We start from the raw sequence: 72,089 nt of genomic DNA, 5'->3' as shown, positions 1-72,089 counted from the left end.
CAAAGCAAACTACAAAATATAAAGGAAGGAATTTAAAGTTAATGCCATATATGATTTTATTTTAGCTTAAGAGGAAAACTATCAAGCAGTTAAATTCTTCCCAGTTCATTCCCTCATGGGTGTATCCATTTCATTTCTAAACATATTCTCTTGCCCTTGGGTCTGCTTCTCTCTACTTCTCTCTACTTCTTCTGAGCAGCTCAGACCTCCACCCACCTTTCTCCCAACTGAAGTTTGTATCTACCTTTATTCATCCTTGGTCATCCCAGGGATGACCACCCCTTCAACTGTACATGTCCCAAGGAATACAGCTAGATAGACCTTGTAATGCTTTGTGAAGTTAAAGATGAATATATAAGATCTAATTATCCTCTGGTTAAGGGTATCTGAAGGCCAAGGTGCTAGAGAAAGTAGCGAACGTAAAGGCATTCATCAACCACACACACACACGCATTATTACAGTGCAGAATTTAACTGGAGTAAAAATCAAGCAAGAGCTGGGTATTTGAAAGATAGGCATATGACCAGAAACAAGTTTGAAAAATGGATCTGGAGGAGAGATATTTGTAACTCTTAGTCTATCAATAAATACATAACCATATTTTGAGCACTTGTTATGTTCAGGGGAATATGTTTGATGCCAAAGGAAGTAAAAAGAAACACGTGCACACGCACACACACACATGTCCAGCTCAGCTGGGGAGACCAAACATCAAGATACAATGGTGTCAAAAAAGGTGCTGGACCAAGACACTTTTCATCTGGATTCTGGTTCCAGCTCTGATCGTGCAATCTTGAACAAGTTACCTAATATTTCTAGAAATAAGTTTCCTACTATGTAAAATTAAGGATTCCACCAGTGTTTTTAAGGTCTAGCTATCACTCACATTATAAAGAACAAAAAGACAGTAAACAATATATAGCAGGCAGTATTTACTAAATCATTGAAGAACTTTTTTGTGAAATAAGAGTATCATTATAATGGAAAAGAATGTATGCAAGAAAATCAGAAACATTAACCTAGAGAATTTAGTTGAGTCATACCTATCAATTTATCAACATCATTAGCTATTAGATAAATGCAAATTAAAGCCATGATGAGATATCACTATATACTTATTAGTACATCTAAAATAAAAATAGTAATAATACCAAATGCTGGCAAGGATGCAGAGAAAATAGATCTCTCACACATTGCTGGTGGAAATGTAAAATGTTGCAGTCACTTTGGAAAACTGTTTGGCTGTTTCCTCTAAAACTAAACATATACTCACCATGAGACCCAGCAATCACAATCTTGAGAGTTATTCCCAGAGAAATAAAAACATATATTCATACAAAAAAAACCTATGTACAAATGTTCACGGCAGCTTTATTAATAATAGCAAAAAAATTGGGAAAACCCAAAAGTCCTTCTCTGGGTGAATGGTTAAAGAAACTGGTACGTCCATACCTATGGAATGCTAAGCAATAAAAAGGAGTTATATTAATAATTATATTAATACATGCAACAACTCAGATGGTTCTCGGGGGAATTACGGTGAGTGAAGAGATAATTCCAAAAAGGTCACGTGTGGTATGGCTCCATTTTATAACATTCTAGAAATGATAAAATTACAGAGATGGAGAATAGTTTAGTGGTTGTCAGGTGGTAAGGATGAGGGAGTAGGCCGGGTGTGAATTACACACACACACACACACGCAAGTACACAAATGTATATTTTAAAATGTTGAAAATGGACTAAGGTCTAGTTAATATTGTACCAATGTCAATTTCCTGGTTTTGATACTTTACTACAGTTATATAAGATGTTACCATTGAGGGAAGCTGGGTGATGTACCTGAAACTCTATCTACTAATTTCACAATCCTCTGTGACTCTATACATATTTCAAAATAAAAGCTAAGAAAGCTGATGACAACATTTATCTTATTATTTACCTCAAATGGTGCTCCCATCTGCATCTGTTACTTCACTCTTTAGAGTGAAGGCTTTAGGAATTGATCCCAGCTTCAGGATGGGTGTTAAGTTGCCTAAGCCAAGGGGTAAACTTCCTTTCTCTTTGTCATGGGGCATAGCATTACTTTGGCCACAGGGACTGATTCAGGAGTTGGCATGCGGCCCTTGACAGGTAGACAAATTTTGTGGAGTTACATTGAAAATAGTACATCATTATATTCTAGTTGGAACATGCTTCATCCCCACAATAAGTTGTATATATATATATTTTTAACATCTTTATTGAGGTATAATTGCTTTACATTGTTGTGTTAGTTGCTGCTGTATAACAAAGTGAATCAGCTATACATAAACATATATCTCCATTTCTCCTCCCTCTTGTGTCTCCCTCCCACCCTCCATATCCCACCCCTCTAGGTGGTCAGAAAACACCGAGCTGATCTCCCTGTGCTATGAGCCTGCTTCCCACTAGCTATCTCAGCCATAAAAAGAAACGAAATTGAGTTATTTGTAGTGAGGTGGATGGACCTAGAGTCTGTCATACAGAGTAAAGTAAGTCAGAAAGATAAAAACAAATACCATATGCTAACACATATATATGGAATCTAAAAAAAAAAATGGTTCTGATGAACATAGGGGCAGGACAGGAATAAAGACGCAGACGTAGAGAATGGACTTGAGGACAAGGGGAGGAGGAAGTGTAAGCTGAGACGAAGTGAGAAAGTGGCATTGACGTATATACAATAAGCTGTATATTTTATCCCTTCTCTGTTGTAGTGCTACAACATAAGGAAAGACTATGCTCAAGGTGAGCATAAAAGAATTATGGAATCATTGAGTTGTGACATCACTGGTCCCATTCTGTCCTGAGGAATTTTAACCTCCGTGACAACAGTGTCATCCCCATTTCCCTCAAGACTTAAGTTCCTACATGTTTTCCTCAATTCACCAAGTTTTTTTCAACAGACTCTACTTCAGACACCTTGAATATAGTACTCGCTGTTTTTGGAAATGGAATCTATACTCTAGTGGATATTGTCAAGTTTCACTGAGATCCTCCGTCAGAACCGAGGCCCTTATTACCCCTCATGCCAGGAGTTTGGTTGCTCACAGATACTTAGATTAAGAAAGCTGCCTCACCTTATCTTCCCTTCCTAGAGGAAGCGTTCATTCAATGACTGGTCAAGGCTGCAGCGTACAAAGATCCAACCTGTTTACTTTGTGTAAAAAGGGGGGCATCTTTAGAGATCCCCGTGTAATTGGTAGCGTTCACTTTTGCACCTGTGTGGCCGTTCAAATTTTTCTCCCCACCCAATCCACTCTCCTTTGATCCCTCACAGGTGTTCTCAAAAGTACAACATGATAAATCTCTAGCATGCTAATCATAGAGTTTTTGAGTCTGTTTCCCTGGGAACATGAACCACAGCAGTTGCTATCAGGAGTGGTCCAGGGAAGCGGACTTAAAAACGGGATTATGATGCTGACTCAGCTGCTCGCCAGCTGGTGATAAAGAGCCCATCGGAGGCAGGTAGAATGCATATAGTCCCCGTCACTCAGCAGCAATACCATTGTTCAAACTTTCACTGGGCGTGAGCTCGGCTGGCACACCAATGCACAGGATGACTCTGACAAGTGTGATATCCCTGACATTTGAGAGACATGAAAGAATTATAATTATAAAGACTATGGAATTGGACGGCTGCTACTGGGTGCGATTGGTTCACTGGATAAAGACGTTAAATGACTGAAGGTGATTAATTATCAATTAAAGATCAGGTGTGACCGTCAAAGGGCAGCCTCTATAAAGAGCCTCATCTCCTGCAGCTAGAAAATAGAAAAAGACGATATTCAGACCTAAGACTTAATTATGAGAGTAGCAGAAATCCCTTAGCATTTGAATTCTCAACTTCAGTAAGTCTGCTACACCAAAATCAGAGCCTGAATTGGGAAAGCTTGGATCTCTGAGACATGGGATGAAAACATCTGGGACTATACACTCAGAAAGACTGAATCCCCAGAGGACCTTAAACTCTCTGGACAAGTCAAAGTGACTCACTCTCTTGTGTTAAGTGCTAGGGCTACCCCTGACCTGAAGAGAGATGTAGTATCTCCCATAAGATGTTACTTTGCCTCCCTTCTTGGCCATCGGACCAATAAAAACAAGTTTAAGTCACTATATAACCAGCTGGGGTTTTGTTGGACCTGCTCAGAGAGAACAGGGACCACACCCTGAAGGAGCTATAGGTCTGGCCACCATGCACCAGGAGGAGCCAGGGAAGTCCATAGGGGGCGGAATCCTGACTGTGCTGGATCAAGCAGGGCTGGAATAAAGTCAGAAAACCGAGAGCTTATTGACATAGATATGGACACGCTTTCTCGTGATACAAGACAAAACACCCTGGCGAGCGTTTGGGGAGGCATTTCTGACATATTCCTGGGATGGCCCTTTGAAACATGGAGAAAGTGAAAGTCCACACTAAGTGGGTTAGAAACACCAGAACTGTTGGGGCAGACAATGGATCAAAAGACACAGAGAAAGAACTTGCTAGTGTGGGTATACCATATAAGGCCATAAAAACCAACAGCCAAATATCTTCTGAACAAGGCCCTGGGGGACACTCCAATTATCAAAGCAATAACCAATAAGCTGGTGGAAGGGGCACTAGCATCTATAAAAAAACTCAGTGGTGGCTTCTTCTCCAGGCCAGAGGTGAGGGTAGGAGATGTATTATAGGACTAGGCTCCCTGACAGGAATGAACATCGGAGGATGCCAAAATGATAGAGGTCAGGTGGTGTTTAACCATCAGAAACAAAGCAGATACATTATAAGAAGCATCGTGGTTGGAGGTGCAGCAGCTATGGAGATGGCTTTTTGCTCCATCTATATAAATACAAAAAATAAGGATTTGCTCCATCTATATAATTATAAGAAATAAAAGATAGACAATCAGGAGACAAAGGGTAGCTTCCCTGGGTGAGTTTTAAGACTTGGAATCCATTGGTTAAAAATGTCCACATCCCCAGGTATGAAGACTGCAAAGCCCTGACAGGTCCATAATGGTAATGATTCTCCAAATGTCCTACACGCACCTTCTCAGGTACCTGTGCACTAAAACTATAATTTTTCAGAAGTTTTAGATAGAGGATTTGAGTTGACATTGATAATCAGGGTAAGTATCATAATGACCTCTTTTTAAAAGTAGAGATGTAGGGGACTTCCCTGGCAGTCTCATGGTTAAGACTTCACCTTCCAGTGCCCAGGGTGCGGGTTCCATCCCTGGTCGGGGAGTTAAGACACCACATGCCTTGTGGACAAAACATAAAACAGAAGCAATATTGTAACAAATTCAATAAAGACTTTAAAAATGGCCCACATCAAAAAAAAAAATCTTTAAAATGTAAAAAATAAAAGTGGGGATGTATAAAGTCTTAATTTAAAAGAAGTCCTGACACAGGTGTGGCTTATGTTCCATCTACTGGATCTGGCTTACTGTGGTTCCCCTTAGTCATTTCCTTGGTTTCTGAATATAATTAAAAGAGACATAATTGGTAGTTGGCAGAATCCCCAATTAGTTCCTTGGCCTGTGAGATAAGAGCTACTGTAACAGAGAAAGTCAAGTGGAAACTTCTTCAACACTCCCCCACTAGACCCAGACTGTGAACAAAAACAGTATTGCACACTGAGGAAGAATGGCAGAGAATGTGGCTACCTATAAAACCTTAAAGGTAAACTATTATATATAGGAAGGATAAACAACAAGGTCCTACTGTATAGCACAGGGAACTATATTCAGTATCTTGTAATAAACCATAAGGGAAAAGAATATGAAAAAACAAACAAAAAAAAACCTTGATGGATATGGGATTGATTGGTCTCCTCATGTACTCATTTAATTCACAAAATCCTAGAGAATGACAATGGTCTTGCCCAAACTAAACCGAATAGTAGCCCCAATTTTAGCTGTTTTGTCAGATATAGTTACTTTGCTAAAACAAGTTAACAGGGCTTCAAGTTCATTGCGTATGGACATTGATCTAGTGAATATATTCTTTTCCATTACTCTTCTGGGAAAGAGTCCCAGAAGCAGTTTACCTCCAAAGAAGACATACAGATGGCCAAAAGTCACATGGTACCACCTCACAACAGTCAGAATGACCATCATTAAAATGTCTACAAACAATAAATTCTAGAGAGGCTTTGGAGAAAAGGGAACCCTCCTACACTGTTGGTGGGAATGTAATTTGGTGCAGCCACTGTGGAGAATAGTATGGAGGTTCCTCAAAAAGCTAAAAATAGAGTTACCATATGATCCAGCAATCCCACTCCTGGGTATATATCCAGACAAAACTATAATTTGAAAAGATACATGCACCCCAGTGTTCATTGCAGCACTACTTACAGTAGCCAAGATATGGAAACAACCTAAGTGTCCATTGAGAGATGAATGGATAAAGAAGATGTGGTACATATATACAACGGAATATTACTCAGCCATAAAAAATAATGAAATAATGTCATTTGCAGCAACATGAATGGACCTAGAGATTATCATACTAAGTGAAGTAAGTCAGACAAAGACAAATACCATATATTACTTACATGTGGAATTTGAAAAAATGTTACAAATGAACTTATATACAAAACAGAAATAGATCCATAGACATAGAAAACAAACTTATAGTTACCAACAGGGAAAGGGGGGGAGGGATAAATTAGGAGTTTGGGATTAACATATAAACACTACTATGTATAAAACAGATAACTAACAAGGTCCTACTGTATAGCACAGGGAACTATACACAATATCTTGTAATAACCTGTAATGTATAAATGTATAATGGTAAAGAATCTGAAAAATATATATCTGTATCTATATCTCCGAATCACTGTGCTCTTCACCTGAAACTAACACAACATTGTAAATCAACTATACTAACTATACTTCAATTACAAAAATTTAAAAAAACGCAATGGACAAGAGTATCCATGTACACCTCATAATAGGGTTATGTTGACTCCAGTAATCTCTCTGTAATAGATTTCAAAGATGCCCGGACTGTGCAGCCATCCCATAGAACATCACATTTGTCCACGACATTGGTAACATCATGTTAATCAAACTTGAATGAGCAAGAAGTCACAAATACATTGGAACCCATTGTAAAACACATGTACTTCAGAGTGTAGAAGATAAACTATACTAAGGTTCTGAGGCTTGACACATCAGTGAAGTTTTTAGGGTCTAGTGGTTTAGAGAAAGCTAGAACATTCCAATCCAGGTAAAGGGAAATTTACAGCATCTTTCATCTCCCACAACTGATGGGTCTCTTTAGGTCCTGGAGACAACTTGTTCCACACTTGGGAATAATGCTCCAAGTCAAACACTAGATGACACAAAACATTTTGAGAGGGGCTTAGAGCAGAAGTCTGAGGATTAAGTCTAGGTTATGGCTCAATATTCCTTCCACTTGCACCAGGTAACCCAGCAGAATCTAGTATTAGAGTATCTAATGAAAAGTACTGTAGCTTCAGGAAAAGAATGCCATGTCTCACCCTCCAACAGGAGAATCATAATATGGATCTCTGGTGCTTGACTAAGGCCATCCTATCTGAAGCAGCAAGTTATACACTATTTGAAAATAAACAAACAAAAGAACAACTCTTGGCATGACACAGGGCCCTGGAAGAAACGGAGCACACTGACCACAGGATACCCAGTGACAATGCAGCCAAAACTGCCCATGATGAGCTGTGTTATACTGGCCCCGTTGTGTCATAAGGTCAGAGGGTCCAAAAGTAATACTTCTAAGACATAAACTATCTGTTATTAGACATAAGTAGGACCCAAGGGCACACATATGCTGCATGAGCTGATGGCCCCAAATCCCACATCATACACCAGGTCATAACCATGTGGCGTGAGAAGTCCCTTATGTCCAGTTGACCAAGGGAAAAAAAAAAGGCTGACATAGCTCAAATGTTGGTCTTCCTTGCATCGCTGTAGGTCTCAAGGGTGACCATGAAAGATAGCATTAAGGGAAAACCTCTTCATAGTCAGAGATTGGGGCAGTAGGTTTGTTATCTACTCTGTATGGAAAAAGATTGGCTCAAGGTAAGAATATATAGAGTATCACGGACAGATGAATGACTTAGTGTTTTGCTTAGGGGCCTGCAAGGAGAAATATTGGAATACTGGGGACAAGGAGATCTGGATAAGAGGCCTGTAGACTGAACTGTGGAGGTGGGCACAAAGTCCGAAGGTGTTTGTGTCTCATGTTCACGCCCACAAAAGAGCGACCATAGATAAAAGTACTAAAAAGATGAGCAGACAGAATGATTGAGGCAGTTGATGTCTGTCATCCCTTGTCACCGATGCTCCCAAGGCTGGTATAATAGGCTCATGAACAGAGTAATCGTGAGGTTGAGATGACAGATATGCATGGACCCAAATGTATTTTTTCCCACTCCACAGGTCTGATCTGGCCTCCTGTTGTCAAATATCCAATCTGCCAGAAGCAGAGGCAAGTGTTGAGCCTCCAAAATACCACCATCTTTTGAGAATACCAACCAGCCACTTGGATGAAAGTGCATTGAAAGAGCATTGAACTCTTTGCATCCTGGAACGGGCAGCTATTCATCTAGATGGAATCAACACATATTCTGGTTATGGGTTTGCCTTTCCTGCTCACCAAAGTCCAGCAAGTACACCAACAAAGAGCTTATAGAGTTTCTGAACCACTGACACAGGATCCCACATACACCCAAATAGACTAAGAGATCCACTTTATAGCAAAGGGAATGGGCACATGGTCTTGGGATCTACTGGTCCTATTACATACTGTACCACCCCTGAACTACTGCCCTCATAGAATAAAAGAAGAGTCATATTTATGTGCTTCTAAGGCTCCAATGTGGAAATAATACTGTAAAGAATAGAATGCAATATTCCAAAATGCAATATGCACCCTAAAATCAATGACCATAATATCATGCAGTATCTCTGGTAATCAGAATGAGTCTAGGCATCAAGAGGTTGAAGTGACTCCCCCGCCATCATTTCTAGTGGCTCCTATGGAGAATTTGTGCCTCCTGTCCCCCCATGTCTAGGCTCTGCAGGTCTAGAGGTTCACAGAGAAGGAAGATTTCCTCTCAGGGACACGGAAATATTCCCATTAAACTTTAAGCTATGGGTACCTCTTGGTCAATTCCAACTCTTTGTGCCAAGAAACCAGCAAAAAACGGAATCTATGCTGGCAGGCATCACTGACTCTGGTCATAAGCAGGAAGCTACACAATGGCGGTCAGGGAACATAGTGACATTTTTGACACTAAGATGATGTGCTGGAATGTCTCCTGGGACTCTCCTGTCCTTTTTAATGGAAAATTGAAAAGATCTTTAGCCAAAGCCTGAGAAAGGTATGGTGATCAAGAGACCAGAACTTTTAGGGGTAATGGTCTAAGTCATCCTACCAGATTAGCTACTAGACAAACAAAGGTGCTCACCCAAGGATGCTGTGAACTGAGTGGTGGAAGAAGGAGAAGATGAGTATCATTTATAGCCTCTAGACCACTAACCTTACTCTTGTAACCTTAGTCTTGTAGACTAACCAGGATGTTAGTTACCAAGTGGAATAAACACACTATCAAAGCAAGTGGATTCAAGCAGCAAAAGACGTGGACTGGAGTGGATTCTGGGGTGTCCTCCTAGATCTCACATTTGGACTGAGGCATGCATTTCCCATCTGCTGGGAGTATTGGCTGTTGATGGCTCACAGAGGCATCTCTCTCTTGGAATTGCCACTGACCTAAGGAATCTGCCTCACGCAAGGTCACACCATCTCCTTGGGGGACCTCACATCCAATAACTGTCCAATGTAGGCATTCAAGGGTCTGATTCTCTTGCTTCCATTGGTGACACTTCTGAAGGGACTTCTTAGTTTTGGAGCTCCTAGTGGACCTCGGCTGAAAACTCTGTTCCAGCTCCCTCCATCACTGTTCAACTTTGCATGCCGTCCAGTCCTCCTTCCTATGTTCTGTCCCAGTGTTAATCCCAAGAACACTTCATAACAAACTCTTCCTGCACAAAAATATCAGATCCACAGTCTGCTTCCTGGGGGACCTGACCTGGAACCCATGTGCGCCACAGTCCCAAAGTCTCATGCCCGTTCACTCCCATCAGCCTCTCCAGTCTCTGGATCCCCCCACCTCCCCAGGAGGCCCATCTACTCCTCCCTTTGTGGATGGAATGACGGCCGACCAGCCTGGGCTCCAGGATCTTTTGCTCGGATGAAACCCTCACTTATAGGCTACTTTGCCCCTTTTCCTCCTACAGTGTTGACTGTGTATGTCCAACCCTGGTTAACTTTGACTTTCTTTAGCAGGATATTGAATGAGGAACTTTTCTGGCTGGACAGGTCTATCGCATGACATTGCTGGCTGCACCCTCCTTCCACAGCCCATCTTCCTGGCCTTCCATGACATTAGACAGTTTTGGATCTCTTTCAGTCTCACTGGCTTTCCTTTGCCTGGTTTAACCAATGATTTCTCTTCTCTTTTCTCATCTGTGATGACACAATTTTTTCACGTGGTCTCTGCGTATACTATTTTATAGGTCTCACTGACTGCCAAGACTTCAACTCTTGGGTTCAAGCAAATGACTCACACATTTCCAGCCTTGTTTCCTCTCCCAGACTCAGTTCCATATTTCCAATGGCCAAATGGCCATGGCCCAACCATCCCCCCAAAGGCAAAAAGTCTAATATTAAAGTAATAATCAACTTTTTACCGAAACTAGTTTCTTTCCTTGACTCCCATATTCAAGCATTTTCTTAATGGAAATATTTTTAGTCCCACAGAGTTATCTTTCCTTTACTTATTTATTTATTAATGTTTCTTTTACTAAATAAACTTTTAATGAGCACCCATTTAGTGCTAGAAACGGGAGCACAAATATAACATCTGTCATAATAAAGATTACAACCTAGCAAGAGAGAATCAATAAATCAATCATTAATTACAATGATCAACGGCACTATGAATGAGAGTGAATACACAAGAATCTAACCTAGGTTGTGTTTTAAGTCTCCTTCCAAATGAAATAAGGCAAAGACATGTAAGAAATTATAAGAAACAGCTAGGCAGAGAGTTGGGGACAGAGGGGATGTCTGGAAAGGCTTTCAAGTGAGAAAGTATTCAGAGGAACTGAAGTAAGGCTAGTCTATGCTGACCAGCACTGCCCCAAAGAACCTCATGCCTTGATGGAAATGTTCCGTATCTGCACTGTCCCTCACAGTAGCCACAGGTCACACTTGGTTGTTGAGCACTTTAAATGTGTCTAGTATAACTGAGGAACTAACTTTTACATTTTGTTTAATATTAATTAAATTTAATTGTGACAAGTGACTACTGTGTTGGACACCAAAGATATAGATATTGAAATGACCATTATCACAGAGAGTTCTATTGGGCGTTGCTTCTCTAAAGAATAGTAAGTGTGAGATAAGACTGGGGAGATAGGGCCAGATCAAGCAAGGGCCTCATAGGTATCATGAAGAGTTCTGGCCCTTATCATAAGGGGAGGGGAAATCACAGCAGAGTTTTAGGCATGGATGACATGGTCAGAGTGCACTGTACAGAGATTACTCCATGAGGTTTGGGCAGAGGTAGATGGACCACGTGGATGGATTGATAAAATGTGTCACGTGCTTAGTGAAGCAGACTGAGGCAGCAAGCAGCAAAATGGGCTCCAACTGAATGAACTATTCTGAGATAATTTATCAACACTTCAGTCATAGTCAGCATTGTACTTGGCTGAATTGGTATCTTCTGAAGTCTGCAATTACTTTGCTTCTCTTCGATTCATAGTAACTAGGGTTGAGGCTCATCAGACCTCACCATAAGCCTTAAATTATTTTTATGTTTTCTGTTTTTTTATTTTATGAGGTTTGGCACCAAACTCTTGAGTTTCCACAATGAATTGGGCAGATGAGGAAGTTAACCAACCTCCTCAAGCTGTCTGGCCACATTCAGGAAAAAGAGGGAAAATGATCTGTCAAAAGCAAACTTGGGTGTGGTTGTGGTGTCTCTGTCCCCTGGGCCCTTGTACTTGCTTCAACAGTCCTATTGGTCTGGCTTAGCCTGAGGGACCTCCTAAGCCTTTGGCTTCTACTTGTTCTCTGTGTCTAAGCAATAGCCTGGTATTGACCCCGGCTGTGGACACTCTCCAGCCTCCAAGAGTCACCTGTGTTCAGGTGACCTTCTCAACACAGTTGTATATTTCAGACTAAGCTTCCATTTTTGGCTATCTAACCTTTGCTCTATGCTCCAAAATTTCCCAAAACATCTCTCAACCCCTCTCCCTGGTTCTTCCCTTTATTCTTACTTTCTGCCTAAAATTTGAATATGTTTCTAATTGTTAACTCTAATTATAATAATGCCATTATTTCCTAAAATAAGAATTAACTACTCGGATATCAGAACCCATCATTGATATTTTTCGAATAAATACATCACCTGAAGTTGGATTATACTTAAATTATAAAAATACATTTTGTAGAATATTTCCTTGTATCAAGGAAAATGCTCAAACTGTCTGCCTAGACAAGAAAAGTCTAAATATTGTTTTCTTGGTAATGTTTTCAGACCCAGCAACTGAAAAATATAGTGGAATTTACTTAAATATCATTATTTCCAAGAAAGGAACTGACCTAGTTTTTTCTTTCATATGTTTGTAATAATAGAATAGACTTGTTTTTCTCAAACTAGGAGATGAATCTCCCCTGTTGTGATCCAAATATTTTCTAGGAACTATAAAGAAACTCATATTTTAATGCCAAGAAAAGTTGAGGTGATTTTTCCCTTTTCCTCTTTCATCATCCTTATATAGGACTTCATCAAGATAGAATCATATATTGAACCAAATGTTGATAAATGTGACCATTTTGACAAAGGTCAACTTGACCTGATGCACTGGAAATGAAAACAGTTCCTTGTCCTGGTGCCATGTTCATGAGGAGAAATTGCGGTACCATGCAATTGTGTGGGTAAGCACCACCAGTTCACCTGCTATAGCAATTGATAACACTTTCCCTACTGTAGTAATCAGTAGTCCCTGGCTTGATTGGATCAGTATGTACTGAGACCCCGTGGTGGTCACTGGGCAGGTAGTTTATGGTGGTAGGGAATGAAAGATTAAAAACTCCATGGGGACATTCAGGTTAAGCTTTGCCATGTAAAGAACGTGGAAGTTGTCACTGTCAACTTCACAACAAGAAAAAAAAAAATTGAAAGGTAACAACTCTTCATAGAACCACCAAAGAATTGAGGTCACAGAGCAAATTGCCATGGTGAAATCTGGAGAGACAGGAGGATACAGAGACTCACAGCTGAGACCGCAGCTCACTGGGAGCAGAACCAGTAACTTGTAGGAACACTTAAATGGTGATTTTGACAAACTGCTGGAGGATGAGTGTAGACTAGTGTGAGAATGAGAAGCTCCTGGAAGCTGCGCTCTTAAGGGAATCCTCCATTCTTCACCTACTTTATCTTAAAATATCCCACCAGGTTCTCACGGTGAGGAGATGAGACAAATCCTCTCATGGGTCTAGAAGGGGGAGAGAGAAATACCATTTTGAAATATAACCTGAGTGTGCTCCATTACAAAGCGTTACTCTCCAGAAAAAAGATTTTACTACAGCCTTATCCCACCTAGGGAGGAGCATATGTATCCAAACATAGAATCTTTTATCCTTGCTGTCTCACTGAAGGGGAGAGGAAAAGTTAAGAAACACGTGTTAGGGTCACTGCCTAGGGAAACCGGCTCAGTAAAAGAATAAGATTTAATCATAAGAATATAGAGCACCCCCATCCACTACAGTTTATCACCAAATTAACAGAGTTTCAGTATAATAAGAATGGATTACTAATGCAAGAGCTGCAAGAAAATACATTATTTAAGGAGGAGTTTCTAGGAAGCCCAGAGACAAAAGAAGAGACTAAAACAAATATCCTAGAGGAATTTGAAACTTCTGACAGCTACAGCTACAGAAAACATTTTAATGTTTTCATTATGTTTTCACAGCCCACCTCCTAGTCAAATTAACACAAAATCTCACACTAAAGTTCTTTTACTTTGATTCCTATTACCAATATGTCATATCTGCTTTTAACAAAAAGTTATAAATCATGCTAAAACTCAAGAAAGGAAGAATATAAAAGCAACAAAGAACAAATGTAACCAGTGGAAAACAGATACAGATGTGGTAGATACTGCCAATAATGTTTTCAAATGTGAATGATTTCAAAACATCCAATAAGGACAGAAGTTTGTCAGACCCAACTACGTTGCCTATAAGAAACTCACTTTAAATACAGAATCACGTAGGTTAAAGTAAAAGAAATGAAAAAGATATGCAATACTAACACTAATCAAAAGAAAGCTGGAGTAGCCATATTAATTTCAGAGCAGGGAAATTTATCAAGGATAAAGAGGGGCATTACACAACAACAAAGAGGTCAATTCTCCAAGACATAACAATTCTTAGACTGCATGAATCTAACATCAAAGCATCAAAATACATTACAAAAAGACTGATGAAACTTCAAGGAGAAATAGACCATCTGTTATTATAGTGGGAGACTTAAAAACCCTTCTTGCAGTAATTGATAGATCCAGAAGGCATAAAATTAGTAAGGATAGAATTAACGTGAACAGCACTATCAATCAACCTGATAAAATTAGCATTTAAAGACTACATACTCTTCAATTTTTTGGAATAATGTGAGAAGGATAGGTATTAGCTCACTTTTAAAAATTGAAGGATAGTTGATTTACAATGTTGTGTTAGTTTCAGGTGACAGTAAAGTGATTCAGTTATATATACACTATATATATTTATAGTATGTGTGTGTGTGTGTGTGTGTATATATATATATATATATATATATATATATATATATATATATATATATAAAATGTAACTTTTTTGGATTATTTTCCCTTATAGGTTATTACGAAACATTGAGTAGAGTTCCTTGTACTATACAGTAGGTCATCATTGTTTATTTTATATATAGTAGTGTGTATGTGTCAATCCCAACTCCTAATTTATCGCTCACCCTCACCCTCTTTCTCCTTTGGTAACCATAAGCTTGTTTTCTATGTCTGTGGGTCTATTTCTGTTTTGTAAATAAGTTCATTTGTGTCTTTAGAATTTCCCTGTAAAGCCCTACAGTCCAGGACCTAATTAAACATAAAAGCTTTTGCACAGCAAAGGAAACCATAGACAAAGCAAAAAGACAACTTATGGAATGGGAGAAAATATTGGCAAATGGTATGACTGATAAGGGTTAATATCCAAAATATATAAACAGCTCATGCAGCTTAATATCAAAAAAGCAAACAACCCAATCAAAAAATGGTCAGAAGACCTAAAAAGACATTTTTTCTAAAGAAGACATACAGATGGCTAACAGGCACATAGAAAGGTGCTCAACATTGGTAATAATTAGAGGAATGCAAATCCAAACTACAATGAGATATCTCAGAAATGGCCATCATCAAAATGTCTACAAATAGCAAATGTTGGAAAGGATGTGGAGAAAATGGAATCTTTGTGCACTGTTGGTAGGTGTGTAAGTTGGTGCAGCCACTGTGGAAAACAATATGGAGGTTCTTCAAAAAACTAAAAATAGAACTACCATAAAACCCAGCAATTCCACTCCTGGATATATATCTGGAAAAATGAAAACACTAATGTGAAAAGATATGTGTACCCCAATGTTCATAACAGCACTACTTACAATAGCCAGGTATGGAAGCAACCTAAGTGTCCATTGACAGATGAATGGATAAAGGAAATATGCTGTATATATACAATGGAATATTACTCAGCCATAAAAGGAATGAAATTCTGTGACTTGCAGCAATGTAAACGGACTTAGATATTATTACACTTAATGAAATAAATCAGGCAGAAAGACAAATACTGTATGATATCACTTATATGTGGAATCCAAAAAATAATACAAACAATGTATATAGCAAAACAGAAACAGACTCACATATAGAAAACAAATTAGTGGTTACCAGTGGGGAGAGGGAAGGTGGGAGGGGCAAAATAGGGATAGAGTATTAAGAGATACAAAGTACCCTGTATAAAGTATATAGGCAACAAGGATATATTGTACTGCACAGGAAATCATCGCCACTATTTTGTAATAACTTTTAATGGAGTATAATTTTTAAAAATACTGAATCACTATGCTGTACGCCAGAAACTAATATAACATTATAAATCAACTATATTTCCATAAAAAATAAAAGTAAAAAACCTTACAAAATCCTTTTTAAATAAATAAAAAAAAAAAGGCAGCTTGGTGGGATATTTAATGGAGTTGAATTGAATCTATATATCAATTTGGAAAGAACTGACATCTTGACAGTATTTAGTCTACTTATGAACATGGAATATCTCTCCTTTTATTTATATCTGCTTTGACTACTTTCTTCAGTATTTTGTGATTTTCTGTATATAGATTCTGTACATATTTTGTTAGATTTATATCAAAGTATTTCTCTTTTTTTGTAGTGCTATTGTAAATAGTACTGTGTATTCAAATTTCAAATTCCAATTGTTTATTGCTTGCGTATGGGAAAGCAATTGTATTCCATGAGTTTACGCTTATTAGTTCCAGGAATTCTTTGCCTGTTCTTTGGGACTCTTTACATTAACAATCATGTCATCTATGACCAAAGACATTTCTTACTTCTCAATCTGTATATGTTTTATTTTATTCTCTAGCTTTATTTCACTAAGACTGCCAGTATGAGATTGAATAGGAGTGATGGGAAGGGATACCCTTGCCTTGATCTCAATCTTAGGGGGATGAAAAGTGTCCTGCTTTTTACCTTTAACTGCTTTAACAGTTAGGATGTTAACTGTAGGCTTTTTGTAGATGTTCTTTATCAAGTTGAGGAAGCTCCCCTTTATTTCTAGTTTTTTCAGAGTTTTTGTCATATGATTTTTTAAAAGTCCACTTTATCAATATTTCTTTCACGGATTAAGCTTTTATTGTTCTTAAAATGCCAAAAGCATTTAAAATACTTTTTTTCTGCATTAATTGATATAGTCATATCACTGTTCCTTTTTATCTTGTTGATGTACAGTTTCATTATCTGATTTTTGAGTATTGATTTGGCTTATATACGTGGAATAAATCCCACTTGGTATAATTCTTTTTATTCATTGAACTTGATTTGCTGATATTTTCTTGAGGATCTTTGCATCTATGTATATATGAGATATTGGTCTCCAGTGTTCCTTTCTTGTAATGCCTTAGTATAGTTTTGGTAGTAGGGTAACACTGGCTTCATTGAGTGAGTTAGGAAGTATTCCCTTAGCTTCTATTTTCTGGAATAGAATGTGAAGAAGTGCTATGATATAACACCTTTCTCAAATGTTCAATAGAATTCACCAGTAAAACCATTTGGGCTTGGTGCTTTACTTTTTGGAAAGTTACTAATTATTGACTCATTTTATTTAATAGGTATAGGCCTATTCATATTATGTATTTCTCCTTGTATGAGTTTTAACAGTTTGTGACTTTCAAGGAATTGGTTCGTTTCATTTAACTTATCAAATTGGTGAGCATGGAGTTATTCATAGTATTCACTATATTTTTTGAGCTTTATGACTTAAGTAGTGATGACTGCTCTTCCATTTATGATATTGGTAACTTTTGTTCTCTCTCTCTCTCTCTCTCCCTCTCTCTTATTTTTGATTAGTTTGCATAGCAGCTTTATCAACTTTATTGATCTTCTCTAAGAATCAGAATTTGGAGTTCCTTGGTTTTCTTTCCTGTTTTCTATTTTACTGATTTCTGCTCTAATTTTTATTTCTTTTGTTCTGCTTGATTTTGGCTTAAATTATTCTTCTTTCTCTAGTTTCATAAAGTGGAAGCTTAGATTACTGACTTTAGATCTTTCTTCTTTTCTAATATATAAAACGAATGTTACAATTTTCCTCTAAGCACTACTTTGTTGCATCCTCCCCAAATTCTAATAAGGTGTATTTTCATTTTCATTTAAAAAATAATATTTCCACTTCATTTAAAAAATATTTCTTAATTTTCTTGAAACTTCTTTTTGGATCCATGTGATATTTAGAAGTGGTTATTCAATGCCCAAATAATGGGGGATTTTCCAGCTCTCAGTCTAGCATTGGTTTCTCATTTAATTCCATCATTGTATGAGAACATTCTTTGTATTATTTCTATTCACTTGAATTCATTAAGATATGCTTTATGCCCAAGAATATGCTCTTTATTATTCAGTGTTCCATATGAGCCTGAGAAGAACATGTATTCTGCTGTTGTTGGATGCAGGATTTTTTTTTTATGGAAGTATATTTGATTTACATGATTATATTAGTTTTGGGTGTACAGTCTAGTGATTCAATATTTTTACAGATTATACTGCATTAAAAGTTATTACAAAATAATGGTTATAATTCCCTGTGCTCTACAATACATCCTTGTTGCTTATTTACTTTATACAGAGTACTTTGTATCTTTTAATCCCTTACCTCTTTCTTGTCTCTCTCCCCTTCCTTCTACCCACTGGTAACCACTAGTTTGTTCTCTACCTATGTGAGTCTGTTATGTATTGTTATATTCATTCATTTGTTTTATTTTTTAGATTCCACATATAAGTGATATCATACAGTATTTGTCTTTCTCTGTCAGACTTATTTCACTAAGCATAATATTTTCTAGGTCCATCTACATTGTGGCAAATGACAGAATTTCATTCACATTTTCTTTGTCTATTCATCTGTTGTGGACACTTGGGTTGCTCCCATATCTTGGCTGTTGTAAATAGTGCTGCTATGAACATTGGGGTGCATGTATCTTTTCACATTAGTGTTTTTGCTTTTTCTGGATATATATCCAGGAGTGGAATTACTGGATCATATGGTAGTTCTCTTTTTAGTTTTTTGTGGCACCTCCATGCTGTTTTCCACAGTGGCTTCACCAATTTACATTCCTGCCAACAGTGTAGGGGTATTCCATTTTTCCTCACATCTTCATCAACCTTTGTTATTTATAGACTTTTTGATGATAGCCATTATGAAGGTGTGAGATGATATCTCATTGTAGTTTTGATTTGCATTTCTCTATTAGTTAGCAATGTTGAGCATCTTATCATGTGCCTGTTAGCCATATGTATGTCTTCTTGGGAAAAATGTCTATTTTTTGATTGGGTTGTTTGCTTTTTTGATATTGAATTGGATGAGTTGTTTATGTATTTTGGATATCAAACCCTTTGGATACCACCAAAAGCCTTTGGATATCCACTAAAAAACTATTAGAACCAATAAATGAACTCAGTAAAGTTTCAGGATATGAGATTAATATATAGAAATACGTTATTTTTCTATCCACTAGTAATGAACTTTCAGAATAAGAAATTTTTAAATCTCATTAAAAAGAATAAAATACCTAAAAATAAACTTAACCAAGGAGATGAAAGACCTATACTCTGAACACTATAAAACACTGATGAAGGAAATTGAAGATCATACAAAGAAATGGAAAGACAACCCATGCTCTTAGATTGGAAGAATTAATATGGTTAAAATGCAATCTACAGATTTAGTGTAATCCCTATCCCTGTCAAAATACCTATGACATTTTTCACGGAACAAGAAAAAATAATCCTAAAATTTATATGGAACCACAAAAGACCAGAAATTGTCAAGGCAATCTTGATAAAAAAGAACAGACCTGGAGGTATCACCCTCCCAGACTTCAGACTATAATGCAAAGCTACAGTAATCAAAACAACATTAGACACAAAAATAGACACACAGATCAATAGAACAGAGAGAGAGCCCAGAAATAAACCCATGCACATATGGTCCATTAATCCACAACAAAGGAGGCAAGAATATACAATGGAGAAAAGACAGTCTCTTCAACAAGTGCTGCTGAGAAAACTGGACAGCTACATGTAAAAGAATGAAATTAGAACATTTCTTCACACCATATGCAAAAATAAACTCAAAATAGATTAAAGAATATAAGACCTGAAACCATAAAACTCCTAGAAGAGAACATAGGCAGAACACTCTTTGACATAAATCGTACCAATATATTTTTTTAGATCTGTCTCCTAAAACAAAAGAAGTAAAAGCAAAAATAAACAAATGGAACCTAATTAAACTTAAAAGTTTTTTCACAGCAAAGGAAACCATTGACAAAATGAAAAGACAACTTACAGAACAGGAGAAAATATCTCCAAACAATATGACCAACAAGGGATTGATATCCACCAAGCTCTTTTGTCAATATCTACAAACTGATTCTGAAATTTATATGGAAAGGCAAAAGACCTAGAATAGCCAAAACAACACTGAACACAAAAAGCTGTAAGACTCAGACTACCCAACTTTAAGACTTACTACAAAGCTACAGTAATTAAGACAGCAAGGTATTGCAAAAAAGAATAGAAACAGAGAGAGAAGGAACAGAACATGGAGCCCAGAAAAAATTCATGTTACAGGCAGCTAATTTTTGACAAAGGAGCAAAGTCAATTCAGTGAAGGAAGAATAGTCCTATAAAGAAATAGTTCTGGAACACTTGGACATCCATATCAAAAAGATAAACTAGATATCAATCATACTTTCCAAAGATATTAAGTCAAAGCTGGTAATAGATCTAAATGTACAAGGCAAAACTATAAAACTTCTAGAATAATGCATAAGAGAAAATCTTAGTTCTTGGTTTTAATGATGAGATTTTAGATATTATCAAAAGCATGATCAGCAAAAGAAAAAAAATAATGTTAAATCTTTTCAAAATTAAAAACTTACTCTTGATGAAAGACACTGCTAAGAGAATGAAAAGAAAAGCCACAGGCTGGGAGGAAATATTTGCAAAACACATATCTCATAAATACTTGTATCCAAAACACACATAGAACTCTTAAAACTCATCAGTAAGAAAACAACAACCCAATTAAAAAAATGGACAAAAATTTAGAACAGACACCTCACCAAGGAAGATAAGCAGATGATAAAATAGCATATGACAAATATGATTTGTCATTAGGGAATAATAACTTAAAACAATGAGATGCACCACACAGGTATGAGAAAAACTACAAAAAAAAAAAAAAACAAAAACAAAACCCTAAAAATGATGGCAGGGATGGCAAAGATGCAGAACAACAGGAATTCTCATCCTCTGCTGGTGGAAATACAAAAAGGTGCAGCCACTTTGGAAGATAGTTTGATAGCTACTTACAAAGCTAAATAAACATAGCCTTCAGAAATGATACCTTGTTAATTCACAATCCAGGATGACTGGGTAAGAAGTAGAAGAGGGCTCTACTCCTGGTAGGGAAGTCTTCCGGAGAAGGTGCATCACATCTTGCAACTGGACCAGGGCACCAGGCATCACTAGGGATGTTTTCATTCAGGCTGTGGAAGAGCCTGAAAATGCTTTGCTCATGGACAGCTTGGGTCCACAGCTCTCTTGGATAGAGTAGGAGAAAAGTTATAAGTGGTCATTCGTCCACTGCCCTATAGGGGTGATGAAAGGCTCCTCACTAGTGAACCAGACCCTCTTTGTTATGAATGGGGGGGAGGTCCCTGAGGAAGGGGCTGGTCTGCATGCCTGGCCACTGTATCACCTGGGCTTCACCCCCTCCTGCCACACATACCACTGGGACAGATTTGTTCCAGGTGCAGACCCTTCAAAGGAAGGGCGTACAGAACAGTGTCTATGAGTTGAATTTATCCCACATTCTAACTACACCTGAGCTGTGGGGGCCCAGCAAAATCATCATCCCCCAGTTTCCTGATGCAGCCTGTGATCTTTAACATTTCTGGGCACAAAAAGAGTAAGTCCTAACTCCAGAACCAAACTCTCTCTTATACCCTTCTGCAAGCTGCACTAAATACATCGAAAAGATTTTGACTATTTGTAGTTTTACTTCAACCTACCTGAAATAGAACCCTGAGCAAGAAAGACATCACACATACCGTACATTGTACATCATGCAGTTATTAATGCATTCATCAATTAATGAAATATTTGTTGAATGAAATTTGGCTGGCACTATTATAGGGGCTGGTGACACAGAAATAAACAAAATAGGCAAAAATCATGCCTTCGTGGAGTATATATGCAGACAGATGAGACAGAAAATAAAAAAATATGTACAATATATAATATGTCAGAGATTGTGTCTCAGAAAAATGCTTTGAAGAGTAGAGAATGAATATTGAAAAAAAGGAAGAGTAGGTAGTGAAATGTTCAATAAAGTGGTTTTTGGATAATAAGGCCTCCTGAGAAGATGCTCCTGAGCAGGATCTGAAGGAGGGAACGGAGGGAGCTGTGTAGACCACCAAACATGACACAGGATGAATGCATTAGGAACTTTCTGAGGGAGTAGATGCTGGCTCTTACCACCAAGTCAGATGGTTAGACCAGTGCATCTACTCTGGAAACTGCACTGACATCGTCCTGTGGAAAAGTTATTTGCCACTGCATACGTGACACTGAAGATATGCACCACTGTGGCAAATGAAGTATAAGGGTACAATATATTATGACTATGTGTAGCAATAAGAAACAAAATATAAGCAACATGGGAAAATACAGGGATATTTTACTGGAAAAAAAGCTATGCACAGACATAATTTTTGGCTTCTTTACAGAGCAATTTTTTAAAAAAATTTTCCTGTAATTACAAAGACACAAGGCAGGAAGAGAGAAAGCAACAAATTCTTATTAATTCCACTAAGTAAACTCCAGAAGTGCTGTCTGAAATAGCCACACTTTATTTAAAGCTGGTAAAGTGGTTGTACAGCTATAAGCAGAATGGAATACGCTGTGTGTAGCTTTTATCTGTAACAGAAAATCTGCAAAAAGTAGAGCCAATCATCAGTAAGTCAGTGACATCATGGAGTTTCTCTTCAGAGTCACCTGTTTCCAGGCCCTGACTGATTTCTGATTTGTTTATTTATGTACAAACACTTATACAGCATTTTGGTGTGACAGGTGCAAGTGATCTTCCCTGATGAGACAGTGATCGTGGTGGTAATAGTAATGGCTCCCCATGTTGATGGCTGTTGAGAATGAGATACTGTGCTTCATTTGATCTCCTCGGCGATTCCAGGAGGTAGGTGGCAATTTATCTTCATTTTCACGTGAAGACATTAACATTTAAATAGGTCATGCCAGATCCAAAACCTATAGGATGCAGCAAGAGCAGTTCTAAGAGGGAAGTTTATAGCTATACAAGCCTCCCTCAAGAAACAAGAAAAATCTCAAATAAACAATCTAACCTTACACCTAAAGGAACTAGAGAAAGAAGACCAAACAAAACCCAAAGTTAGCAGAAGGAAAGAAATCATAAAGATCAGAGCAGAAATAAATGAAATAGAAACAAAGAAAACAATAGCAAAGATCAATAAAACTAAAAGCTGGTTCTTTGAGAAGGTAAACAAAATTGATAAACCATTAGCCAGACTCATAAAGAAAAAGAGGGAGAGGAGTCAAATCAATAAAATTAGAAATGAAAAAGGAGAAGTTACAACAAACACCACAGAAATACAAAGCATCCGAAGAGACTACTACAAGCAACTCTATGCCAATAAAATGGACAACCTGGAAGAAATGGACACATTCTTAGAAAGGTATAACCTTCCAAGACTGAGCCAGGAAGAAATAGAAAATATGAAGAGAACAATCACAAGTAATGAAATTGAAACTGTGATTAAAAATCTTCCAACAAACAAAAGTCCTGGACCAGGCTTCACAGGTGAATTCTATCAAACATTTAGAGAAGAGCTAACACCCATCCTTCTCAAACTCTTCCAAAAAATTGCAGAGGAAGGAACACTCCCAAACTCATTCTATGAGGCCACTATCACCCTGATACCAAAACCATAAAAAGATACTACAAAAAAAGAAAATTACAGACCAATATCACTGACGAATATAGATGCAAAAATCCTCAACAAAATACTAGCAAACAGAATCCAACAACACATTAAAAGGATCATACACCATGATCAAGTGGGATTTATCCCAGGGATGCAAGAATTCTTCAATATACATAAATCAATCAATGTGATAAACCATGCTAACAAATTGAAGAATAAAAACCATATGATCATCTCAAAAGATGCAGAAAAAGCTTTTGACAAAATTCAACACCAATTTATGTAAAAACTCTCGAGAAAGTGGGCATAGAGGGAACCTACCTCAACATAATACAGGCCATATACGACAAACCCACAGCAAACATCATTCTTAATAGTCAAAAACTGAAAGCATTTCCTCTAAGATCAGGAACAAGGCAAGGATTTCCACTCTCACTACTATTATTCAATATAGCTTTGGAAGTCCTAGCCACGGCAATCAGAGAAGAAAAAGAAATAAAAGGAAAACAAATTGGAAAAGAAGAAGTAAAACTGTCACTGTTTGCAGATCACATGATACTATACATAGAGAATCGTAAAAATGCCACCAGAAAACTACTAGAGCTAATCAATGAATTTGGTAAAGTTGCAGGATACAAAATTAATGCACAGAAATCTCTTGCATTCCTATACACTAATGATGAAATATCTGAAAGGGAAATTAAGGAAACACTACCATTTACCATTGCAACAAAAAGAATAAAATACCTAGGAATAAACCTATGTAGGGAGACAAAAGACCTGTATGCAAAAAACTATAAGACACTGATTAAAGAAATTAAAGATGATACCAACAGATGGAGAGATATACCGTGTTCTTGGATTGGAAGAATCAATATTGTGAAAATGACTATACTACACAAAGCAATCTACAGATTCATTGCAATCCCTATAAAATTACGAACGGCATTTTTTATGGAACTAGAACAAAAAATCTTAAAATTTGTATGGAGATACAAAAGACCCTGAATAACCAAAGTGGTCTTGAGGGGAAAAAATGGATCTGGAGGAATCAGACTCCCTGACTTCAGACTATACTACAAAGCTACAGTAATCAAGACAATATGGTACTGGCACAAAAATAGAAACATAGACCAATGGAACAAGATAGAAAGCCCAGAGATAAACCCATGCATCTATGGTCAACTAATCTATGACAAAGGAGGCAAGGATATACAATGGAGAAAAGACAGTCTCTTCAATAAGTGGTGCTGGGAAAACTGGACAGCTACTTGTAAAAGAATGAAATTAGAACAGTCCATAACACCATACAAAAAAATAAACTCAAAATAGATTAGAGACTTAAATGTAAGACTGGACACTATAAAACTCTTAAAGGAAAACATAGGAAGAACACACTTTGAAATAAATCACAGCAAGATCTTTTGTGATCCACCTCCTAGAGTAATGGAAATAAAAACAAAAATAAACAAATAAAACCTAATGAAATGTCAAAGTTTTTGCACAGCAAAGGAAACCATAAACAAGATGAAAAGACAACCCTCAGAATGGGAGAAAATATTTGCAAATGAAGCAACTGGCAAAGGATTAATCTCCAAAATATATAAACAGCTCATGCAGCTCAGTATTAAAAAAACAAACAATCCAGTCCAAAAATGGGCAGAGGACCTAAACAGACATTTCTCCAAAGAAGACATACAGATGGCCAAGAAGCACATGAAAAGCTGCTCAGCATCACTAATTATTAGAGGAATGCAAATCAAAACTACAATGAGGTATCACCTCACACGATTTAGAATGGGCATCATCAAAAAATCTACAAACTACAAATGCTGGAGAGGGTGTGGAGGAAAGGGAACCCTCTTGCATTGTTGGTGGGAATGTTAATTGATACAGCCACTATGGAGAACAGTATGGAGGTTCCTTAAAAGACTAAAAATAGAATTACCATATGATCCAGCAATCTCACTACTGGGCATATACCCAGAGAAAACCATAATTCAAAAAGACACATGCACCCCAATGTTCGTTGCAGCACTATTTACAATAACCAGGTCATAGAAGCAACCTAAATGCCCATCGACAGACAAATGGATAAAGAAGATGTTCTACATATATACAATGGAATATTACTCAGCCATAAAAAGGAACGAAATTGGGTCATTTGTAGAGAAGCGGATAGATCTAGTTACTGTCATACAGAGTGAAGTAAGTCAGAAAGAGAAAAACAAATGTCGTATATTAACGCATATATGTGGAACCTAGAAAAATGGTACAGATGAACCAGTTTGCAGGGCAGAAATAGAGACACAAATGTAGAGAACAAACGTATGGACACTAAGGGGGGAAAGTGGCGGGGGGGGTGGTGTGATGAATTGGGTGATTGGGATTGACATGTATACACTGATGTGTATAAAATTGATGACTAATAAGGACCTGCTGTATAAAAATAAAATAAAATAAAATTCAAAAATTAAAAATAAATAAAAGGTCGTGTCACTTGCCCACCATGACAGCTGGAAAGTAGCAAAATCCATATGCAAAACTGGATCTGTCTGATCGTTCCGGTTTTAATCGCATAGGAGAAGGCAAAATTAAAACATACCTAGAGGACCAAGGGGCACTTAAGTTATGTTTTAAGGGAGTCCTGAATTGAAGGTAAACTGGAATTAGCCATTGCAGGGTAATCTGTGTGTTGGGGGAAGAGAGAACAGCAGGATGTGGGATGCTGCAGTTCAGAGCTTGGAGAGGACAAGTCAGGCCCCGGCCCGGGGTCAGTGCTGGTGGGTGGGGGGCTTCCCAAGATGAATGGGAGAAGCTGCTCCACTCAGGGCTGGCCCGCTTTTCTCCCCAGCCTCCTCATCTTTCCCTCCCCGGGAGTGGGTCAGACTCCCCTCCCTTTATTGTTATGGTAAGCATCTCTGCATTAGTCTCACACTACTCTTGGAGCAACTTGCCAAAAGCTTAGTGGCTTCAAACAACAGACGTATTCTCTTACAGTTCTGAAGCGTGGGAACTCCAAACGGCTTGCCCTTAGCTGAAATAAAAGTGTAAGCAGACTGTGTTCCCTGGAGGTTCTGGAGTAGAATCTGTTCCCTTTCTTGTCTGTCCAGCTGCTGGAGGCCTCCTGCATCCTTTGGTCCACGGTTCTCACGACTCCAACATTTGCTTCCATTGTCACACTTTCTTCTCTTACACTCCCATCTCCTTCTTTCCCTTTTAAGGACACTTGTGATTGTATCAGGTTTACCCAGATTATCCAGAATAGTCTCCTCAAGATCCTTAACATAATCATATCTGCCAAATTCGTCCTGCCAATAAATGAAACATATTCACAAATTTTGGGGATGAGGATTGTACACATCTTAGGGGAGGCATGATTCTACCGACCACACTCTGCCTGAGTTTGTATTCTTAGTTTTTTGTTTTTGGAAACATTTAACATTTTATTTGGCATTTAATAATGTTTCCCAAAATCATCCTTTCCCTCAGCCATCTTAGGACACATCTTAAGCCATCTTACTATTTCCTTACTCTTGGTTATGAAGTTTTAGTCAACTGTACTCCAATAAGTTTATGTCTAAACACTCTTGATTATTGGCTTTTTCAAAATGATTTCTTTAATACATATGTCTCTTCACGTATTAGCCTGGAAAATCAAATCCATGGCTAATCACCAGCAAAGTGATTTTGGTTAGGTTAAAGTTGCAAGTCAAATGAATATATTTTGTCCTTCGGTTGGTCATGTTTAGACCTAGCACAACCATCCTATGCTTGAAATACTCATCTGGAAAAAAGGAATGCAGGAAGTAATTGTGTGTATTCCAACTGGGAAGAATGGAGAAATTCTTTGGCCCTAACCTGCATCTAGATGTTAAAATAAAGGTCACTCACCACAGATCCCAGTCCCTAAGAAGCTTATGAGCACTCAGCCAAGACCCCCCATCAAACCTGCACACGGGATGATGAGACACATCAGAAGCTTCTTAGTCTAACTACCTGGAGACATGCAGATGCTCTTGGTGGGTAAGAGTCCACTGTGGAGTGAAGTACAGACACACGAGGCAGCATGGATGGACCTTGGAAGCATTAGGCTTAGTGAAAGAAGCCAGACCCAAAAGAACACATATTGTATGATTCTATTTACATGCAATGTCCAAAAAAGGTTAAATTTATACAGAGAGAAAATATATTAACATTTGCTTAAGGCTGGGGGTGGGAGTGGGAATGATGGCATAAGAATTCCTTTTGGAGTCATGAAAATGTTCTAAAATTAGGTTGTGGTGATGGTTGTCCAGTTCTATAAACACTCTAAAAATCACTGAATTGTATATTTTATAATATATAAATTATACTTCAATAAATCTATTAATAACAGAAAAGCCCAACATGTTGCTTATCTACCAAACATTGATTTTTAAACACATTTTATCAAAAAAAAAAAAAGCACTATTGTAGAATGACGATCGGTGTGAAGTGTTCTATAAGAGAGAAGAGTTATATGTAGCTTAAATGTTCAACAATAGGGATTAGTTAAATAAATTATGGTAGAGCTAGGTGAGGAGTTTCTGTGTAGAGATGATCAAATCATGTTTAGAAGATTAATGAAATGAGAAATGTGCTCATGGCATATTGCCAAATGAAAAAACAGAGGCCGAAATCTCTATGCCTTATGACCCCAAGTTTTTAAATGATGTAATTATAACACGTGGTCACACACAGTGTATGTTGTTCACCCCTTGGGTTATTTCCATTACTCCTCTCATGGATCCGGACAGTACTACGAGTCTTTGGTACTGACGGTTACAACTGTACTAATCCTAAGGGAATTGACACAGGTCACCAAGAAAAAACACCCTGCCATTTCCTAGTACAAAGTCTTCTAGGCAGCAATGGCAGTAAATAGAACAGTTGAAAAATGAGAATTTTAAATGCTGGGGCAGTTGGCTCTGGTTGAGACAACCACTGGGGGAAACTAGTTCATGCCTTACCCCGAAGTTCTCTGACAGGCAGGCCTGCTCATACCAGCCTATACACAACACAAAGTCTTCCTCCAAAGATCTCAGACTTTGACCAGCACAGATGCCTCCCTGCCAACCAAGATGTGGTCTGCGTCTACTATTTATTTCACTTGCAAGTGTTTGTTTTGTTTTTATCTTCTCATTGAACACTGTCATAAGATCCTAGATCCATTGCTGGAACCACAGGAAGTGGGGGAGCATGTTTTAGTCACTACAGACACTTCACTACCTCATTCAAAGTATGGTCTTGGCTTCCTGTCTCCTTGTTTGTCTCTTCCTAAGTTCTCATTAACCTGTACATTTCTGCTTTACATTTACTAACTTCTCTCATGTTATTTCTACCAATTAACCTCCATAGCTTACCCTCTCTAGTGCTACAGATTCCCCATCTGATTAATCGTGCCTTTCCAACCTATTTGCACACAAATTACTAGTTAAAAATTAAAAGTTTAATAGTGGTTACCTCTGGGTGGCAGGACAACTAGTGAATTTTATTTTTTTCTTTATACTGTTTGGCATATGCCAAATAGATTTTCCACACTGTACAACTTCCAAAACTATGTTTTGCAGTTGTAATCTAAAAAGTAATGTCAATTCATTTCTTACCCATATTTCTTTTGCTTCTTAACATTCAAAAGAAATCTGTGGTCAATAATGGTCTAGTGTTGGGCTTCCCTGGTGGTGCAGTGGTTGAGAATCTGCCTGCCAATGCAGGGGACACGGGTTCGAGCCCTGGTCTGGGAAGATCCCACGGGCCGCGGAGCGACTAGGCCCGTGAGCCACAACTACTGAGCCTGCGCGTCTGGAGCCTGTGCTCCGCGACAAGAGAGGCCGCGATAGTGAGAGGCCCGCGCACCGCGATGAAGAGTGGCCCCCACTTGCCGCAAGTAGAGAAAGCCCTCGCACAGAAACGAAGACCCAACACAACCATAAATAAATAAATAAATAAAAATTAAACTTTAAAAAATTGATCAATCCAACTATGTAAAAGCATGCTTTAAAAAATAATAATAATAATAATAATGGTCTAGTGCAGAGTTTCTTAATCTCATCACGATTGACATTTGGGGCTGGATAATTCTATTTGTGGAGCTGTCCTTTGCATTGTAGGATGTTTAACAGCATCCCTGGCCTCTACTCACTAAATGCCAGGAGCATCCTTCACTTGTGACTATTAAAAATATATCCAGACCTTGCCAAATACCCCCTGGCATGGGAGTAGGGGGAAGAAAATCACCTCTGGTTGGAACCACTGTTCTAGCAGTTCCTTCTATGTCCCTTCTACACTATTTCCCTTGTGTATCTTCGTCTCTTTCATTTCCCTGTAGACATAGGATGTGGTAGGGCCTGGAGACCCCAGTATGGAAAGGTCCCTGTAGGCCCCACGATGTGCTCCTCCAGAGCCTGAGAACCTGCAAACACCTGTCCACATAAATTCTTAGAGCACAGAAATTCTCACAATCCCTAGGTGTTTCCTGTGTCTTCTTCCAGCCCATGTATTTGCCACACTTGGTCAGTGATGAGTATTAAATCATATTGAGAATGTCAACAATCAGGAAGGAATGCAGTTCTTGTCACAAATTACAATTCACTGCATGGAACTGTGAAATTTATATATGTATATATATCAGCTGCTATACACAGTACTTGCCTCGACCTGTTTGGGCTGCTGTAACAAAATGCCATAAACAGGGTGGCTTATAAAGAACAGAAATTTATTTCTCACTATTCTGAAGGCTGGGAAGTCCAAGATCAGGGACAGGAGGATATATGGTTCATACTTGCTATGTCCTCACATTGTGGATGGGGCGAGGGGGCCCTCTCAGGGTTTCTTTTATAAGAGCACTAATCCCACTCATGAGGGCAGAGCCTTCATGACCTAATCACCTCCCAAAGACCCCACCTCCTAACACCATCACCTTGGGGGTTGGATTTCAACCTATGAATTCAGCAGGACAAAAACGTTCAAACCATAGCAGTATTTACCCTTAAACACAGATTATATGTCATTGGTTCTTTTCCTCACTGTCTTTCCAATCCTTTTTCATAGTAAAAATTTTACCTTAAGGTTCTGAAATCATCGTGAACTTTAGGGCAATTGATGGAGCACTTTCCTTTGTTATTTGAACATTTGATTAATAACAATGTTTGTTCTTCTTCAAATATAAATAACTGGCTTGTATACTCAGATGCATGAATCATAAAAAATAAAATGTTTAAACGTTCAGTTTTAGCAGTTTTAAAATTCAATTGCTTGCTAAATCAATAATTCACAGTACGTCTATAATAATCATTGCATAATTATCCTTTTAAAAAATCTGTCTTCAAGTTATGCACTGATTTTAAAAATGCTTTCATCATCCAATAATACAAATGTTAGGCTAAATTCACTTCCTTTGTAAACACTGAAATACCAGATGCTTTCTATAACTAAACAAAAGCATGAAACTTGAATAATTTATCACATAAGGTACCTAATTTTCATCATTGTATTTGAGTATTGCAGAATGATTATAATGACTTCAGAACCACTGATCTCTCTGCCCCATACAACCTTCCCCACCATCTCTGCCTGGAAAAAATCTATTCTCTCCTCAAATGCAGGTTTATTTCTCCTCTGCCTTTGTGAAATTCTTCAGGACCCCCTGGAGCAGAGTTAATGGTCCCTCTGATGTTACTATAGTTTTTTGCATCTGTAATAACTCTTAATGCATTGTCTTTTCATCACTTCTTCCTATGTTGCTTTTCCCACTTTACATCTATACCATAACAGAGGGTAGATATCTCTAATATTTTCATCCTTTAATAAGCATTTATTAAACACCTAATTTGATGCAGGAACCATGCTAATAGCTAGAGATACAGAAAAAAAAAAAAAAAGAAAAAGAAAAAGTTTCCACTTACAAGTTGCTTACCGTCCAGGAAAGAGACAGTAAAACAGTTACAATACAACCAGAAGAGGGTCGTGGGTGAGTAGAGCATATAGATTGACCAAATTCTCCCAGATAGGGATTCAGGGGAAGCTCACTGAAAGAACATCTAAACTGAGTTTTGACAGATGAGGAGGCATCATCTGAACGAGGGGAGAGTGGTTCCTAAGAAAGTTTGGGATGGAACCAGGGACAAGGCTTAGTGGCAGGTGATTCAGGCAGGAAGGTAGGAGATGGGAAGCTAAGCTAGTGGTCTTGGACCTCTCTCTGCTTCATCTGTGCCTCCTGACTACTTGTATCTTTGAAGTTATGAGCAAGTTTTATCTTACCCCTTGAGGAGAGCTCAATTTTGATTTGACAGTGTGATCTTCTGTGTTATCTCAAAATTGAAGAAAAGCAGGTAACAATTGGTTTAGAGATTTAGTTCATCCTAGAGGTGAACATTGAGGAAATCCCTGTTTGATAACAGAAGAGGTGAAGATACTCTCTTGAAAGTAATTCATGAGAGGAGAAAAGTCATGACATTATACGACTCTTGTGGGAATGGGGAATGGATATGTTAGGAGATGTGGACAAGGGCCCTAGAAAAGCTTGGCTGAAGCTACAGGCCATGAGAGTCTTGTGCCCCAATCTCAACTGAGTTTTCTCCAACAGCATTAAGCAGACTGGGTTCAGGAGCAGAAAACAGAGAGGACTGCACTGACCCAAGGCTGAGATGTTCTACCTCATGTGTAGTGTATCTGTATTTTGTAAAGATAAGAGTCGAGAAAGTAGGGTGTATTGACAAGCATTAAAAACCAAGGTCACCATGATACATCGAACTTGTACAAAAAAGGCAGCACCACAAAGGTGGCAAAGCCATCTTCATGAGGAAAGAATAGATTGCTTAGAAATTATGTTGATAAAGTTGGTTTACAATATGAAGAAAAATTAAGTTAAATCCTTACCGTTCACTAAATACAAAGGTAAACTTCAGATAGCTTAAAAATATAATTGGAAAAGTGAAACAATGTGGTTAATGGAAGAAGAAGCAGGAGAATATCTTTGTGACTTAGGATGGGGAAAGGTTTCTTAAAAAAGATCCAAAAATAAAAAACTTAAATCACTAAGATGTATACTTTAAATTTATCTTATTTGTCAATCATACCTCAATAAAGCTGAAATTTTTTAAAAAATGAAAATAAAACAAAATACCAAGGTCACTTAATTCTTTGCACAGCACCCACCATTCCACTGATATGAAATATAAACACAGGTTTCTTCTTAAGGACAAACATAACAAACATCTTTAATATATAGAGGGAATAGAAAGCAAACAACGAAGACTTTTAAAGTCATTGCAAGTGTGGTTGGATCTCCCCATAAATAATAGATGCATTCTCAAGAAATTATGAGCAAGCTTAAGCTTTATCAAGAAGACCCCCTAATTCATCCCAAAGGCCTACTGTTGAAAACACTCTTATTAGAACACCTAAGCCAGAGGTCGGCAAACTTTTTATGTAAAGATCCAGATAGTAAAATCTTTAGGCTATGCAGGCCATGGTGTGGTCTCTGTTGCAACTACTTAATTCTGCCCTTGTATCAGGAAAGCAGCCACAGACAAAATGCAAATGAGTGGACATGACTATGTTCCAATAAAAAAATTTTTTTAACGTTTTTATTGAAGTATAATGGCTTTACAATGGTGTGTTAGTTTCTGTTTTATAACGAAGTGAATCAGCTATACATATATATATATCTCCATATCTCTTCCCTCTTTCATCTCCCTCCCTCCCACCCTCCCTATCCCACCCCTCTAGGTGGTCACAAAGCACCGAGCTGATCACCCTGTGCTATGCGACTCCTTCCCACTAGCTATCTATTTTACATTTGGTAGTGTATATATGTCCACTCTCCATGTCCCCCTCCCCATGTCCTCAAGCTTCCCCCTCCCCATGTCCTCAAGTCCATTTTCTAGTAGGTCTGTGTCTTTATTCCTGTCTTGCCCTTAGGTTCTTCATAACCATTTTTCTTTGGATTCCATATATATATGTTAGCATACGGTAGTTGTTTTTCTCTTTCTGACTTACTTCACTCTGTATCCACCCACCAGACTCTAGGTCCACCCACCTCATTACAAATAACTCAATTTCGTTTCTTTTTATAGCTGAATACTATTCCATTGTATATATGTGCCACATCTTCTTTATCCATTCATCTGTTGATGGACATTTAGGTTGCTTCCATGTCCTGGCTATTGTAAATAGTACTGCAGTGAACACTGGGGTGCATGTGTCTGTTTGAATTATGGTTTTCTCAGGGTATATGCCCAGTAGTGGGATTGCTGGGCCGTATGGTAGTTCTATTTTTAGTTTTTTAAGGAACCTCCATACTCTACTCCATAGTGGCTGTATCAAATTACATTCCCACCAACAGTGTAGGAGGATTCCCTTTTCTCCACAGCCTCTCCAGCATTTATTGTTTGTACATTTTTTGATGATGGCCATTCTGATCAGTGTGAGATAATATCGCATTGTAGTTTTGATTTGCATTTCTCTAATGATTAATGATGTTGAGCATTCATTCATGTGTTTGTTGGCAATCTGTATATCTGCTTTGGAGAAATGTCTATTTAGGTCTTCTGCCCATTTTTGGATTGGGTTGTTTGTTTTTTTGATACTGAGCTGCATGAGCTGCTTGTAAATTTTGGAGATTAATCCTTTGTCAGTTGCTTCATTTGCAAATATTTTCTCCCATTCTGAGGGTTGTCTTTTCATCTTGTTTATGGTTCCCTTTGCTGTGCAAAAGCTTTTAAGTTTCATTAGATCCCATTTGTTTATTTTTGTGTTTTTTTTTGCGTTTCTCTAGGAGGTGGGTAAAAAAGGATCTTGCTGTGATTTATATCATAGAGTGTTCTGCCTAATTTTTCCTCTAAGAGTTTGATAGTGTCTGGCCTTACATTTAGGTCTTTAATCCATTTTGAGTTTACTATTGTGTATGGTGTTAGGGAGTGTTCTAATTTCATTCTTTTACATGTAGCTGTCTAGTTTTTCCAGCACCACTTATTAAAGAGGCTGTCTTTTCTCCATTGTATATTCTTGCCTCCTTCATCAAAGATAAGGTGACCATATGTGCATGGGTTTATCTCTGGGCTTTCTATCCTGTTCCATTTATCTATATTTCTGTTTTTGTGCCAGTACCATACTGTCTAGATTACTGTAGCTTTGAAGTATAGCCTGAAGTCAGGGAACCTGATTCCTCCAGCTCCATTTTTCTTTCTCAAGATTGCTTTGGCTATTTGGGGTCTTTTGTGTTTCCATACAAATTGTGAAAAATTTTTTCTACTTCTCTGATAAATGCCAGTGGTAGTTTGATAGGGATTGTATTGAATCTGTAGATTGCTTTGGGTAGTAGAGTCATTTTCACAATGTTGATTCTTCCAATCCAAGAACATGGTATCTCTCTCCATCTATTTGTATCATCTTTAATTTCTTTCCTCAGTGTCTTTTAATTTTCTGCATACAGGTCTTTTGTCTCCTTAGGTAGGTTTATTCCTAGGTATTTTATTCTTTTTGTTGCAATAGTAAATGGGAGTGTTTGCTTAATTTCACTTTCATATTTTTCATCATTAGCATATACGAACGCAAGAGATTTCTGTGCACTAATTTTGAATCCTGCTATTTTACCAAATTCATTGATTAGCTCTAGTAGTTTTCTGGTAGCATCTTTAGGATTCTCTATGTATAGTATCATGTCATCTGCAAACAGTGACAGGTTTACTTCTTCTTTTCCAATTTGGATTCCTTTTATATCTTTTTCTTCTCTGATTGCTGTGGCTAAAACTTCCAAAACTATGTTGAATAATAGTGGTGAGAGTGGGCCACCTTGTCTTGTTCTTGATCTTAGTGGAAATGGTTTCAGTTTTTCACCATTGAGGATGATGTTGGCTGTGGGTTTGTCATATATGGCCTTTATTATGTTGAGGTAAGTTCCCTCTGTGCCTATTTTCTGGAGGGTTTTTATCATAAATGGGTGTTGAATTTTGTCAAAACTTTCTCTGCATCTATTGAGATGATCATATGGTTTTTCTTCTTCAATTTGTGAATACGGTGTATCACATTGATTGATTTGCGTATATTGAAGAATCCTTGCATTCCTGGGATAAACCCCACTTGATCAAGGTGTATGATCCTTTTAATGTGCTCTTGGATTCTGTTTGCTAGTATTTGGTTGCAGAGTTTTGCATCTATGTTCATCAATGATATTGGCCTGTAGTTTTCTTTCTTTGTGACATCTTTGTCTTATTTTGGTATCAGGGTGATGGTGGCCTCGTAGAATGAGTTTGGGAGTGTTCCTCCCTCTGCTGTATTTTGGAAGCGTTTGAGAAGGATAAGTGTTAGCTCTTCTCTAAATGTTTGATAGAATTCGCCTGTGAAGCCATCCGGCCCTTGGCTTTGGTTTGTTGGAAGATTTTTAATCACAGTTTCAATTTCAGTGCTTGTGATTGGTCTGTTCATATTTTCTATTTCTTCCTGGTTCAGTTTTGGCAAGTTGTGCATTTCTAAGAATTTGTCCGTTTCTTCCAGGTTGTCCATTTTATTGGCATATATTTGCTTGTTATAATCTGTCATGATCCTTTGTATTTCTGCAATGTCATTTGTTACTTCCCCTTTTTCATATCTAATTCTATTTATTTGAGTCTTCTCCCTTTTATTTCTTTATGAGTCTGGCTAATGGTTTATCAATTTTTTATATCTTCTCAAGGAACCATCTTTTAATTTTATTTATCTTTGCTATTGTTTCCTTCATTTCTTTTTCATTTATTTCTGATCTGATCTTTATGATTTCTTTCCTTCTGCTAACTTTGGGGTTTTTTGTTCTTCTTTCTCTAATTGCTTTAAGTGTAAGTTTAGACTGTTTACTTGAGATGTTTCTTGTTTCTTTAGGTAGGATTGTATTGCTATAAACTTCCCTCTTAGAACTGCTTTTGCTGCATCCCATAGGTTTTGGGTCGTCGTGTTTCATTGTCATTTGTTTCTAGGTATTTTTTTATTTCCTCTTTGATTTCTTCAGTGATCTCTTGGTTATTAAGTAGTGTATTGTTTAGCCTCCATGTGTTTGTATTTTTTACCGATTTTTTCCTGTAATTGATATCTAGTCTCATAGCATTGTGGTCAGAAAAGGTACTTGGTACAATTTCATTTTTCTTAAATTTACGAAGTCTTGACATGTGACCCAAGATATGATCTATCCTGGAGAATGTTCCATGAGCACTTGAGAAGAAAGTGTATTCTGTTGTTTTTGGATGGAATGTCCTATAAATATCGATTAAGTCCATCTTGTTTAATGTATCATTTAAAGCTTGTGTTTCCTTATTTATTTTCATTTTGGATGATCTGTCCATTGGTGAAAGTGGGGTGCTAAATTCCCCTACTATGATTTTGTTGCTATAGATTTCCCCTTTTATGGCAGTTAGTATTTGCCTTATGTATAGAGGTGCTCCTATGTTGGGTGCATAAATATTTACAATTGTTATATCTTCTTCTTAGATTGATCCCTTGATCATTATGTAGTGTCCTTCTTTGTCTCTTGTAATAGTCTTTGTTTTAAAGTCTATTTTATCTGATATGAGAATTGTTACTCCAGCTTTCTTTTGATTTCCATTTGCATGGAATATCTTTTTCCATCCCCTCACTTTCAGTCTGTATGTGTCCCTAGGTCTGAAGTGGGTCTCTTGTAGACAGCATATATATGGGTCTTGGTTCTGTATCCATTCAGCAAGTTTATGTCTTTTGGTTGGAGAATTTAATCCATTTACATTTAAGGTAATTATTGATATGTATGTTCCTATTACCAGTTTCTTAATTGTTTTGGGTTTGTTATTGTAGGTCTTTTGCTTCTCTTGTTTCCTGCCTAGAGAAGTTCCTTTAGCATTTGTTGTAAAGCTGGTTTGGTGGTGCTGAACTCTCTCAGCTTTTGCTTGTCTGTAAAGGTTTTAATATCTCCATCAAATCTGAATGAGATCCTTGCTGGGTAGAGTAATCTTGGTTTTAGGTTTTTCTCCTTCATTACTTTAAATATGTCCTGCCACTCCCTTCTGGCATGCAGACTTTCTGCTGAAAGAGGAGCTGTTAACCTTATGGGGATTTCCTTGTATGTTACTTGTTGTTTTTCCCTACTGCTTTTAATATTTTTTCTTTGTACTTAATTTTTGATAGTTTGATTAATATGTGTCTTGGCGTGTTTCTCCTTGGATTTATCCTTTCTGGGACTCTCTGCACTTCCTGGACTTGATTAACTATTTCCTCTCCCAAATTAGGGAAGTTTTCAACTGTAATCTCTTCAAATATTTTCTCGGTCCATTTCTTTCTCTCTTCTTCTTCTGGGACCCCTATAATTCAAATGTTGGTGCATTTAATATTGTCCCAGTGGTCTCTGAGACTGTCCTCAATTCTTTTCATTCTTTTTTCTTTATTGTGCTCTGCAGTAGTTATTTCCACTATTTTATCTTCCAGGTCACTTATTCATTCTTGTGCCTCAGTTATTCTGCTATGGGTACCTTCTAGAGAATTTTTAATTTCATTTATTGTGTTGTTCATGATTGTTTGTTTGCTCTTTAGTTCTTCTAGGTCCTTGTTAAACGTTTCTTGTATTTTCTCCATTTTATTTCGAAGATTTTGGATCATCTTTACTATCATTATTCTGAATTCTTTTTCAGGTAGACTGCCTATTTCCTCTTCATTTGTTTGGTCTGGTGGGTTTTTACCTTGCTCTTTCATCTGCTGTGTGTTTCTTTGTCTTCTCATTTTGCTTAACTTACTGTCTTTGGGGTCTCCTGTTCACAGGCTGCAAGTTCGTAGTTCCCATTGTTTTTGGTGTCTGCCCCCAGTGGCTAAGGTTGGTTCAGTGGGTTGGGTAGGTTTCCTGGTGGAGGAGACTAGTGCCTGTGTTCTGGTGGATGAGGCTCGATCTTGTCTTTCTGGTGGGCAGGTCCACATCTGGTGGGGTGTTTTGGGGTGTCTGTGACCTTATTATGATTTTAGGAAGCCTCTCTGCTAATGGGTGGGGTTGTGTTCCTGTCTTGCTAGTTTTTTGGCATAGGGTGTCCAGCACTGTAGCTTGCTGGTCGTTGAGTAGAGCTGGGTCTTGGCATTGAGATGGAGATCTCTGGGAGATTTTTGCCATTTGATATTACGTGGAGCTGGGAGGTCTCTGGTGGACCAATATCCTGAACTTGGATCTCCCACCTCTGAGGCACAGCTTTGATGCCTGGGTGGAGCACCAAGAGCCTGTCATCCTCACAGCTTAGAATAAAAGGGAGGAAGAAAAGAAAGAAAGAAAGAAAAAGATAAAATAAAATAAAATAAGATAAAATATAAAAGGTATAAAAATAAAAAACAAAAAATAATGATTAAAAATTTTTTTAAATAATTAAAAAAGAAGAAAGAAAGAAAGAAGAGAACAACCAAACCAAAAAACGAATCAACCAATGATAACAAGCCAAGCACTGAAAACTATACTAAAAAAAAAAAAAAAAAAAGGACAGACAAAACCCTAGGACAAATGGTAACAGCAAAGCTATACAGACAAAATCACACAGAGAAGCATACACACTCACAAAAAGAGAAAAGGGGAAAAAAAAATATATGTATTGTAGCTCCCAAAGTCCACCTCCTCAATTTGGGATGATTCGTTGTCTATTCAGGTATTCCACAGATGAAGGTACATCAAGTTGTTTGTGGAGCTTTAATCCGCCGCTTCTGAGGCTGCTGGGAGAAATTTCCCTTTCTCTTCTTTGTTCGCACAGCTCCCAGGGTTCAGCTTTGGATTTGGCCCCGCCTCTGCATGTAGGTCACCTGAGGGCGTCTGTTCTTGGCTCAGACAGAACGGGGTTAAAGGAGCAGCTGCTTCGGGGGCTCTGGCTCACTCAGGCCGGGGGGAGGGAGGGTTATGGATGCAGGGCGAGCCTGTGGCGGCAGAGGCCGGCGTGACGTTGCACCAGCCCAAGGCGCACTGTGCGTTCTCCCGGGGAAGTTGTCCCTCGATCCCGGGACCCTGGCAGTGGAGGGGTGCACAGGCTCCCGGGAGGGGCGGTGTGGAGAGTGACCTGTGCTCGCACACAGGCTTCTTGGTGGCGGCAGCAGCAGCCTTAGCGCCTCATACCCATCTCTGGGGTCCGCGCTGTTAGCCGTGGCTCACGCCTGTCTCTGGAGCTCGTTTAGGTGGTGCTCTGAATCCCCTCTCCTTGCGCACCATGAAACAAAGAGGCAAGAAAAAGTCTCTTGCCTCTTCGGCAGCTGCAGACTTTATCCCGGACTCCCTCCCGGCTAGCCGTGGCGCACTAGCCCCTTCAGGCTGTGTTGACGCTGCCAACCCCAGTCCTCTCCCTGGGATCCGACCTCTGAAGCCTGAGCCTCAACTCCCAGTCCCCGCCCGCCCCGGCAGGGGAGCAGACAAGCCTCTCGGGCTGGTGAGTGCTGCTCGGCGCCGATCCTCTGTGCGGGAGTCTCTCCACTTTGCCCTCCGCACCCCTGTGGCTGCGCTCTCCTCCGTGGCTCCGAAGCTTCCCCCTCCACCACCCGCAGTCTCCGCCCACAAAGGGCCTTCCTAGTGTGTGGAAACCTTTCCTTCTTCATGGCTCCCTCCCACTGGTGCAGGTCCCATCCCTATTCTTTTGTCTCTGTTTTTCTTTTTTCTTTTGCCCTACCCAGGTACATGGGGAGTTTCTTGCCTTTTGGGAGGTCTGAGGTCTTCTGCCAGCGTTCAGTAGGTGTTCTGTAGGAGTTGTTCCACGTGTAGATGTATTTCTGATGTATTTGTGGGGAGGAAGGTGATCTCCATGTCTTACTCTTCTGCCATCTTGAAGCTCCTCCCAATAAAACTTTATTTACAAAATCAGGTTGTGGGCTGAACTTAGTCTACAGGTGATAGTTTATCAATCCTCGATCTAAGCTAAGGATTTGTTTATTTCTTCTCTGTAAAATGAGTAGTCACACTCCAATTTATTCTTATATAACTTTTTATTTTTACGTTGCTCATTTAAATTAAGACTCATCTGTATTTTAAGTAATATATTAATCCAAGTAATTATAAAATTAAAAGACAGAGATGGCATGATTCAATAACACATAATGAACAGAAATGTTCATAGTTAATCATTAGCAAAATGCCTTTTGGAACCTCTAAAATTATATCTGGAAGGCCTATACCATAATGATTAGCAGATATACTGTGTATGGAATGACTAGGTTTCTAGATGGAGTACTACTTCTTGGATCTATGGAGAAATGCTTTGTGGAAGCAGCATAATTACAGATAAGGAGCACAGCATTCACCCAATTTTTAGGGAAATGATCCTTAGCCTATAATGACAGTTTGAATATGCTCCTTTTCAGAAGAAACTGGAAATTATTATGCTTTAGAGTTAACTGCCATGGTTTTCTACTTGATGTGAGAATAAGTTAAACAACAGTTCAGTAATAGTTATACTATTACAGTTTTTTAAAAAAATTCATGCTTAATAGCATGCTTTATCTTGATTTATTTCATGATATAGTCACGGCAAGATAAATGTCCAGACAGGAGGGGGCTTATTCCTTAAAAAGGTGGCACAGTTCCAGTTCTGGCAAGCCTGTGCTGAAGGCAGAGGTGAGCTCCTTAGGGAGCGAGAGTCCCAGAGCCCTGGAAGCAAAACAGAAGCCCCCGAGACTGAAGCCATCATCAGCATCGGAGAAGGTGGGGGTGGGAGAGGGGACTACCTTGGGAAGGCTTTGGAGGCAATATTCTCAGAAGAACCAGCACCAAGGGTCAGTTGTCTAAACACATGCCCTGAGGTGCTGGTTGAGAGGTTAGTTGTTCTAAGACTCCAGCTCAGAATAGCCTTGATGCCAAACTATTTACCATGAATCGTGACATCATGGAATTTAATGCATTCAAATAATTCTTGCATTTCTTTCATGCACTGAATTTTTAATCTCAATTATGATCTCTGTTCTTTTCTTACATGCTATACCTATAAAAAGAGCAGGCATATAGTCATTCTTTAAAAAGGGAAAAGAGATAAAAAGACACTAAGGCCATGTCTTACATAACAACTATGTTTCCTCTCTTTTGCATCTTAGCCATTTATTTCTCTTATATAGTGATATACATAATATAGGCATGCTGGCTCAAAAGAAGAAATCCCACTATCCTGAGACTGTCATGCACAAACATGAGCAGGTATTTTGCAGCACTGCTTGAAATTCTGAACGAGGCCAATAGATCTGACAGCTACAATCTGCTGTTTTACACCACTGCCAATACAGGTCAAGTGTCACTGTTTGCATGGGATAATGATGTTCATGAGTAATCATTGATTTAACATACTGCAAACTTGTAAGCTTTAATAAATGGGATACTCTAAAGAAAACATTAGTGTGACAATTTATTCTCAGGGAGTTGGGGGTTGGTTATAAGGAGTTTGAAGTTTAGGATAAACTGTTGCAAGAGACACCCTGGCATGCTTCCACAGGACAGTGAGGAGAGAAGAGGCACATGGGGGCAGGGATGGGAAAAACCTAGTTCTTTAATAGCAAGTCATACCTCAAAGTCCTTGTAGTACTACTGATTAGGCAAAAATAGTCTTAGGATATAGATGACTCTGTTAAAAACTTAGTGGATTTATTTTTAAAGATTGAAATGAATAACTTCAGGTATCTAGTAAGAACATCTGCAAAAAACATACAGCGAACATCATACTTAATGGTGAGAAACTAGAAGCTTTCCCTCTAATACCAGGAACAAAGCAAAGAAGTCCCATCTCACCTTTCCCTTTCAACACCATACTGTTAGTCCTAGCTAATGTGATAAGATAAGAAAAGGAAGGAGAGGATATGTAGATTGGGAAGAAAGATATGAAACTGTCTGTCTTTAAAGATGACATGATTGTCTACATAGAAAATCAGAAAGAATTTACCAAAAAACCCACCCTGGCACTCATCAGCAATTATGTAGCAAGGTTGTAGGATACATAGTTATCATACAAAAATCAATCATTTTGCTATATACCATCAATAAACAAGCAGAATTTGAAACTAAAGCACAAAATCATTTACATTAGCATCCTCCAAAATGAAATGCTAAGAAAATATGTGTAAGATCTATATGATAAAAATTAATTCACTACTTGTGGGGATACAAAATGGTACAGCCACTTTGGAAGACCAAATATACTCTCATCGTATGATCCAGCAATTGTATTTCTTGGTATTTACCAAAAAGAGTATGTCCTCATGAAAACAAGCACACGAATGGAAATTTATTGACAATTGCTAAAATTTGGAAGCAACCAAGATGTCCTTCAGTAGGTGAATGGGTAAATAATCTGCATACATCCAGGCAATCAAATACTCAGTGCTAAAAGGAAATGAGCTATCAACCTATTAAAAGACCTGGAAGAACCTTAAATGCCTATTACTAAGTGAAAGAAACCAGTCTGAAAAGGCTACATAGTGTACGCTTCTAACTATATGACATTCTGGAAAAGGCAAAACACTGGGGATGGTAAAAGTATCTATGGTTGTTAGGGGAAGGGATGAATAGACAGAGCACAGAGGATTTTCAGGGCAGTGAAACTATTCTGTATGATACTACATGTCATTGTACATTTATCAAAACCCATAGAATGTAGAACACCAAGTGTGAACCCTAATGTGAACTATGGACTTTGGGTGATGATGATGAGTGTAGCTTCACTGATTACAACAAATATACCCTCTGTTGTGAAATTTTGATAGAGTGGGAGAGTCTGTATGTATGTGGGCGTGATGGGCATATGGGAAATCTCTGTACCTTCCTCTTAATTTTGCTCTTAACCTAAAACCGCTCTAAATCTATTTTTTTTAATGAGCATAAGACTTGAATAGACATTTCTTCAAAGAAGAAATACAGATAGCTAATAAACACATGAAAAGAGGCTCAACATCATTAATCATTAGTGAAATGCAGATCAAAACCACAAGATACCACTTTACACCTACCAGAATAAAAAAAAAAAAAAATGGAAAACAAGTGTTGGCACGGATGTGAAGAAATTGGAACCCTGTGCACTGCTAGTGGAAATGTAAAGTGGTACAGATACTACGGAAAATAATTTGGCAGTTCCTCAAAATGTTCAACATAGAATTAGCATATGATCAAGCAATTCTACTCCTGGGTGTATATCCCAAGGAATGGAGATCTCTTTCTCTTCCTGCCCACTTCAGGCAGTTCTCCATCTTTTATTGATTTGCATGTAGCTCTCACCTGATGCTGAAGGCTGACGTCAGTGCCTTTCACTAATGCACATGTATGGAAAGTTTACCTGGAGAAAAATTATCGGGAATGGACACATCTTCTGACTTTCAGCAAATAATTTCAGAATAATATCTTAATCATGAAAGTTTAGTGTTTGATGTGGAATTAAAATTAAGTCCAACCTTTTTTTTTTTGAAACCCTGAGGAGGGAGTAAAGTTTTCTGATTGAGAATTATCATTTTAGTTGCTGAAATATCAAAGATAGATGGAAAGTACTTGTTTTTCTGATATTTTCCTATTATATTCTTTATACAGTTTAGTAATTTTGTAAGTTGATTAACTCTTGAAAATACAATTTGGTATCCCCTTTTCTCTTTAGTAGTTATAGTCATAGTTATCATATGGACAAAATTCTTAATTTTTCGTACAAAACTTTACATTACATATGTAAAGAACTGAAGATTTTCACTCACAATATTCTCCAAAATAAAACAATAGTTTACTATTAAAATGTAAAATCTAGAATTATAAATTATTATGATTATACCCAACAAAGTTTTAATGCTTTCTTAAGACATAGGACTTCAGGGAACTTTCTCTCTGCTCCCAGTTACTTTGATGGACAGGAGAAGTTTGTTGTGATAAAATGTAACAGTGGCATGGGTTAAAAAAGTATTTCAAAAAATTTTTTTTACAAAAAAAGAATGCTCTAGTCATTAAGAAGGAAGTAGAAGAATATTTAATGGCAAAAGGTAGTGACTGTGTTCCAATAAAAGTTTATTTGTGGATACTTGCATTTGAATTTTATATAATTTTCAAGGGTCATGAAATACTATTTGTCTTTTGATTTTTTTTCAATCATTTGAACATGTGAAAACCATTCTTATCTCACCAGCAGTACAAAAGGCTGGTGGGCCGGATTTGACCTTTGGGCCTGATTTTGTCAACCCTTGCTTGAAACTTTCAACCTCAGGACTTGGATAAATGTCCTATTTTGTAAATCCTTTACCAATTCCTTTTCTAGCCACGGCCTGGGTCCCTGAATCAGCCTAAACCAGGCTGGCTGATTCCTGCCAAGCCAGCACAAATGTGCCCTGTCACAAGCATTGTTCCCTTCAAAGAGCAATTCCTTAATACGGACAGACTTATTACACGAATAAGCAAAAAGAAAAGAAAAAAAAAAAAAAAAAGCAATGTTCTCAGTCTGCCTGTCAGTATGAACTTATCCTAAAAGCAGCAACTAGATAATTTTTAAGCTCCAAATTAATTTAGGTCTATTCTCTAGGATTGATTTTTTATTAGTTCAAAGCAGAATTTTATGTTATTTTGTTTAGATTTCATTTTAACTCATTATTTCTATGGATTGTGTTTTTGTAAATTTCTGATTTTGCCACTTAACATGTTAACCACCTTCCAAATTCTGCTGTGCCCAAATTCTGTGCTAAACATGGCATGTTTTTCTTCAATTAAGTTAATGAAATAGTAAACACACAGAGCCCAAGACAGAGTTACGTGAACCCTCTAATCAAGGCCAGGAATCAACTTCACAATTTATTTCCTTATGTCCACAATGTATTCATAAGAGAATTTTCCAAATGCCTCAAAATACACTATATTTTCAGTATTTTTAAAAGGAAATATAGTTAATTTGGTTAATATGATTTGCTCTTAGAAAATTCATGATAGTTCTAGTGAATCCATTTTACCAGTATTCACAAGCCATCTGCCCAATAAGCAGTTCTAGAATTTTATTGAGAATTTATGTTTCACATTATTTTGGAATCCACTGTCTTCCTAAATTTTAGAAATTAAAAGGTTGTTCATCTCATATTCTATCACCTCTACCTTGATCCATAACTCCATATAATTACCACCATTGTAATCATATTTTTAGTACCTTGGAATGAAAGTCATTAAATCCCGGAAACTTGAACTCACTTAAAGCAGCTAGGCATGAGTTTGTTTTGTTTTGTTTTGTTTTAATAAAATCAACTGATACAATCCAAAAGTATTCCCAATCTGACTGTAGCTCTCAATGTATCTTCTTGGTCTCTAGTCAGGCTGTCTCTTCCTTTTCCAATCCCTGGAAAATGGCCTCCTCCATTTCCCAGAGTGATCTCAAAATTTAAAAAGGTCAGAACCCTTAAAATTTTCACAAGATAACAAGTGTTGGAGAGGGTGTGGAGAAATGGGAACCCTTGTACATTGTTGGTGGGAATGTAAATTGGTTCAGCCTCTATGGAAAACAGTATGAAGCGTTCTCAAAAAACAAAAAAATAAAACTGTTATATGATCCAGCAATCCAACTTCTAGGAATTTATCCAAAGAAAATGAAATCATTATCTCAAAGAGATATCCAACCCCTGTCCCCCCACCCCCTGTTCATTGTAGCATTATTTACAATTGCCAAACTATGTAAACAACCTAAATGTCCATCAACAGATGAATGGATAAAGAAATATATACACACACATGCACAGAGGAATATTATTCAGCCACAAAAAATAAAGGAATCTTGTCATTTTTGACACCATGGATAAATTTAGAGGGTATAACGCTTAGTGAAATAAGCCAGGCACAAAAGGACAAATATTGTATGATCTCACTTATACATGGAATCTAAAAAAGTCAAAATCATAGAAACAGAGTAGAGTGGTGGTAGCCAGAGGATGGGGGGTGGGAGAAATGGGGAGAAGTTGGTCAAAGGGTACAAAGTTTCAGCTGTGCAGGATGAATAAGTTCTGGAGACCTAATATACAGTGTGTTGACTATAGTTAATAATACCTTGTTGTATACTAAATGTTTGCTGAGAGAGTAGGTCGTAAGTGTTCCCACCACACACACAAAAAAAGGTAACTATGTGAAGTAATGGATGTGATAATTAACTTGATTGCAACAATCAGTTCACAATATATACATATATTAACTCATAACATTGTACACCCTAAAAAATAAACTTAAAAATAAATAAAAATGTTTTTCCTTTATACGCTGTGTCAAATAGAAAACAGTAGCCATAAAGAAAATTTTTCATTTCAGTAGATTTATAATATAATTTTATTAAAAATTGGACTTTGACAAGGTGAACATACAGTAGATGAATCTCTGCTTCATGTATGGGGATTCTGTAATAATCTCTCTGAATCCCACCGTATGAAAACATCGCTTCTTGTAAGTTTTAAGCTCAGAATGTTGGCATGCATTACTTTTGAAACTTTCTGTTTCTGAGCATCTGAAGTTCTTGATCTGACTCCTGACAGACTGTGATTCAAGGAAGTGACCAAAATAGAAACAGGAAAACTTCTCAAATTTAGACTAACCTCAATCAGTATAGTCTCATAAAGATTTGTGACCTTTGAGACCAAGATGTAGGGTTTTTAATCCACACTTTTTGAGACAGGATCTGTTGAATTAATTATTAATATTATGTGTAAACAATATGCAGGGGAGCCTAAGTCAATGACTTAGAACCAATTTCAAAAGCATTCCGTAAGCACGCAATTAGAAAAATGTTGATGTTCTAATTATAAACAATTCTTGTTTAATAAGGTAGGTCATCTTAGTTCAATTTTATATGTGCACTTGAAATGAATGAATTAGATTTTTTAAAGATTTTTCAGGATTTAGGTTTCCACAAAATCCCAACTCATTTTTTTTTTCCTAATTTACTCTAGGTATTGTAAATATATCATGTAAGAGCTGCTTTTTGAATACTCATCAAACGTATCAGACTTAGAAAATATCAATATTGCACTTGGACAACTCACTTTCACTAATACCTACAGTTTCAACACTTGATCCACTCTCTTTTTCTCAAAAGCACACCACTTTGATAGACTAAACTCTACAACTCCTCCGTGTTGGTTCCATTAGCCTTGCAGCCCTTCACTTCCTATGCTCTGACCCCAAACACAGCTCCTTGGGCAGTAAAGGCTCAGCCATATCTCAACATGTGGACTTAATTCTGATCACCTTACCTCTACAGAAGCCACTCTTATTCTCTATCTCCTTACCCTGCTTCTTTTTTCTTATTGAAATGTGCAATTATGTTATACACTCAAATAAATTTTTGTATATTATCTGTTTTTCCCTAAGAATGTGAGCACAGTGAAGACAAGGTCTTTGTCTTATTCACTGTACTGTTTTCAGGGCATAGAACAGAGCCTAGCACATAGTAGGCACTGAATAAATATCTGTTCAATGAACAAATGACTGAATTGAAGACATACACCAGGAAGCTGAATTGGGCCTCTTTCATTCTGGGTAAAAGATTCTCAGCAGATAGTCTCTGTTTTAAGTGCTTTGGTTCAGACTGTCCCAGAGGCAGTAAAATATAGTAACAGACTTCTAAATACCCGACCACCTCATTTCCTCATCAAGCATATACTTCTGGAGTCTCACCTTAGTCAATCTAGATCCTGCCAGGGAGGTGTACACTGAGACAATGCCCCTCCCATGGCATCCTAGAATACCAAAGGCCTTAAAAGTCCTCAGGTGTGTAAGGATGGGCTTGTAGGATGAAGCAGCCTGTCCTTAATGAGTTATTCATGATTCAGCTAAAGATATCCTGTCTCCAAGGTTTTCTACTTAAGGAAGCATCCAGAATTCTGCTTCCACTTAGGATATAGAAAACCTTAAGAAAACATTGCTCCTAGCCTGGGAAAGAAAAAAAAAATCTGAATAAATTTCAAAATCATCATTTAAAAAAACCTGTTATTTCTCTTGTTTTCTCACTTTTTTTCTCTGAGCTGAGGTCACAAAACAAGTCAGATGAGCTAAATTCCAAAAGGATTCTGGCGAGAGGTGGCAAACACATTTACCATCAATAGAACATAGGAGGAGAAGGTGGCATCCCTAAGAACAGGTAAGGAGAAAACAACTACATTATTCACAATTCTTAAAGGCTAAAAGTGGGCTAGCATCATACTTCAGAATCCTTGAGAGCCTCAGACAAAGGAGACTTCTCACCCACTTGCTGTCTCTTTGGCACAGGCCTCCCCCTGGGGGAAAAGACCTGAAAAATCTCACACAGGTTCAGGTGCTCAGGATCAGGCAACGGTTGAGGAACCAACCAGTTCCTCCAGCACCAGTAGCTCCAACAGTTATCTCCAGCACCAGTAGCTGGAGAAGCCCATGCACATCCCAGGCACACAAGAGTACGTGGTGGGCAGCTCCAGACCCTTCACTGGCACAAGCTGAAATATGCCCGCCAATGTGGGAAGGTCGGGAAAACCTCCAATTTTCTCATGGAAAAGATACAAAGGTAGGCTATGGCTGGGGGAAAAGCAGAGATACTGCCCTGACCCACTGTTCATTGACGCCAGGCAAAAGCCATATGCTACTGGGGAAAGGGTAGGACATTTGTGACCCCAAATGACACAGGTAGAGTTTGGTTACCATAGGAAAATGTGAGAGCAGGAAACCAACCACACTCTAACCCTGCACTGAGTAGGAGAGAACAGTCATCGGCTACTGATGGAGGGGCAGGAACACTAAGACTGCCTATCTGTGAGGCCCAGGTTCAAGGAGTGGAAGAGTCAACGCTCCCACTGTCCAGCTCACACAGAGAGCCCCGACCTGGTTAACAGCAACAGCAGTCCACTACAGGAGGGTGGACAGAGCAGGCTGCAGGGACACACAAGTGCAGGGCCTGGTGACATCTGAGGGTGGAAGCGACACAGATGTCACCAGGCCCTGCACATGTGTGTCCCTGCAGCCATTCACTCCTAGCCCTGGTCTCTCTTGAAGCATAAGGTATCAGCAGTTTACCAGTGGAGGAACTGAAACTTATGGATTATAGAGGTAACGATGCAACTTTATGCTAATGAATTTGACAAATGAAATGAAATGAAATTTGTCAAATGAAATATATGTTAATACATATATTAACAAAGCTCATACTGGAAGAAATGGATGACCTGAAAGCCTTATATTTATTAAAGAAATAGAATTCGTTAACAACCTTCCCTCCAAGGAAACTCCAGACCCAGATGGCTTCACTAGCAAATTCTACCAAACATGTAAGGAAGAGATCATACCAATTCTACAAAACTCTTCCAGAAATTAGAAGAGATAAAACATGGCCAACCCATTTTTGAGGCCAATATTACCCTGATACAAAAATAAGATAAAAAGCTACAGAGGATGTCTCTCATGAACACAGATGTAAATTAAAGATCTTTAACAAAATGTTAGCATACTGAATCCAATAATACACTAAAACAATAATATATCAAGACCAAGTGGTATTTTTCCCCCAAATGTAAATTGGGTTCAACAGTCTAAAATCAACCAAGGTAATTCACCAAATCAATAGACTAAAAAAAACCCAAAAAACAAACATATTTCAACAGATCCAGAGAAGGCATTTGACAAAAATTCAATATCAACTCATGATCAAATCTCTTAGCAAACTAGTAATAAAGAGAACTTGTTCAAAAAGTTGATTAAAGAAATCTAGTAAAAACCTACAGCCCACCTCATATGAAATGATGATAGATTGAACACTTTCCTGTTTTAAATTCAGCATTGTGCTAGAGGTCTTAGCTAACACAGCAAGACAGAAAAATGAAGAAAGGGCTTATGGATGGGAAAGGAAGAAGTGCAAATAAAATTCTAAGAACCTACAAAAAGTTTTCATAACTAATAAGAAACTTTAACAAGGTGATGGAAATCAAGGTTATTATACCAAAATGAATTATATTTCTACATAAATGTGGTGACTTTTGCTTTTATTTTTTCTTACTACCCTGTCCAGGTTTTCTGTTTGTTTGTCTGTTTTTTACTTCACTTATTTAAGATTTCTTTTGATTATTTTCTCTACTTTTTCTAGTTTCTCAATTTGATCACTTAGTACATTTGTTTTAAAGCTTTCTGTTACAGACCTTCAAGGATTTAAATTTTCCTTTGAATTTGGTTTATGTGGATGCCATAGGCTTTTATGCAAAGCCTTTTATGCAAAATCCTCCTCTTAAATTTTTAACTATCCTGTGTATCCTGTAACGTTAGTGTTGATTATTCATTTTCATTTTCAAGAGGTAGCTTTTTTGCAGGGGAAGACCATCTTTTTATTGCTTGTTTTTTGTCTTATAGATTGTTATCTATAAAGTTTATGTTTAAAAAAAATTACCAGTTATTAAATTAAACCATATGAAATTACTGACATTTGATTATTCTTGATCTATAAAAATGACTATTCATATCATTCGATCTAATATGTGATCAATTTTGGGGACTGTTTCATGGATATAATAAAAAATGTTTTGAGTATAGGTACACATACATACATATATATACATGTGTACATACATATATGTATATATATATACACACACACACATATGTTAATAAAATTGAACTTGCTTACGGAATCTCCAAATCCCTATGTTTTGTTTTCTTTTTGTCTGATTTTTAAGTTCTGAAAAAGATGTATTAAAATCTAAAACCATAAGTTTTTAGATGTTTGCAGATTTTTAGTTTTTCATGTATTTCTAGAAAAATTTGCTGTTGTAAAAAATTTATTTATTTATTTTTTGGCTGCGGTGGGTCTTCATTGCTGTGCGCGGGCTTTCTCTACTTGTGGTGAGCGGGGGCTACTCTTCGTTGCGGTGCGCAGGCTTCTCATTGTGGTAGCTTCTCTTGTTGCGGAGCACAGGCTCTAGGCACGCAGGCTTCAGTAGTTGCAGTGCTTGGGCTCAGTAGTTGTGGTGCACAGGCTTAGTTGCTCCGCAGCATGTGGGATCTTCCCAGACCAGAGCTCGAACTCGTGTCCCCTGCACTGGCAGGTGGATTCTTAACCACTGCGCCACTAGGGAAGTCCTAGAAGAATTTGCTTTATGTGTGAAACCACCATGATGTTTGGGACATAAACTATTTGTAACTATTATTCAGTTTGGTGAGGCTCTTAATAATGAGATTAATGAACTATCTTGTGAATGTCAGTCACTCTCTTTACTCAGCTGACTGCTGCTTCCTAGTGGACCATCTACAGTGGCTGTGGAGGCAGTGATGGAGGCCATGTGTGGGATGAATGGCAGGGGCCCCTCCTCACCAAGTGTGATGTAGCCACCACCACTGCTAAGGGCGCCCCCAACCTACATTAGAAGCTGGTGCTGAGTCTGCAATAAGTCATCACACCCTGGGGGATCAGCTTTCCCCTGGGCTCCCCACTGTAATCAGTAGATGACATTGGATGCCTTTGATCACAGAAGAGCAGAGATTTGTCTTCATAGCCATCGGCCGATGTTCTTGATACAGATTTGTTTTTCCTGGCTACCCCATTTCTCTGTTAGCACCTCCACTCATGGACTTTCAAAAAGCCCAATGCACTGTTTCCATTATTCCCATAACATTGCTCCACTCGAGGGATTCATTTCACTACAAGGGAAGTGTTACAACTGAACCAACACTCTTGAATTTCAGCAATCTCTCTCCTCACTCTGCTTCTCAGATACTGCGGTCCAGCAGAATGATGGAATGACCCAAAGAAGACTCAGTTATACTCCCAGCTGGGACATCACATCATGCAGAGTTGTTATGCCTTGCCATAGAATATGGTATATTTCTTGATACAATAACAAGTATAAGCCGCTATTCCTCAGTAGCCAGAATAAACACTTCCAGGAACCAAAAGTGGAAATATTATTTTTCCTAGTAATCTGCACAGAGGTTTTGCCTCCTGTTTTTGCATTCTGGGTCTCTGTTGGTTCAGAGAGCTTTGTTTCTAAGAAACACTTGCATCAGCAGACACAATAAAGGTCCCAGCAAACTGGAAGCAAATAGGAATGTAAGACAGCATGATTACATGCCATGGATGCCAATATGATGGGCAGTGGGACAATTCTCATAAGCAAATTTTCTTAGTATATTTTTTCTCTACCCTGGCTCCTCTCCATGTATTTGCAACACTGTGAGCTGCGAGTTCTGCTCTGCTCTGTTCCTTCCTCATTCCCAGCACCTGCCCCCAGAGAGGGCAGCCCCTACCCTCGCCATTGCTGCCACTTTCGAGCAGAGAAATCTCAGTCCAGAGGTCTGGAGCTCAGCTAGTTCACTCGCCTCCAGCCATTCACTAATCAGAAGCTTCCTATTCCTTTAGAGCCCAGGACAGTTTCCCCCAAACTGAAAACTCACTAAATAAGCCCCTGGGATTTTTCAGTTATGGAGTTTTGGTACCTAAGGTAGACAAGAAAGACTATCTAAGAGCAAGATGTAAGCTCCAAACTCTGAATTTGAATAGTTTCGAATTTCACCTCAAACTCCCAGAGCTGGATGTATTAAGGCCATGATATTAACTCCACGATATTGCGTAGATTCTCCCTTTCCTTTAGGACTCAGTGTTCTTCCAACCTGACTTACCCGATAGACAGGTTCCCATGACGCAGAATTCCTTCCTTTCAAAGTTACCAACTCAAGATCAGCTGACACATAGTTAACACAGCCTCTCACCTAAGTCTTTCCCTTTGGGATAACAGTGGCATCGCTCATCCCATGAGCTCTTTCTTGGTACTGGAAGCTTTTCACAGCTAATCCAAAGTTGGTTTTTAGGGTTCTGCATAGTTTGGTTGTCAGACACTGAAAACAGAACAGAATTTTTGTTGACATTGTAACAGGACTTTAGAGAACAGAGTTCGTGAACCATATGTGTCTTCTTGGGAGACCAGAAGGCATATCAGTACACTTCGAGTCCTGTTACAGGAGCTCAAGTACCACTGACTCATGCATACATGGGCTTTAAGACAGCTATTTTCTCTACAAGTCATCTGTCCTTTTTTATGTGCTTCCAAATTCCTTATTTCCTTCTGAATGTTTAAAATCGAAGTCTGACTCCTAAGTGATTGGTTCCATCACTACAAATAATTAAGTGCTGAACTGAGTCTTGTGGACTCAGAGTCTATAGCACTTAAGAGTAGGGAATGACCCCTGAAGACTTTCTATAGTGGTGAAATTTTAGCCCTGCCTTGAATAAAATGAGGGGGAGGGAAGGAAGGCATTTAGGGAGAAAGATGCAACATGAACAAAGGCAAAAATGGAGAAGGCAGCAAATCCCAATTAGTGGGCACTAATCAGCTTAGGCTGTAGGGGAGGGTTTATTTTAGAAAATATTGATGTGAAATGTAACATAACATTAAAATAAGCACAGAATGTGACAGGACTTGAATTCCTGTCAATTTTTTTGCTGTTCTTCTACTTTGTTCTCCAAGTTCACCACAAATGAAGGTATTTTTAGCTTTATTTTTGTTTTCCTCTCTTAACTCTTGATATTTCATTTCTGTGTGTCCTATTTCTTAACATCCTGCCGTCTGATGGTATAAGATTTCTACTAGTCTTTCCTCATTCTCCTCTTTTATCCATAATAATGTCCTGGTTAGTTTTGCATGTTTGTTTAATTTTATATAATATATTATGTATTATTCTCTGGGTTGCACTTTTAGCTCAATATTGTTTCTGAGATTTCTCAATGTTATTGCATATAACAGGAACTGATCAATCTTAATTACCCTATAGTACTTTATTTTATGAATATCCTACAGTTTGCCCATTTTACTTGCAAAGTCATTCATGTTGTTTATACCTTTCTAAAATTTAATACCTTTGTATCACAGAGAGTACTTCTATGAATATTTCTGCACCTGTTTATTTCCAGGTGCAGTTTCAGTAGTTTCTGTATTATAGGTACCTAGGGTTGTAGGGTATGTGCATCTCCAACTACAGCAGATATGCCAAATTATAATCCAAAGTTCATGTAACATTTGCACATGTAGTACATAAGTGCTCTAAACTGAGCACCACATTCTCCTTGATACTTAATATTTTCAGCCTCTTTTTCAACTTTTAAAAAACTTTTTGTTTTTTTTTTATAAACTTTTTGTTTTATGGATTCTCTCTATTGTATTTCCTATAATATTAACTTCTGCCTTTATCTGTATTATTTCCTTCTTCTACTTCCTGTGGATTTACTATATTTTTCTTTATTAACTTCTTGTATTAGATGTTTAGTTCATTCATTTACATAATTTCTTCATTCTTAATGTATGCAAAGTCTCTAAATACTATTTTAGCTGGACACACACATTTAGCTATTTAATAGTTTTATCACTCAGTATTTTCTGGTTTTCATTGATTTCTTCTTTGATCTATGAGTTATTTAAAAGCATATTTCTTAATGTCACATGTATAGAGTTTTTCTAGGTTTACTTATCTAATTTATTACTATTATAGCTGTGTTTCAGTCAGAGAACAAGGCCTGTAATATATCAATTCTCTGAAATGTGTTCTGACTTTCTTTGGAGCCCAGAAAGTAGAAAGTTTTCCTAAATATTCTATGTAATATTCTATGTGTTCTGAAAACAGGATATGTGTTATGTACTTGTTAGAGTCCAAGATTCTTTTATTCTCTCTCTCTCTCTTGCCCTGTGTGTGTGTATTTGAAGAAACTTAAATTATGCTGTTCAGTCTTCAAATCATTACTTATTTTTTATTTACTTGATCTATCAATTCCTGAGAAAATTATGTTAAAATCTCTGCTGTGATTGTGGAATTAACTGTTTCTTCTTGCTTTTCTGTAAATTTACTCTATTCATTTAGGAGCTATGTTATTAGGTGCATAGAGATTTAATTTTTTTATAGTTTCCATAAGTTTCTTTTTGTTTGTTTGTTTTAATTTTTAATTAAAGTATAGTTGGTTTACAATGTTGTATTAATTTCTGACATACAGCAAAGTGATTCAGATATACCTATATATATATACATATATATTATTTTTCAGATTCTTTTCCATTATAGATTATTACAAGGTATTGAATATAGTTCCCTGTGCTATATAGTAGGACCTTGTTGTTTATCTATTTTATATATAGTAAGAGTTTGTATCTGTTAATCCCAAGCTCCTAATTTATCCCTCCCCCCTTTCCCCTTTGGTAATCATAAGTTTGTTTTCTATGTCTGTGTGTCTGTTTCTGTGTTGTAAATAAGTTCATTTTTATTATTTTTTAGATTCCACATATAAGTGATACCATATGATATTTGTCTTTCTCTGTCTGACTATTTCACATAATATGATAATCTCTAGGTCCATCCATGTTGCTGCAAACGGCATTGTTTCATTCTTTTTTATGGCTGAGTAATATTCCATTGTATATGTGTATCACATCTTCTTTATGCATTCATCGACATTCATCAAACGTCGATGGACATTTAGGTTGCTTCCATGTCTTGGCTATTGTAAATAGTACTTCTATGAACATTGGGGTGCACATACCTTTTTGAATTAGAGTTTGTGTCTTTTCTGGATATATGAATTTTCAATAAAGGCTTAGGTTTTACTCATTTTTTTTTTGTTGTTGTTGTTTATACTTGACTGTTCCTAATTGAAAGACAATTCTCTTTTACAATAGAGACACATAAAGTAATCTCATTAAGTATTTTAATAGATATTCAATCTATGAAATACAGTTAAATATGTTGAAAATATATGCCAAAACAGAAGTTAAATTTTTAAAAATACATTGAAGATATTTCATGTTTGAAGATCATCAGAGGACACTATTCTATTTCCCTATTGCAGTTAAGATATTATTTTACTTATAAACTTTTGTTTACATATGAATTTTAAACTATTTGTTTAATACTTAACACTAATAGAAAAATATATGTAATAGAGAAATTCATTCATTCATTCAACAAGTATTTATTTAATGACTTTTGAGTTCCATGTTGTAGGAATACAGCAGTTAATCAAAGAGGCCAAGTCACTGCTTTTCTGGAGTTTTGTTTTTGTTTTTGTTTTGTTTTTTTTTCTAGCAAGCAAGCAGGCAATTAGAGACAATAATAAAATTGATAGATTTGCAAATATATGTCTATTATCCAGTATTTATTCAGTCATGCCTAGTCAAGAAGGAGAAGACTTCTCAATCAAATCACCCATAATATTATAACCCAGGGCTAGTACCATCTGTAATATTTTGTTAAGATACTGTCATGACCCAGTTGTGAGGTTCTGGCTAGAGGTTGATCAGTTTTCCTTCTTGAGCAGCCAGTTAAGTCCACATCCCCACCCACTCCCCTTCAGGGCTCACACACTCTAGGACACTCTACACCCAACCCAAAAGCCCAGGCAGGGCCACGTACCAGACATCTGGTGTCAGCCTCCATACCCCAGGGCCTGCTGAAATTTGTCAAACTAGCCAATGCTAAACCTGTTTCCCCTGCATCACCCTGTTCTTCCCACAGAAACTGCAATAAAAGTCCTTCCCCACAGATCCCTCTCCTTCTGGCCGTGACCAACCCCAGTGGCTTGCAACCTGAGAAGCTGTGCTCTTCCAGGGAATGTGAGTAACAGACCTGTGACACTCTCCTGGCTTCTCTCTTGATCTGGGTCTGGCGTCGCCATACCTTGCTCAAGGTAATATGGTTAAAATACTATCCTATGTGGCATTTTCATGTTGTATGGAAAGCCCTTTGCCTCTCTGTTCTTCCCTCCAGAAGAAATCCATATTCTCATAACATATTAGCATCTCACGTAACTGGACTTAAAAGTTAGTGTACAAAGAATTGCAGCAGGTGTTTAAAAATATGTATAACATTGGCTCACCAAGAAAAAAGAGTTGGTTTAGTCAGAATCAAAAAGAGCATAGGACCATAAAACAGAAAAAGTATTTTGAAAAGAAAACAATAATAAAATGAACATACTCTCCCCACATAGTGATATGAGCAGAGCTAAAGTAACTCCCTGTGTGCTTCCCTGCTAAGCAGCAGCCCCATGCTCCTCCCAGCTCCCAGCATTCCAAGGTTACTTTTGAAAGTTGGAGATGCTGCGTCTTCGGATAGCTTCTCTGTATTTACCACTTAGCCTCCTTCACTTTCTATACATTCTCTCTCATCTTTGTGCACCAAGACAAAAGGCTGTGTAATTGGCATTGTTTTGAAATGTATATTTTTTAAAGGCTGAAAACTAACTTTCCATGTATTTGACTTTCAGCTTCACTTCACTTTAGGTGTTCCTTTTAATATATTTTTAAATATCCAGTTATCTCTTAGAATGATGTATTTCAGGGTTAGATTTAGGAACACTAAAAATTCAGGGAATTATTGTAATCCAAACCTATGATGTTCTGATTTAGGATTTCTAAATCAGTCTTTATATCTGGGGAAGCAGTAAATTAGTGTCAGGATTTACTTTAAGGTGAATAATTCAGATAGAGATGAGATAAGCTTTGAAGTAAACTGAGTTGGATTCATGCTTAAATTTGTGGGATTCCTGGCCCAGAGTTTCCGTCCTTGGTGGTAACTGCCCACAGAGAGTTAATCCACAAAATATGCTGAGGAGGAGTCGGGGGACCCCCCAAACTCCCCCTTCTTTCAAAGCCTACATGTCTTATTTTGCTTCTGGAAAACTTTCACATCATGAATTGCGGACACAGATGGTCCATAAACCTGAAGGTGATGATGCTGGTGGTCACCTCAAGGGTGACTTTCAACATACTAATTCACGCTGAGAAAACGTGAAATGCCAGGTACGTAGTGCTGGTGGCTGTGGTTGGGCCACCTCCCTAGGTTTCCTAAGTGGATGTTGTTTTTTTCTGATCTGTCAAGGCTGTTTGAATAAAGGTCAGGAACAGTGAATTTCTTCTAAGATGGGGATTCTGTGTTGTGGTGAACTTTTCATAAAGGATTTAAAGGACTTTGGGCCAGTCCTTCTCCATTTTACAATATTAGGAGCCATCAGGTGAATGAATGAGTCATTGCTTTTCCAAAAGAGGTTTAAAAAAAACGTCGTGTATATTTTATCAATAAGTCACTGGCACTGCAGAGGTAATTCTTGTTTTCTGTTGTAAACTTGGGTAAGGACTATGCCTTATACTTTTCTATAATTATCTCTTTTCCCATCCTATTTCTAGCACCATGTTTCACACATATTAGGCTTTTAACATGCATTTGTTGAATAAATTGTGGTTTCAGAAAATACACTGAAGCCTTTCAGTAGCAATATTTTAGAATATTGAGCTTCTGCTTTGGCTTAAAAATTGTTCTGTTTCTCAACAATTAGTTCTTCACCTTTCTGAAGCTGAAAGGAAAAGACTACCTCGCAATTCTAATTTTCAAACTTTTACCATAATTTAACATGTGAATTTCAGTTAACAGTTGGTTCATATTTTATATCCTGTTCATTGTAAGCTCTCTAAAAGGTGATATCCAAAAATACAAAATTCAATAAAAGATGTGTGAAAAATAAATGTCACTTGATTTCAGTATTTACCCTGTGATGGAAATCTCACTTCTTATTTCTTGAAGCAGATTCTACTTTTCTAAATGTTGCCTTCCCAAAATAAACATGTAAACAATGAAATCAAGATGACAAATGTGCAACCTGAGAGTTGGAGAAACCTGAAAAAATGAATGCTGCAGTTTAGACACAAAGGACTCAGTCTTGAGCTCACAGAAACATGTGTAACCTTAAGACCCTTATTTCTAATATGTCTTCTTACATTATAGATTTGTACAGTAGATTCTCTCAAAATGCAGCCTTATTGCTAAAAATAAATTGGAAATTTGAATGTCTCCAGGCAAAAAGCGCAAAGCAAAACCTTTTGATCATTTAAGACATGTATATATATAATGTAGAAAAAAACGTGTGTGTATGCACACACACACACTCAGGCTGTGTCTTTACCAAAAAAGAAAAAGAAATATCATTTCTGGGTTGCATACCTATGCGTAAGATATGAATTTTGACCCCACCATCTCATCTAGCTACTTTCTCTTCCATCCTCTGGTTAAACAATGTATCTGCCTGAATATTTTACCCTAATACTGCCTTCTTAAAGTCCTTCCCTATCCGTCAAAATTATTCTTCCCCTTTCACTCAAAATATCTGGGAAACACATTCAAAGAATTGTCCAGGACATGGGCGGGGGTGGGAATAGGGAGTGAGGCAGCTCAGTGAGGTGGGGAGACCACCTTCTAATGTAGTGTTCAGTCTCATAAATTTCTAGAGCACTCACTCCAGACCCCATAATTTTCCAAACTTCGTATTAGCATGTAAAAGGATTATCTGAAGTAAAACATATCTGCAAAGTACCTAGAATGATGACTGCCCCACAGTAGACACTCAATAAGTATTTATTGAATGACTTAGTGTTTGTGGAGTAGATAAGTGAACAAAAAGCATATCCTAATGGAAATTGCTCTTATTCGGATGGCCCAGAATGATGGTGTTAACAGAAATAATGAAGCTCTAATTCCCGCGTTCTCAACACTGGGCACATCCATTTCAAGTATACATTCGTCCCTCCTTATCCATGGGGGACATGTTCCAAGACCCCCACTGGATGCCTGAAACCGTGAATAGTACCAAACCCCACATATGTATTTCCCTATGCATATATACCTATGATAAAGTTTAATTCATAAGTTAGGCACACTAGGAGATTAACAACAATAGTCAATAATAAAGTAGAACAGTTATAACAATATAATGTAATAAAAGTTATGTGAATGTGGTCTCTTTCTCAAAATACCTTATTGTACTGTTCTTACCCTTCTCCTTGTGATGATGTGAGAGGATAAAATGCCAACACAATGAGATAAGGTGAGTGAATGACATGGGTGTCGTGACGCAGTGTTAGTCTAATACTGACCTTCTGATGAAGTACCAGGAGGACCATCTGATTCGGGTGATCCTGGGTCCTGGAACCATGATGATGTCAATGGCTAGGGATCCCTAGAGGAATGACATGAGATTTCCTCATGCTACTACTCAGAATGGCACACAATTTAAAACTTATGAATAGTTTACTTCTTGAATTTTCCATTTAATATTTTTGGATTGCAGTTGACCACCAGTAACCGAAACTGCAGAGAGTGAAACCGTGTGTAAGGGGAACTATTGTATTTCTCTTTTAGATGCAGATTTTTCTAGGATTTGTGACAAATATCACTAACATTTCATGTGAACATATTAAGTCTTACCCTTCATGATAAAAAGCTTAGTATTCCAGCATTTGGGAGCTTTAAAGAACTTTACAAATCATACTGCACAAACTCCCCATTTTACACACAAGGAAGCTGGGACCTGAGGTCTCAGTGCTTAGTTCTAGAACCAATATTAACATGTACATCTCCCAAGTAACAGTCCTGAAATTCTTTATTGCTATCTTAAGTCAACATGAAAACACAAAGACCACGATTAGAGGACATATTTAAAGGAAAAATAATTTTAAAAATGGGATTCTGGAGCTCACCATGTACATTTTATCATCTACTAAATTTTATTCAAGATTTGTACTGAAATATACAAGTCTAGTTTGTGATTGGCAGTGGGTCCAATTTAAAAAAAAGATAGGAGTGAATTAGTGCAATAATAGTGATTTTATACCTATGAATAACCAGGAGGGAAAAAAAGATGTTATCCCAAAGCAGTGATGCTATCTTTGGGTCACACAGTCACCACTAGATTATCTTTTCATAAGGTTAGCTGGCTGCACATTGAGCAGTGACAAACATTAAAACTTACCTTTTCCAATCTGTTCAAATGATCCCTTCATATTGGATGCTGACATGCCACTTCATCCTCTTCTTTTATAAAGAAAGAAGACATCAGAGCTTAAGATAAACTCAAAGTTCAAGCCAAAGGACAAAGGTTTTCTCAGTCCCTTAAACATTTTTTTACAATATTAGGCTCCTAATGGATGCTCAGAAATAGTGTGGTAAATGAACACAGAGAGCAAGGTCGAAACTACAAGGATGATTGTTGAAAGCTTCCGCCTGGCAGCCAGAATGCTCATATTTTATCAGACAATGTGGAAGAGACAGAAGCCAGCTCTCTAATCACGATTCTGAGAACTTAGTGTATGTCAACTCTGGACTGGCATCAGACTTTAAACACTGCCTTTCTGAAAAAATGCATAATGCCCTACCTAAAATTTGATAACACCAAAAGACATTAATGAAAGAATACAAAAGGGATAAATGCCTCCTGGATTGTTACACATCTGTTACCTGAGTGTTTTCAAGGTGTCAGTAGCCCAACAATGCACAACTTGCTTTCATCTGTTTTTCATATTGAGTTTCTGTGTAAGAGTTTACTGAAACAATGAGTCTGCATCAAAAAAGTAAAAATAAAGGTAAGAAGTGTTATTAGGGTTTCTCTCCAATAGACATCAATGAAGAGAACAGCTATAAATGTGATAAAAATCAGACTCACCTATCACATGTCTCCTTATAAATATGATATTGACTGTTGCCAAGAAGGATATTGATAGACTGCTTCAGGGAAGATCCTTCCTGAGTCACGTTTGCCTCAGCAAAGCAAAAGACTTTATTTAAATAACCACTTTCATAAATAGATAATATAAGTCATGGTGTGCTTTTGCTTGGAGCAAATAGATACTCATATAAGTTACATTTTAAAAATCTCTGCACTTGCATTAAAGTTACAATTTATTCATAAGAAAATTCACTTTGTTACAACTTACAAAGTCCTAAGACTAACACAGAGAAATCAACGGCTACTGCTATTTTTGACTAGTACTCAGCATCTTTTTTGATTACAACCTTATATTGGTTTTAAGAAAAGTGAAAAGCAGTAAAAAAAAAAAATCTATAAAATTGAGAAAAGGAGTGTGTCTAAAACTATTTTAAAAATTGGATAATGTAGATGATTCTAGGGAAATTTCATGCCAAAATGATCATTGACACAAACAGTTTTCTATGAATCAGAAAGCTATCTGACTGGGAAGTCTAAATACAAGAGTACAGGGAAGTAACAAGAGAAAAACATCACATCAATGATTTACAAAGCATAAATTGAATCTGCTATTACCTGCCGTAAAAATACACTGAAAGCTAAAATGATATACCTGAGAGCAAGTGTGTAGAAGCCAAGACCAAGTTTTCCTATAATTTAAAAGCAAACTTCAAAAATAAATGTCAGGTCTTTTACGTCAGGTCTTTTTACTGGAGTAAAAAGGAGATTTACTCTCCCACCTGAAACGACGCCAACACCAGCCAAAATATCTGAAAAACAGTTCTCAAGTTGATATCGGACATCAAACAACAAAGAGTAACTCTCCCTGAGAGACAGAAAGCAAATGAGGAGAGTCCTATAATTCCCTAAGATCACTTTCTTGAAAGAGTTTTCAGGAGGTAGTGAAGGGAGAGTTAACCCAGGTGAAGTTTGACAGATGCTCTGAGTTGAAGAGATGGGGCTGAGAGTCCAGAGAGACCAACACAGAGTATGCAGGGGTACAGGAAAGGAGTAGACTATACACAGAGAGAATTCTGGAGATCTGCAGAAGGTCCCCTTCAAATATTCAGCTGAGTACTGGCCAGTCCATGTGTGTAAGGAAACAATATCTGTGCTCACACAGGGCTGAGAATTGCCTGTTCTCACCAGCAGACTGGATTACCTCCCAATTCTTGGGGCACTGAATCAAAAACTCAGAATGGTCTTGTACACTAGCAGGAAATAATTTGCTCGATACTAACCATTGAAATGTTCACATCTAACGATGTTATAAACACAGCATTAAAGGATACATCTATTTGCAAGAAACTTAGCTGCATCTCAGCACAAAGCTTAAGAATATTTATAAGTATGCAAAAGTGCCCAGCTCCCAACAAGGTAGAATCCACAATCTCTGGCATTCAATCTAAAGTTAGTAGATGTACAAAGAAGGAGGAAATTATAACCTATAATGAGGGGAAAAGTCAATCAATTGAAACTGATTTGAAACTGACATAGATGTTTGATTAGCAGACAAGGACAGGAAAAGACATTAAAACATATTTCATATGTTCAAAAAGTTAAGTAGAGATATGGATGATGCAAAAATACAAATAAAACTTATAGCAATAAAACTACAGTGTCTGAGATTAAGAGTATGCTGGATTGGATTAATGGAAAATTAGACACTGTAAAAGAAATGATTAGTGAACTTAAATACATGGCAAAAGGAACTATACAAAATGAAACATGGTGAGAGGAAAAAAGAATTACAAAATGAAAGGAGCATCAGTGAGCCATGGGGTAACTTAAAGCAGACCAATATATGTGTAATTGGAGTCTCCAAAGGAGAAGAGAGAGAAAGGGGGACAGAAAAAATATTCAAGGATATAGTGGCCAAAAATTTTCCATAGTTGATACAAATTATAAATCCATATGTATAGGAAACTGAACGATCCTAAGCACACGCAAGATGAAGAAGATTGCACCAATGCCAATCTAATCAAATTACTCAAAACCAGTAATAACCTGGGCACAGTATGTACAGACGAATGAAGATAAGGATGACAGCAGATTTCTTTTTGGAAATAATTCAAGTTGATAGGACAGTGGAGCAACAATTTAAAAATACTGAAAGAATCAGTAGATGCCTGGGAACAGACAGAAAGTATTAATAATGACTAGACACTGGACTTTCTCATTGTCACTGTGTAAGGCTGACTAAGATTTAGGGTTGTACAGTTGGTTACATACCAGATCCAGGTAGGAGTAGGCAAGCATGGCAGATGTGACCAGGAGCTCCCTTAGGAGGAAACGTGAACATACCAATTGAGGATGCTTGGAGCTATGAATGCCCCCCATCACCACCACCCCCTCTGCGAAGCCTAATTTAGCAGTGGTCACATTCTCCTAATTTTTAATGAAATAAGAAGGAACTCCCTCTAACACCAGAAGATCATCTTAAAGGCATTGCATCCTGGAAAATATTAAATTGTCTTTTCAGCTTAGCCTCTCTGATTGCAGGAGAAACCAACCTTAGCACCTTGACACGTCAGCTTGTCTGGGCGCTGTCACCAGGGCACTGTTCATGATCTGTCCCTTGCCTCCACTTTCAGTCCCAACTCAACCCATATTTTAATACACACCAAAGAACCGTGCTTGTTCACAATTCCATGCCTTCATATAAAGTTTTTGACAGATGCTAAGGCATTTGGATTTTAGTCTGAAGGCAATGGGAGTCTTTGAAGCCCGTCAAGCTGGGCAGGGACATAGTTCATTTGCATTTGGAAAAGATGAGTCCAGGCTTGAGAGGAGGTTGTTTGGACAAGTGAAGCTATGTCTATAAGAACATTTTATAGATTGCCTGTGGTCTCCTCTGTGGTGGGAATTAGGTGATAAATATGCCACAGCATCCCTTTCAAGAAGAAAGAAAGGAGAGTTAGATGGGGGTGCGTATTTTGACAGGTGGGTAAGTCAAAGTACTCCTGCTCAGTGGGCTCAGAGTTTTCCTGTAGCAGCAAATTGTTAGTATTACCTTTGAATGAGAATCTTAGAGGTTGGAAATGATTCTGAGAAATTATGAGAAGGTAAATAGTTATTTAAGATTTCCAGACTGCAATAGGGCTGGTGACCATGAATTTTTACTGGAAGCAAACCATACAATTATGCACATATAATTACATTATTTAACAGCTTAGCTCTAAAAGCAGAAAAGACAGAGAATGTATTGATTTAGTCTTAGGGATTGGCTGAGTAAGTGTAGTGGGAATGCCAGAATTTTTTATGAACATGGAGATGACACCAGAAATCTATGGTTAAGTTTGGAGGAGCAGGGGTGGGGGAGGGGAGTGGGGAAGGGATAGGACTAATGAAATGAGTTTTGGGGGACAGTTCCACACAATTGGTGTTAGACCCACTTCACCCGCTCTGGTTTCCTCCCAGTCACTGCAATCTGCCTTCTCTCTTAAACCAAACTATTGCAACTGCTTCACCAAGGTACATGGTGCCTTTGTCACAGAAACCCTTTTCTTCTCAGTCCTGATCTTCCCTGACCTCAGGAAACCCAGATCCCTCTCTTAAGCCTGAGACCCACACACAAAATGTCTTTAAGAATGCTTCATCTTGGATGTTTGAGAGGGACCTCAAATTCTCCAAAACTTTTCCTGCCTAACCTGCTCATTGCCCTGGGATTTTAATCTCAGGAAATAGAACCATCATTAACCTAGGCACCCAGGCCAGAAATTTAGAAGATTTTTCTCACCCTGCACATTCAGACAGACCCTAATTCCTGGCAGTTATAACTCCTAAATATCCCTCAGTCTCATGGTTTCTGTCTTAAATTGGCAGGCTTGTCTTTTGCAGTGGACACTCTTGACCATTCTTCCTAAAAGGCAAACTATTCTTACCTCTATGGCAGATACTCTACTAGTTTGCCTCATCCACTCCTAACCTCTCCTTCTCGACTTTTTTGAGACTCCTCTTTCTATCCATCCCTCAAATGATGACTCTCAGGCCTTCTGACCTTCCCTTTTTTACACATCCTCTTTGACTACTCATTAATCTCTGTGTCTTCTTAGAATTTACGTTTTTAAATGTACGCCTAAAAGTTACACTGGCTTCCTGAGCTTCAGACTAACTGGCTGCTGGTCATGTTGGATTTACAGGCCCTGGAAACTCAATGTTTCCAAAACTGATAAATTAACACGTTCTCCAAACCCACTTCTCTTTCAATACCCATCGTTTTATGACCATTTCTTTCCTACTCACCTGATGCAACTTCTTAATTGGTCTCCTTGCCTCTAGTCTTGCAGTACTGTAGCCAGAATCGCTTTTCTAAAATGCTAATTTGATCTGGTCACTACCCTCCTTAAAAAGACAAGAGTGGCTCCTTGTTACACTTAGATTAAAATCCCAAATTCTTAGCCTGTCTTAAGAGCTTGTCTCTGAGCACCCTGCCATACTCTCCAAAAGCATCCATCTCCACTAACCCCACCCATTCTGTGCTGAAATTCTGGAAACTCTCAATTATGGACTCTTTTCATCTTGTGCCTTTCACACCTTATTCTCTCTTTCCCTGGAGGTTTCTACTTACTTTCTACTCATTTAGGATGTGGCACATATTGCATTTTGTAGGATATAAGTATCTGAATGCTGACCACCTTAACTCATGAGTTTATACTGAGACAACCCTAAATGAACCAGGCAGATTACACACATGCCTTTATCCCTGCTCAAATACAAACCTCCCCCAAATTGTCAGTAGAGAATTAAATAGGGTTACAAAAGAAATAGTGATACAAAACATTTCCTGAACCTGAGCTTTGAGTCAATGGGTTAAAATGGTCTACCAAAGCCAAGCATGATGAAAGAAAGAAAGAAGGAAAGAAAGAAAGAAAAAAGAAAGAAAGAATGAAGAAGGAGGGAAGGAAGGAAGGAAGGCAGGCATACCAAGGCAATGAATCATGATTTGCACAACATGAAAGGTAAATAAATTTATCCTCAAAAATCTCCAGTGTAGAACAAACATGGATTACATAAAAAGGAATACCAATTAGAATGACATCAGTTTTTTGAATCCACATTGAGAAGCAAAAGGCTTTCAAAATTCTGAGTGAAGTAATTTTCACCCTAGATTACTGTACACAATCAGAATATTAATTAAAGAACGTGGAAGAAGAATAACAAAACTTTTAGATTTGCAAGATTTCGAGATCTTATCTCCCATGCATCCTTTCTCAGGAATCAGCTCTAGGTGAGGGTGTGAGCCATCAACACAAGGAAGTTAGCCAAGAAAAGAGGACCCAGGATCCAGGTGTCTGGGGGTTCCACACAGAATCCAGGCAGAAGGATGCTCTGGGTGCTAGTGTAGGGATGTCCCAGGGTGACAGATGTGAGCAGGCCTGGACAGCCACCCACCCACCTTGAAGTGGAAGACACAGACCTCCAGGAGGTGAAGTCTCTAGAAAAACAATTAAATGGAACATTGAACTGTATGGCACATTGCATTGAGAAGTTTTTAGAAAGTATGGAAAGAATGAGTGATCATTACAAAACTAATCAAATAACAAAACAAGGTAAGTATGGGCTTCAGAATTAACAAAAAATTGTACAAGAAAATAAATTCTGGTTCAATATTTGGCTGAGTACAAACAGCTTGTGCATAGACATAGTGATTTAAACACAGAATATTGATTTATCTTTATTGGGAAAGCAGCAATGCAGGCAAAAGGTTGTTGGAAAACTATATCCTCCACTCTCTTCAAATACGTCATAGCTAAACTTCACTAATGAATTTAAAAAAACAGAAATATGAAAGTAAATGCCAGAGAAAGAGCTACAAGAGTTGAGTGTAGTTGCTTCTGACCATCAAAACCAGGAGACAAGGCAAGGGTGGAGCATAAGCCTGCCATTTAGGACACAGTGCTTTTCAAAGCTATGTAGGTATTAGTTTGGCAAACATCTAAGCAACTGTTTTTTTTCATTTAAAATCCATTTTTTTAACTTAGATTTTAGTTAATTTACAATGTTGTGTTAGTTTCAAGCAAAGTGATTCAGTTACATATATATTTTATATTTTATATATATATATATAAAATATATATATATATTTGATAGTTCTAAGTATCACATTCTCCCTCTCATTCTCTTTAAAATGACTTTCAATTTTAAAAACAGTTTTTTAGATGTTACTCAGCCATTAAAAAAGAATGAAATAACGCCATTTGCTGCAACAAGGATGGACTTAGAGATTATCATACTAAGTGAAGTAAGTCAGACAAAGACATATGATATTACTTATATGTGGAATTTCAAAAATGATACAAATGAACTTATTTATAAAACAGAAACAGACTCACAGACATAGAAAATAAACCTATGGTTACCAAAGGGGAATGCGGGGGATGGGAGGGATAAATTAAGGAGTTTGGGATTAACATATACACACTACTATATATAAAATAGATAAACAACAAGGACTTACTCTATAGCACAGGGAAATCTACCAAATGTTTTTTTTTCTTCTTTTTTTAACATCTTTATTGGAGTATAATTGCTTTACAATGGTGTGTTAGTTTCTGCTGTATAACAAAGTGAATCAGCTATACATTAACATGCATCTCAATATCTCCTCCCTCTTGTGTCTCCTTCCCACCCTCCCTATCCCACCCCTCTAGGTGGACACAAAGCACCGAGCTGATCTAGCTGTGCTATGAGGCTGCTTCCCGCTAGCTATCTATTCTACATTTGGTAGTGTATATATGTCCATGCCACTCTCTCACTTAGTCCCAGCTTACACTTCCCGCTCCGGGTGTCCTCATGTCCATTCTCTAGGTCTGCCTCTTTATTCCTGTCCTTCCCCTAGGTTCTTCAGAACCATTTTTTTTCTTTTTTCTTTTTTTTTAGATTCCATATATATGTGTTAGCATGTGGTATTTGTTTTTCTCTTTCTGATTTACTTCACTCTGTATGACAGTATCTAGGACCATCCACCTCACTACAAATAACTCAATTTCATTTGTTTTTATGGCTGAGTAATATTCCATTGTATATATGTGCCACATCTTCTTTATCCATTCATCTGTCGATGGACACTTAGGTTGCTGCCATGTCCTGGTTGCTGTCCATGTCTATTGTTAATAGAGCTGCAATGAACATTGTGGTACATGACTCTTTTTGAATTATGATTTTCTCAGCGTATATGCCCAGTAGTGGGATTGCTGGGTCATATGGTAGCTCTATTTTTAGTTTTTTAAGGAACCTCCATACTGTTCTCCACAGTGGCGATATCAATTTACATTCCCACCAACAGTGCAAGAGGGTTCCCTTTTCTCCACACCCTCTCCAGCATTTATTCTTTGTAGAATTTTTGATGATGGCTATTCTGACTGGTGTGAGGTGATACCTCATTGTAGTTTCGATTTGCATTTCTCTAATGATTAGTGATGTTGAGCATTCTTTCATGTGTTTGTTGGCAATCTGTATATCTGCTTTGGAGAAATGTCTATTTAGGTCTTCTGCCAACTTTTGGATTGGGTTGTTTGTTTATTTGATATTGAGCTGCATGAGCTGCTTGTATATTTTGGAGATTAATCCTTTGTCAGTTGCTTCATTGGCAAATATTTTCTCCCATTCTGAGGGTTGTCTTTTTGTCTTGTTTATGGTTTCCTTTGCTGTGCAAAAGCTTGTAAGTTTCATTAGGTCCCATTTGTTTATTTTTGTTTTTATTTCCATTTCTCTAGGAGGTTGGTCAAAAAGGATCTTGCTGTGATTTATGTCATGGAGTTTTCTGCCTATGTTTTTCTCTAAGAGTTTGATAGTGTCTGGCCTTACATTTAGGTCTTTAATCCATTTTGAGTTTATTTTTGTGTATGGTGTTAGGGAGTGTCCTAGTTTCATTCTTTTACATGTAGCTGTACTGTTTAACCAGCACCACTTATTGAAGAGGTTGTCTTTTCTCCATTGTATATTCCTGCCTCCTTTTTCAAGGAGGGTTTATCTCTGGGATTTCTTTCCTGTTCCATTGATCTATATTTCTGTTTTTGTGCCAGGACCGTACTGTCTTATTACTGTAGCTTTGTAATATAATCTGAAGTCAAGGAGCCTGATTCCTCCAGCTCTGTTTTTCTTTCTCAAGATTGCTTTGGCTTTTCGGGGTTTTTTGTGTTCCCATGAAAATTGTGAAATTTTTTGTTCTAGTTCTGTGAAGAATGCCATTGGTAGTTTCAAAGGGATTGCACTGAATCTGCAGATTGCTTTGGGTTGTATAGTCATTTTCACAGTGTTGATTCTTCCAATCCAAGAATGTGTATCATCTTTAATTTCTTTCATCAGTGTCTTATAGTTTTCTGCAAACAGGTCTTTTGTCTCCTTAGGTAGGTTTATTCCCAGGTATTTTATTCTTTTTGTTGCAATGGTAAATGGGAGTGTTTCCTTAATTTCTCTTTCCGATTTTTCATCATTAGTGTATAGGAATGCAAGAGATTTCTGTGCATTACCTTTGTACCCTGCTACATTACCAAATTCATTGATTAGCTCTATGAGTTTTCTGGTAGCATCTTTAGGATTCTCTATGTATAGTATCATGTCATCTGCAAACAGTGACAGTTTTACTTCTTCTTTTCTGATTTGGATTCCTTTTATTTCTTTTTCTTCTCTGATTGCTGTGGCTAAAACTCCCAAAACTACATTGAATAATAGTGGTGAGAGAGGGCAACCTTGTCTTGTTCCTGATCTTAGTGGAAATGGTTTCAGTTTTTCATCTTTGAGAATGATGTTGGCTGTGGGTTTGTCATATATGGCCTTTATTATGTTGAGGTAAGCTTCCTTTATGCCTACTTTCTGGAGAGTTTTTATCATAAATGGGTGTTGAATTTTGTCAAAAGCTTTTTCTGCATCTTTTGAGATGATCATATGGTTTTTCTTCTTCAATTTGTTAATATGGTATATCACATTGATTGATTTGCATATATTGAAGAATCCTTGCATTCCTGGGATAAACCCCACTTGATCATGGTGTATGATCCTTTTAAAGTGCTGTTGGATTCTCTTTACTCAATGTTTTGTAATAACCTATAAGGGAAAAGAATCTGAAAAAGTTATATATATATATATATGTATGTATGTATATCGCTTTGCTGTACACCTGAAACTAACACAACATTGTAAATGAACTATACTCCAATTTTAAAAATCTTCATTGAATGAGTTAAACCTCTCAGTGTCACCTGCTTTAATAAGCTCACACAGGGTGAGATCAGCTCGGGGAGGGGGGCAGTGTTCTGTGTGACAGACAGGGGGAGTGGAGAGGGAGGGAAAAGGAAGATTTCTGTCCTCAGAGAAGCCACCTCCTTTTGGCTATACTTAATTATGTCTGTTTTTTTTTTTCATTTCAAATATTGATTTCAGGGTCCTCAAACATACTTAGAGTTTCCTTCATGGTGATTCACTGATATTTGATACAGAATTTGAATTTATCACAATTGCTAAATCAAAAAGCCCACTAGCTACACGGTCCCTGAAGAGTTACTCTGAACAAGACTTGAAGATCTCTGCTTTTCTAACTAAATACGAACAAAGCTGCTTGTTGTGATTTTCCGTTGCATATCAGGGAATCCACACTGATAGTCTGACCCACAGATTTGGGGCCGAGCTGCCAGGGGCTGGGGCTCGTGGGCACCTCAGTGGAAAAGCATGACCGTGTTTCAGATGTGTGGAAATGAGAGCACGGCTTGACACAAATAATTTTGC

Source organism: Balaenoptera borealis, assembly GCF_965194805.1.
Source record: "Balaenoptera borealis genome assembly, chromosome: 9".
In the NCBI taxonomy this organism is placed as follows: domain Eukaryota; kingdom Metazoa; phylum Chordata; class Mammalia; order Artiodactyla; family Balaenopteridae; genus Balaenoptera; species Balaenoptera borealis.
The sequence above is the reverse complement of the archived record's forward strand: the minus strand, read 5'-3'. Positions refer to the sequence as shown.